The sequence below is a fragment of the Trematomus bernacchii genome, unplaced genomic scaffold (assembly GCF_902827165.1).
Source record: "Trematomus bernacchii unplaced genomic scaffold, fTreBer1.1, whole genome shotgun sequence".
Classification (NCBI taxonomy): Eukaryota; Metazoa; Chordata; class Actinopteri; order Perciformes; family Nototheniidae; genus Trematomus; species Trematomus bernacchii.
The window spans coordinates 111,731-183,819 of NW_022988131.1; the positions used below are offsets into that span (position 1 = coordinate 111,731).

General features: G+C 40.7%; 3 protein-coding genes across 6 annotated transcripts; 2 read left to right on the forward strand and 1 right to left on the reverse strand.

The window, feature by feature from the left end:
* The first annotated feature begins 13,808 nt into the window (after window positions 1-13,808).
* On the forward strand, window positions 13,809-23,609 carry fam169b (family with sequence similarity 169 member B). Of its 4 annotated transcripts, none has more exons than XM_034122144.1 (9): window positions 13,809-13,939; window positions 14,760-14,906; window positions 16,438-16,540; window positions 16,614-16,699; window positions 17,178-17,340; window positions 18,442-18,624; window positions 21,678-21,803; window positions 21,884-21,948; window positions 23,060-23,609. In XM_034122144.1, the coding sequence occupies exons 2-9, from the start codon at window positions 14,781-14,783 to the stop codon at window positions 23,369-23,371; spliced, it is 1,164 nt and encodes a 387-aa protein (XP_033978035.1). In that variant the 5' UTR covers window positions 13,809-13,939; window positions 14,760-14,780; the 3' UTR covers window positions 23,372-23,609. The 4 variants fall into 4 exon arrangements, with proteins under 4 accessions (XP_033978035.1, XP_033978038.1, XP_033978036.1 ...); XM_034122147.1 differs by having other exon boundaries at window positions 23,065-23,280; XM_034122145.1 differs by lacking the exon at window positions 23,060-23,609 and adding an exon at window positions 22,114-23,036.
* Window positions 23,610-24,988: 1,379 nt separating this feature from the next.
* LOC117475794 (arpin-like) lies at window positions 24,989-34,225 on the forward strand. Its single transcript, XM_034122140.1, has 6 exons — window positions 24,989-25,189; window positions 27,218-27,293; window positions 27,435-27,567; window positions 31,623-31,829; window positions 32,213-32,376; window positions 33,134-34,225. Exons 1-6 carry the CDS (start codon window positions 25,098-25,100, stop codon window positions 33,140-33,142), a joined length of 681 nt encoding a protein of 226 aa, XP_033978031.1. The 5' UTR covers window positions 24,989-25,097; the 3' UTR covers window positions 33,143-34,225.
* LOC117475795 (aminopeptidase N-like) lies at window positions 34,014-54,126 on the reverse strand. The gene is made up of 20 exons (XM_034122141.1): window positions 53,461-54,126; window positions 51,075-51,217; window positions 50,827-50,963; window positions 50,328-50,448; window positions 48,751-48,905; window positions 48,540-48,653; window positions 48,257-48,400; window positions 47,324-47,389; window positions 47,084-47,149; window positions 46,841-46,989; window positions 45,782-45,861; window positions 45,324-45,457; window positions 44,139-44,194; window positions 43,861-44,008; window positions 43,550-43,638; window positions 42,746-42,856; window positions 39,518-39,685; window positions 38,821-38,961; window positions 37,386-37,449; window positions 34,014-35,242 (listed from the first exon to the last, which is right to left on the reverse strand). The coding sequence occupies exons 1-20, from the start codon at window positions 54,063-54,065 to the stop codon at window positions 35,099-35,101; spliced, it is 2,835 nt and encodes a 944-aa protein (XP_033978032.1). The 5' UTR covers window positions 54,066-54,126; the 3' UTR covers window positions 34,014-35,098.
* Window positions 54,127-72,089: the final 17,963 nt, after the last annotated feature.

The window sequence follows — 72,089 nt, forward strand, 5'->3', positions numbered from 1 at the left end:
AGGAGCCAGGCATGGAGGGAGGTGGCAGAGACAGTGGTATGTTTTCGCCTGTTTTGGGGAGTTTATATCCAGTTTACTTCGGGCTTTTTGGCTTCGTATGTCGCGGGCGGGAGATTCATGTGATTGGTTGATCGCAAAAAAATCCCCAAGCCTCAGATACGCCCACCTCCAAGATTTTTTTAACGCTGCTGTGGAGACGGTCCGTCATTGATCATCGTGGAGAGCAGGCAGAAGTTTTGTTTTGTATTATAGCAGCTATCAGATGGAATCAATACATGGGCTGCACAGGTTGTCATGTCCGAGTCCGACTATCACAAGTAGAATCATAATGAAAAGGTAAAATGTGCTGTAGAAAACGGCTTATGCCACAATAGGATAGCAACAAGTAGTCAAGATAGTCAGTTTAGCTTTGGTTGCTGTTGCATAACTGCGGTCAACTCAGCCGTCTCTCTCGCGTTCGCTTGGTCAAATCAGCAGCTATTCATTTTTGAGTGCGCAATTAATAGCGCCTTTACGGTAATCGCTGTACAAGAGTAAAATAATGCATGTTTTTTTCTGCTTTATTTGCAATACAAGCCATTTGTACCATAAGTTCTTAATAAAACTGACACTGTTTGACTCAGTCCTAGTTTGACTGCTACAATACAATGAAGTAGCCTACTTTTATTGTGTACTTGTTGAGTAATACTCTGTCAAACTCCCTTCCAGAGTACAATCATGCATGTTTTTAGCTATCTTTGATGAGAGATAAAATGATATTTTGCCATAAGTTCTTAATACAATTGGGAGTGTTGGACTCAGTACTACTTGGACTACTCCCACAAGTACAATAAAGTATTTTTACTGTGTACTTCTTGAGTAATCCTTTGTCAAACTCCCCTCCTGAGTACAATCATTCATATTCTGCTATATTTGATGAGGGATAAAATGATTTTTTGCAACAAGTTCTACATGAAATTGATACTGTTGGAGTCAGTACTACTTGGACTACTCCCACAAGTACAATCAAGTGTTTGAGTAATCCCCTGTCAAACTCCCCTCCTGAGTAGAATAATGCATGTTTTCTGCTATATTTAATAAGCGTTAAAAGCGTTCACAATACTGGGAGGCTGTGGCTCAGTGGCTAGTGTGCTGGACTTCGAATCAGGGGATGACACTTCACCCCAAATTGCTCCTGTTGGGATTGTCCACAGTACTGAATGTATGTAAGTCGCTTTGGATAAAAGTGTCTAACAAATGACATGTAATGTAATGTAATGTAATGTACAGATAATGTTAGACAGAGTATTTTAAGAGGAGAAGGGAGACAGATGACATCAACACTATCCACTAGATCAGTACTCCAGCAGCAGCATTGTTACCCCTTGGAAAGTCTTTAGAGACTATCCTGGATAGCTGTTCACAACCTTCCTTCAGCACAGTGACACACCCCTGTCACTCTTGTTGGCCTCTTATGATGCTGCTAAAGTCCTTCTACTGCACCTTTTTGACTCCAATACAGGCATTTGTATATGTTTGGAGAAATTACACAATAAATGGCCCAGATGTGTACACATCGAAATCTTGTTGTGCAGGAAGAAATACACACTGGCTAAGCCTGCAGGTGATATTGGCTTTGTTTTGCAATATTTATTCAAAGGTCACTTCTTATTTAAATAAATACCTGAAATATAGATATTATCTCTTATCAAAGATAGCAGAATACATGAAAGAATGTACTCAGGACAGGAGTTTGACCTAGTATTACTCAAAAAGTACACAGTAAAAGTACTTGATTGTACTTGTGGTAGTAGTCCAAGTAGTACTGAGTCCAACAGTATCAATTTAACTAAGAACTTTTGGCAAAATACCATTTTATCTCTCATCAAAGATAGCTAAAAACATGCATTATTGTACTCGGGAAGGGAGTTTGACAGAGTATTACTCAAAAAGTACACAATAAAAGTAGGCCTACTTCATTGTATTTGTGGTAGTAGTCTAACAAGTTTATTAAGAACTTATGGCTAAAAATTATTTTCTCTCATCAAATATAGCAGAAGTGGCATGAGTTTGTTCTCAGGGACTTTGAGAGTGTATTACCCAAAAAGTACACAGTAAAAGTAGCATACTACATTTTATTGTAGCAGTCAAACTAGGACTGAGTCAAACAGTGTCAGTTTTATTAAGAACTTATGGTACAAATGACTTGTATTGCAAATAAAGCAGAAAAAAACATGCATTATTTTACTCTTGTACAGCGATTACCGTAAAGGCGCTATTAATTGCGCACTCAAAAATGAATAGCTGATTTACCAAGCGAACGCGAGAGACGGCTGAGTTGACCGCAGTTATGCAACAGCAACCGAAGCTAAACTGACTATCTTGACTACTTGTTGCTATCCTATTGTGGCATAAGCCGTTTTCTACAGGCACATTTGACCTTTTCATTATGATTCTACTTGTGATAGTCGGACATGACAACCTGTGCAGCCCATGTATTGATTCCATCTGATAGCTGCTATAATACAAAACAAAACTTCTGCCTGCTCTCCACAATGATCAATAACAGTGAACGGATGGTCAAAGTAAGGTACAAATAAACAGAATCACACGAAGCCTGGTTAGTGTTGCCTGACTTTATAAAGTGTGTTTGTTTATAAGTGTGTGGTTGCGTTCTAGTCACTTTGCTCAGCGCTACTGCTTGTTACAACTTTCATTTTCCGTAAACTGTTATGGCTCAGGTTAATCTCGCCCCCTTCCGACGTGAGCGTGGTTCTTGGTTCTTGCCGGTCAGCCAAGTGGGGTCAGCTAAGAACTGGTGTTCGGTGTTTAGAGCCGGCTCCGCTGTGGCTGAAACAGGAAGAACCAGAGCTAAATCAGGCTGAGTGTGAAACAAAGAGCTATTGAGTCAGTGTTGTGGTGCTGTTGCTTTGGTCTGGATCTGTGAGCTAACCACGCCCCGTTCATTTGCATATAAGAAATGGAAATGTTTCATTATGAAATACAAGTCCCCTGAAATAAATAAATGTGTCATTATGAAATACAAGTCTCTTGAAATAAATAAATGTGTCATTATGAAATAAAAGTCTCTTGAAATAAATAAATGTGTCATTATGAAATAAAAGTCTCTTGAAATAAATAAATGTGTCATTATGAAATAAAAGTCCCATGAAATAAATAAATGTGTATTTAAATGTGCATGTATACATATTTATTGCCTCATTTATTTATTTCAGAATGTATTTCATAGGCATATTTATATATATATGTATTTATTTAATTATTTATGTTTTTATTTATTTATTTAATTTTGGCTTAAATGGCATTCCATATAAGCACAGTGGCGGCTCCAGGGTATGGCTGGCAAAACCACACACACACACACACACAGTGGCATAACAATGGACTCCAGTGAACACTATTACGGGCACTATAGAGCACGCACAAAAGCGCGAGCACACACACACACACACTACAAAGATGTACAATATTATTTTACCAACAATGTGGAATGTATTGGCTACATATTACACAGATTATGCACGGCTCTTCTTCTACTTCTTCAGAAGTACTCTCGGCTCACTAGAATGAATGGAGAGAGAAAATAAATCTAGATTCGGATTTTAGTGCATTTTACAACTTTAAGGACCTAATTATTCTAATAAGGGCTATACAATAGTTCATATTGGGTAGTTTATTTCGTTTTTTTAAAAATATCCACCGATTTACAGACGTCTCTTTCCCCATGTTAAAGGGCCCATGTCATGGCCATTTCCACTGATCATAATTACATTGTTGAGGTATACTAAAATAGATTTATACTGTGCAATTTTCCAAACTCACATTGGTTTCGCATACAGCATCTCTGTCAAGCATGTGTATTCAGCAGTATTCACTTTCTCCACTAAACGACTCGTTGGAGCTCTTGCCCCCCCCTCCCTGTGAGCCTAGTGTGCTCCGATTGGTCAGCTCGGCCACTCGTTCTGATTAGTCAACCACCAGAGAGGCTGCGCCCATGTCAGTGCTTTTCCCGGCTGCTCTCAGCGTAACATCAGTCTTATCATGGCGTCGGTACAGCGGTATATTTTATATACATATATATTTTTAACTGTTGTTATAGAAGAGTGTGACGGCCCCAGGGCCTTTGTCTTACGATGGGGTGGAGCTGAAGAAGCTAATCAGCACGATCACGGACACCTCCGGACACTACGGCCCCAGTCTCTCTCCAAAGCGGCTGCAGGAAGACTAACTCTGCGATCCTCTCAACCACCTATCTTTGCATTTACCACAATAAATGTGCCGTGGTTTTGTAAACTCGTGTATGTCTCCTTGTCTTTCCGTTGTGGCCTACGAGCCGCTCATAACAAAGAGTAAGTTATTTTTACCCGTTATAAACTACTACTGTTTGATGAGAAATCAAATCATGGTTTGCTATATATGAATTCAGGGAAGAAAGGATAGGCCTACTAAGTATTTCCATTAAACTTTATTTTTAGAAATGTACAAAATGAACATAAATATACATATATACACGGTATATCATCCATTCCTCCTCCTCTTGCCTGCGCACAGCCGGTGCGGTGCGGTGCCTTTTAGCACGACGCCTCAGTAGTAGTAGAATCCCTTCCCCGTCATGGATTGTCCGCCAGGATCTGGCTGGACGAAATTAAATGCAAATCACAAAATATTAGAGAAACTTAGTTGTTTTAGATTCGTTAGTAGTAGTTGTGTAATGAACAGCTTGCCTGCTAATATGCTAACCTAGCTTTGTTTACCTTGGTAGCTAACACGATATGAACGTTAGCTTGGAGGAAAGGCAACTATAATGCAGTGTAATAAAACTACTATGAACAAAAGCTAGTGGTTCATATTAGGCTAGCAATAACGTGTTTATAATTGCAATCGTATACGGGTATTCTGCTACCATACAATGTAACTTGCATGAATACATTGTTTTGCGCTAGCATACAGCTAGCCTCGTTAGCTACATGCAGTATATGTACGGTCACAATGTACGGTAAACCGGAGTATACTGTATGAGTATTCCGTGTGTGTGACTGCAGACATTCTCCTGCCATGACAAACATGTAAGGCCATCTGCTGACATTGTAGTTGATATATTTAAACGCTAGCAACGTAGCATCACAAAAATGTTTTTCTGACCAAAACTAGCTCAAGCTCCGTGTGTTAGATCGCTACGCCAGCTATAATGTAATTACGTTTCGCGACTGACCGGCAAATCACCCGCAGTATACTGTCAATAGGTATTTTGTGTGTGAATGCAGACATTCTCCTGCTATGAGATACATGTATGCAAGGCCATCTGCTGATATTAGAGTTGATATATGGAAACTCTAGCAACTTAGTTAGCACAGTTAGCACTGTGTCAATGGCTTAGCAGTCCAACACAGTTTACACATTTAAACAGTCTTGTTTGATAAATACACAAATAACAATGCAAACTTACAGGTTGTATACCCAGATCTTCCGTGCTCCAAACGGTCCAAACAAGCTGTGCATATCCGGCCTCAAACTGGGCAATGTTTTTGGAAGCTTTCGTCTGTGAAATGCCGGTTCATCGAACCTCTGGAGGAGGAACACGCCGCTGCTGGTGTGGCCATAGCTCTTCGGGATTGGTCCATTTCGTTCCGGGTACCGCATGACATCAGGCGGTACCCGGAACTAAATGGAAGACTCAAATGGGCAGTGACGTATCTCCAACGAGGCGTTTTGGGGAGGTATTTTCTGTGTTAGAGTTTTACTCGCTACAGGGTGTACTTTGAGGGTTTTGACTCTGCACACCGTTTACATGCATAAAAACCTTCATAACACACAAGGGGACGGGTAATAACCGGAAAAGCATGACATGGGAGCTTTAATCAATGGGAAAAAGTATTTCTGGGCCGGGTGACGTCACGGAAGTTGCAGTACCGCCATTTGGACACTACGAATTTTGGGCACAGAGTCCGGAGCACTTCCTGGGGGCTTGGTGGAGGTGGGTCAGAGAGACTTTTCAGGAAGTTACAGGTGGGACAGAACTTTGATGGCGAGATGAAGCCTTATGAATCTTTGAATCTTTCCAGCCAATTGGTTCGCAAAAAGGTTAATCTCATGAGGCTTCATCATGGGCTTCATTTGAACACAAACCCGCTCTTGGTCAAAGTGTGTAAAACAGGCAGATTTGACATCTCCACAGTGTGCTCTATCTCATACCAAGTTCCCAATGAGTAAAGCCTTAGAATAACTAAACAACGAACATAAAATCATATTTTCATGTTGTAGTGATCACTGATTAATACACTGGGTTACATAATCCAATCATGGAACTACAGGTTGGGGGTATTGTTTCCGCACGGACATATATGTTGTTGGTATATACTGTGTCCTCCTTCCTTTCGCTTTCTCTTGTCTTCCCTGGCTGCGACCCGACAACATGTGCGTTTCTGCTGCTCATTAAAGCTAACTTCGTACCTTCATTGCACCTCCTCCGACTCCCTTCTCTCGGCACTACATTGGTGACCCCGACATAAGTCTCGCGAAGTATCCGAGACTGAACCGAACACGGCAAAAAACGCAGTTTTTCTCGAAATGCCGGAGATTTTTGGAGACGTCCGTGGCTACCACGTGCACATGGACGGAGGCTCGGTGCGCCCCCCACGGAATGGCTGAGGACGTCGCTCGCCATTCCCGCATCGTCTCAGCACTGGAAGACAGCAAGCCTTCCGACTACAAGGAGACGATACACGACCTGCTAGGTATGGAAGAACCCGACTTCTACCTCATGAAACTGTTTCTTCGGGACATACAGCTGCATGTCCAGGCTGCGCTAGCTAACACGGCTAGTGTTGAGCCCCGCGCTTTAGCCGAAGAAGCTAGCCGGTTCTTCCTGGCCGCCCGGCGATTTACCCCTGAGGTGCTGGCCACTACACGCAGCGACACCTTCCCTGGTAGAGGCACGCCGCCTAGCAGAGGCTCCGGGGCCGACAACGACGACAGCAACTAACGGCCGTCGATGACAGCTAGCCACGTCAGCTAACGGCCAGCAGCTACCGACGGCTAGCAACGACAGCTAGCAACGGCTAACGACGAGAGCTAACGACTAGAACTAACGACTGGCTGCTAACAGCTATCGACATCCAACTGTTAGCCCTTTTTTTTGTGGTGCCGGAGAGGAGGTTCGACCAAGTCTGGTCGGCCTCGTGTGGATCCTCTCACAATTTCGCCCACCTGTTTTTGATCGTGGACAGGACGACCCTTTTGAGCTTTTTCTGGTGCCTGAGAGGAGGTTCGACCATGTCTGGTCGGCCTCATGTGGACCCTCTCGCTTTTTCACCACCTCGACGGTTGCTTCGGCCGTCGCCCATGCCTTCTTCGGCCCGTGGGTGGCGCGCTTCGGGACCCTGTCTGGCCTCTTCCCTCGCCTCGGCGGTTTCGGACGTCGCCCATGCCTTCATCGGACCGTGGGTGGCGCACTTCTGGACCCTGCCTGGCCCAGGGTGCGTACGGGTGCTGGAAATCCTTGAAAATGCTTGAAATTGTACGAGGTGTTTTCAAGGTTTGAAAAGTGCTTGAATTTTGGGAATGGTGCTTGAATTTGGGATAAAGTGCTTGAAATTGTAAATGCTTTACTTCGCTTTTTATATTAAAAGAAAATAAAGAAGTCGGAGCGCGCTTAATTGCTTTGCTTTTACATAAAACAGCTCCGCTCCGGCCTTCCCGCGCAATGCGCGTGACCGGCAAGTGTTTTTGTTACGTGCGTGACCTGGGCATTCTGATGAGAGTGATAGATGACAGTATGCCAGGAGGTTGCCGTTTCAACGAGCGTTGGCTAGCAGCAGACAAATACAAGCCATGGCTAAGACGAGGGTCAAGCGAAGCCCAAGAGTAGCCTCCTGCAAAGTGTGCAACAATAACGATGCGAGAGTCTGCACTGACGAGCCACACACCACACGAAAGGTACGCCATAGTAGAGCATTTTAGATTAGGCTATCGTTGCATGTAAAATACATGGCACTTTTCTCTGTGCACGGCAAAACAAGCTCGCCAAAATGGCTTCACTAGTCTGGCAGTATTTTAAGTGTCCGAAAAGGACAATAAAATAGCGGTATGCAACGTGTGTGTGAAGCAGAAATCCTGCAGCTCCACCCGCTGTGACGGACCGGTGAGCGGAGCAGAACACACATTAAGAGTTAGACCTAACACACTTAGCTATTTGATCTACCTCTGGAACAAGCTAAACTAGTTATAAATATATTTATTCTTCACTGTCGGGTCACTCAGTACTGGATCAGTGAGCTGCAGGAGATACTGACGGGCTGTCAGGAGAGAGAGAGAGGGGGAGAGAGAGGGGGAGAGAGGGGGAGAGAGAGAGGGAGAGAGAGCGGTATCGGCCGATACTGATTCCGGCGATCGGCTCCAAAATTGGCGATCGGAGCATCCCTAATAATTGTATATGATATGTTTTATAATGATTGATCATGAAAGTGTTATCAAAGCTGGTAAAGGTGCAGCTAGTTTGAATGACTTTGTATACTACAGAGTAGCTTGTGAATTTACTCCAGGTGGAACTAAAGTCTGATTTAACACTTGGTTATATTTCACATCATTCATCCACATCTGTAAAGTAACTAAAGGTATTAAATACATGTAGTGGAGTCAAAGTACACCATTTACCTCTGACTTGTGTTTACTGCCAACCTAAAAGTACCTCAAAAATACTAATCAATAATATATTGAAAAGTTATTTGGCTGATTGTTTTATATTGGCTCAGCCAGGTTATATGGGATGCCCAGTCTACGTACAGATGGGTCACTCATTTTGAAATATTAAACTTAGTTTTCTTTTCTAACATTTTTAATTTTCATGTAGAATGCTATTATGAAACACACATTTGGTTGTTTATAGCATAAAGAACATCTGATTTAATGTGAGGTAGGGAAATAATCATTTGAGTATAAGTATGTGTATATAAACATGTAATTTACAACAGCTGTAAGATGCTTGAAAAGCTAGAAAATGCACCTTGAAAATGCTTGAAAAGTGCTTGAATTTGACTTTGGAAAAGGTGTAAGAACCCTGCTGGCCTCTCCTCTAACCGCGGCTCACGGTTAGCCTCGACGGCGGCTTCGGACGGCGCCCCCTGTCCACGGCTCCTTCCTCCCGAGGACTTCGTACCCGCCGCCGCTGTGCCTTCGCCTGCGGCCGGGCAGCGCTCCTCCCTGCTGGGGGCCACCGGGATATTCACGCCCGTCCCCACGTCGCAGTACAGCGGCCCTGTTTTCTACGGCTGGCGGAGGTTTTCTTCATTCGCCACGACGCCTACCGCGGCCCCCTTACGACGGCCCGTTCCGGCCCGCCCCCCACCCCCAGTGGTGATGCCCTCGCCCTCGTTAGGGCCCCTACCCTCTCCTGCGGCCCCCTTCCGACGGCCCGTTCCATCAATAGTATGAAGCTGCAGCCTCGGAGGCTGCACTCTCAGGACCACACTCTCAGGACCACACTCTCAGGACCCTAGTTGTTTTGCAACATCGCCACCTAGCGGATTGGATGACCGCAAGAGTACAACCAGCGAGTATTGAGTCTCATACACTGCGAGTCTCTTTAGACATTGTAATGCTTGTTATTAACCATCTAAAAATGCATGAAAATATGTTTTTCTTACTGAAATTACATTATTATTATTATTAACAACAAGTTGTTGTTAATATGTTTTTGATTTTTAATAACAAATGTATTTTGTATGTCAGATGTAAAAAGATAGTCTTTTATATTTGTCTTATCAAATTTGACATACAACATAAATATATATATATATATATTGTAGTAATAATGATATAATCTATTTATAATTGTAAATGTATATTGTATGTAGACATACATTTAGATGTATATTTTGTTAAAACAAAACAAAACTGTTAATTTAGTTTTTGGGAGAAGGGGTGGGGTTAAATAAGTGTAAACTCCTTTGAATCAATTTGATACTGCTTATGTTTCTACAGTATCATAATTCTCTTGTTTCATTTCATTATTATATATATATTTTTTATTGTATTACACGTTCGAAATAAATCAAATCAAATGTGTCTTTGAAGAGGTGCTAGATTACTCAAAAACAACTGTTAGTGTGTTTATGCACCAGGCTGCAAAAGATAAACATGCAATTTGACGAGAGGAATTTCAGTGCAGAATACATTTTTATTTATTGGGCACTGTGGATTCTTCACTGGGGTGAGGCGGGGTCTGCTGTAGGGATGCATATCGTTGACTTTTTTACGATACCGATACCGATACCGATACCACTGAACGATACCGATACTCAACCGATACATATCGTGATACTTTCATGTTGCATAAGGGAAACCTTTTATCATCCCGCAATTACTCCCATGAAGTGCTTTATTATATAGTTAACATGTCAAATGAATATTAAATTCAATTGTGGGACTTGGACCTTTTAGTACTGAACAAACAATGAAAAACACGTTATCTATGAAGAAAACTGATTCTGCAATATCATTTATAACAACCATCAGGCGGGAATAGCACATCGTGTCAATGGAAAAATAAAATAGCACCAGTGTAATTAATATTCAACCTGAGATTCGACTGACCAGAGAACACATAAAGGATCATGAGATCTCGGCATTGCACATAAAACAAATAGCATCCTTAAAATCAACATTTGCCTGATGAAAGAAAACAAATCCCATCAGAGTTCAGTTTTGTGCATTCATCTTCAAGAAGATGAGCATATCTGCTCTCTCTGGATCCAAACGTGCCCTTTCACAGCGTAGGATATCACCTGCTAAACTGAACACTCTCTCGCTTGGCACGCTGCTTCCTTGAACACAAAGGTACTTGGTTGCCATACGAGACAGCATTGGTTGGAGATTGGATGTGTTGCCACCTTTCCCAGAAATAAACTTCTTGCAGTGGTTACAGACCCCACCATTCAGACTGGCAGTGGTTACAGACCCCACCATTCAGACTGGCAGTCATATATGCAGCCACACTTTAGATTTTCAAAAGTGACTTGGTTGTGGAGTTTCACTGCGAAATTGACATCGTAATTCCGACGGTTTGGGCACAAGTTTAAGGATATTATGCCTCACTTTTATAAAAAAAAAAATAAAAAAAAAAATAAAAAAGTATCGAAAACCGGATCTGATTTCGGTACGGTATACCGTAGCCACCAGTAACCGGTATTTCGGTAATACCGGGAACCGGTATGCATCCCTAGTCTGCTGTTCCCTCAACCACCAGACAACAGCTCCAGCTGCAGTACCCCGGGAAGCCCCCTTCTTGGATTGAAATATGCATCTTGAAAAAGAGAGAGCCTAATTGGTCAAACTGAACATTTTGAAATACTTTCACAGACAGACATAAATTAGGCCTAATTGTTAGATTCTGACACGACAGATTCTAACCTACAGAATAGGCCGACATAATAACTGACTAAAACACCTCATGCAATATTACAAAACATGTCAAAATGATGAGACTGTCTGATAAACAGTAAACAGGCAGTCAGCACAGTTACGATTATTTACAATGAATTCAAATAGTAATACAATGACTATTAAAGAAGCATTTACACTGAAGACAGAACTTATATTAGGCTACTGCTGATTTAATGTAGCGGACAGACAGATCATATTGACATGCTTTTGTCATCCTTTGAAGTTTAATTAATTAGCTGACTATAATTAATGATCAGGGTTGGGAAGTTTACTTTTTTTAAATGTAGGTTACAGATGACTAATTACCCTGTTAAAAATGTAATACGTAATGTAACTGACTATGTAACTATTTGTATTGATAATCTAATGTTAATTATGGTTCTTTTATGTTTTTTGTGAGTCACTTTGGATAAAAGCCTCTGCTAAATAACATAACCATAACATACGGTTTCATTAAACAAATAAACAAAAAGGCTAACAGTTGGTTTTGCAGCGAGTCATCATAGGCTAACAGATGACATTTAGCTGTTAACTTTAAACAAACAACATGATTCACATTACTCACACTCTTACTGTAATTAGTGATTAAATCAACAATTAATGTAGGACACCTAGTTGGGCTTGCCAAAATCACGCTACAGTTTCATTAAACAAATAATCAAATATGCTAATGAAGCTAATGCTATTAGCATTAGCTTTTGCCGAAAGCTATAGCTAACAGATAATTGTTTTTAGTGCCTTTAATACTGTTAGAAGCTATCATAAGCTAACAGATGTTTGTTTGTATTGCCTTAAGACTATCATAGTTAATGTTAGCTAATCACACTTCATTTCAAGACACCGGAATTGTTATTAATGTTAAACAAATAAAACTTTAAAAGCACTTCACACTACTCACACTCTCTGCGTTGTCGTTCATATTCATGTCTCCTGCTCACTAGGTGGCGATGTTGCAAAACAACTAGGGTCCTGAGAGTGTGGTCCTGAGAGTGTGGTCCTGAGAGTGCAGCCTCCGAGGCTGCAGCTTCATACTACTCCGTTCCATGCCCCGGCCCCCGCCTGCGGCCCCGCCCTCCTCGGCCCCTGTGGTGCTTCCTCCCGGACGCGAGGATTGTGCCATGTTTGAATTCTGGGGGGGCTTGTGTAGTGATCACTGATTAATACACTGGGTTACATAATCCAATCATGGAACTACAGGTTGGGGGTATTGTTTCCGCACGGACATATATGTTGTTGGTATATACTGTGTTCTCCTTTCTTTCGCTTTCTTTTGTCTTCCTGGGCTGCGACCCGACAACATGTGCGTTTCTGCTGCTCATTAAAGCTAACTTCGTACCTTCATTGCACCGCCTCCGACTCCCTTCTCTCGGCCCTACAATGTTAACAATATTGTTTTTATTTCAGTTTAATGATTGTGATTGAAAAGCCTAAGGAGGCTGGTAAACATTGCAAAGAGGGATTTGTATTCCTTAATAATATTCGTAAACTTAACCATGTTGTAGCCTGAGAAAGGCTAAACCATATCAAAGACTACATTATTAAAGGTGGGGTAGGTAAGTTTGAGAAACCGGCTCGAGATACACTTTTTGTTATATTCCATGGAATGCTCTTAACATCCCGATAGCAATGAATATCTTAAGTGCTTTGACAAAAAATCCATAAAAAAATGTCATCTATGGAAGCCGTAGTACTGTAAAAAGCACGACCAATCATTTTAGCCGACCCGGCTAAAATAACTGGATGGCCTACCTGCCTGTCAGCCTTCCATGTGTGCACAAACTTATCTCGTGCCCTCATTGGTCATGTGCGCGTTCGTGTGTGTTGGAGGAGGGGCTCTGTAAGGAAGTGGCAGATCTTTTCCGGTTGTGCATTTTCAAATTCTAGCGCACTCCAGCTGGTTTCTCCATAATTACCTACCCCACCTTTAACTACATTATCTCATTTAGCTGTAGCTTTTATAAACAAACAAAAAAGAGTTATTGACAGGTCGTTGAACCAGGAACTCTGTGGTCGTGAGTCAACTGCTTTCCAGCTGAGCCACAGCACACACAATAAATCAACTTGAAAACACTGAAACCTATTTATTAAATGTATTCATTTATTCATGTTTTTATTCCTACATTTATTTATGCTTGTATTTATTTATACTTATGACATGTTCCGACCTCTATATAGGTGATGGTCTCTGAGCTCTCTTAATTCCATCGCGTCACCGGGCCCGGGTACAGGAGGGGTAATATGGTTCTTATTATACATCCATGGGTAATATGAGCGTTGTGGTTCAACCGATCTGAATCGCTTCCTGAAGCAGTCACGTGGTATCGACAGGCAGCGAGGCTTCGTTTGTCATCGATGACGTCACTGGCCCAAAACGATACAAGCCTCGATACAAGCTTCACAAAAAGCTTCGGGATTACTCGACACACGCACCGAAGCCTCGGTGCAATACGTAACATCACTAGACAGAACGCTTCTCCCCGGTCAGCGTCAACAACTATGGGTAACGCTATGTTGTCATGACATGTTGTTATTGTTAGCATTTAGTGAGTTAGCAGTTCAAAGTACACATGTTAACACTACTCATATCTGTCACAGTAATGCTGCTGTATCAGTGCTGCCCTGCTGTGAAGTCTCTTAAGAACCTCACAACACTATCCTTTTATTACTTTAGTAAAGTCCTGCAAGGTTTAGTTTAGTTTATTGGTTTAGTTATCAAAGAGATAAGATGCTTTGTACCAGATTATAGCAGTTTGCTCATTTCCATCTGCAGTCTGGGACAAGGCAACACAAAATACAGCACGTACAATTCAAATCTCAGATATAAGTAAAGAAAAGTACAACATTATCTTAGAAAATATGGTGGAAAGTGGCATAACATGACAATACTCAGGTAAAATACAAGTAACTTAAAATACTACTTAAGTACTTGAGTAAATGTACTTCATTGAAGTAATGAAGTATAAATAATCCTTACTTGAGACACTAAGCATCCACCAAACATGCACATGTGTATGGAACTGTGTGACCTGAACCTTAATGTTTAACCACAAGCAGCTCCACCTGCACAGATAGGCTAAAGTTACTTAGAATGAACTAAAAGTATGTCAAAGATCATGGAGTCCTCCTCCTGTTAATACTCTGTTTGTACAACAAGCCAAAGAGATAAAGGAGTCTTGTGAAAGGACACTTGTAAGGGTAAAATGCACTAAATGTATTTAGTTGGGATCACTTTTAAGTGTTTTGCCATGGCACCCCAAAGGAATATGTTTGGTGTGTTTCGTTTTTTAACCGTTGTAAATGTGTAAACTTCCCTTAAACAGCTGTATTCCCTCTGAGAGGCCATGTATCCTGTGGACCTTCCAGCTGTGGAGGACACTGACCTGACATCTGTATCTGAACTCTACCTCTCCTCTCTGGAGTCAGGACCTCACAATGAGGAGTGGTTTGAGTTATCACACACTTCAAAGGTATCATAATAAGGCCTGCACAATAATCACACTTTTATCAAAATCAGAATAGGGACTAGTGCAATATCCAAATTGTAGTAAGCGCAATATAATAATATCATAACTATATAGGCAGAATTGTCCCCCTTATTAACATATTTTACATTTATTACTTCTTTATTTAGTTTCTGTTAACAATTGGTAGCATGGTGACAAATATCTGCACACAAGTTTGGTTCTACTGGAGGTTTATCATAGGTTCATCATTTGCTATTGTAATGTTTCTATTGCCACTGTGTTTGATAATCACACACGTAAAAGTTGTTTTATGGAAGAATTTGAAAGTGTTAGTTGTTAACCTGAGGCCTGTACTACGAAGCTGGTTCAACCTAACCTGGATATGTTGGAGTTAGCCGGTTGGCCTAATCCAAAACATACGCGCTCTCGCTAAACTGTACTACGACGCTGGTTATCAAGTGGATCGCTCAAGCCAGCCGTGTCCTATCTAGTTAGGTGCGCGTTCACATGAAAGGGGTGGTATTTGGAGCATTCGACCAATCTCAAACATGGACAAGCGTACTGACAGCGCAGCGTCATACTTCCTGAATGAAAGTGAACTTTAATATTAGTCAAATATGAAGAAGTTAAACTTTAAACATCCATGACTTAAACACTTTATCCAGGATAAAAGCCACATAGCTGCACCTGCAAGGTGAATACAGCTGGTAAAAGAAAAAGCGTTTGAATGCGTACATTAAACAGGTTTATGATATCACTGCCCCGTCTAAGACACGAGTGGATCTGACTTTAATTACATTTGACTCGAGTGTTTCGTCAACTTAATGTGTTGCTTAAAATAATACTTCTGCATACAGTATGTGACACTGTGAGTGTTGCACGCCAGATACGGCTCAAGAAGCTGACTCAGATAAGGAAATATATGATACATTATGATGTGATATGATATGAATGATAATGGGACACATCGACGTCTGCACTCACAGTGCCGCGGACTGTACTTAATGTTAGGCGGTGCTTTCACTGAGTTGATCTCTTAGCCTGCAACCTAACCTGCTCCCGAGGAGGTTAGCCGCTCAGCATAAGTTACCATGGAGATCTAGCCCGCTAAAAAGAGAACCAGCGTCGTAGGACCGGAAAGCCCGAGTTTTCCCTGAAGTTAGCCGGCTAAGCGAAAATCCGGCTTCGTAGTACAGGCCTCTGGTGTCTTCAGGTTAAAGGGGCCCTATCCTGCTCATGTTCAGCTTCATATCAGTATTTAGTGTCTCTACTGGGACATGTCTCCATGCTTTAATGTTCAAAAAGCTCTTTATTTTTCTCATACTGCCTGTGCTGCAGCACCTCTTTTCACCCTCTGTCTGAAAACAGAGCCCAGTCTGCTCTGATTGGTTAGCTGGCTCTGTTGTGATTGGTCAACCTCTTAGAAATGTCCCGCCCCTTAGCATATCACGTAAAATGTTTTGGAGCGCTAGCCAATAGAAGCTCGAGTGTTAGGAGAATAGGGCCTTTTGAAGTTGTCTCTCTGTCCCCTCAGGTAGCGATCACAGCAAACAATGTGAGGCGGTTGCAGCTGTTTGATGACGATCAGTCCGACTGTATGCTGCTGGCGCTGCACCCTCCTAATGATCCAACACAAGGTGTGGAAGACCCCCCCTCGCCCCCACAGACACCCTGAAGACAGACCCTAACTCTGTGTGCTCTGTCTTTCAGTGCTGGCTCTGTACCTGCAGGACCAGTGGTGGAGTGTGGACGACGCGTTGAGGACATGCTGCAAGGACAGAAACGGCTTGATCTCGGTAACTGCTTTTACATACCTGTTTGTATGTCAGCATCACTACAACACAAACACGCCAGGCTTCCTCTACCGGTCTGAACAATGTGGGAGCAAACATATTGATCTGTTTATGCGATCTATTCATCTGCAGCATTGTTAACAGAATTCACTTTATTGATCTATCTATCTATAATTTTACAGATTCTAATAAAAATATATCGTCTTGTAATTTAAAGGGGCCCTATGTTGCTTTCAGGTTTCATATGTGTAGTCTGTGTCTCTACTGTGACATGTTCTCATACTGCCTGTGCTGCAGCACCTGTTTTCACCCTCTGTCTGAAACCAGAGAGGGGAGTGTGTGGGAGAGGAACAGGAGATTTGAGCCTTTGCACACAAACCTATAGAACACACTACAGGAAAGGGAAAGCCCCAGAAGCATAATAGCCTCTTTTAGGTTGTGTGTTCCATGCTGTTTGCTCTGATCCGTATTTGTCCTGCAGGTGCAGTCACTGATGGAGCGAGTGATCGTGTTCCTGCTCAGTCAGGTGCTGGAGAGGTCCCCTCAGGAGAAGACGTTGTTCTCCCTGCACCCCCGCACAGAGAGCTGCAAGCTGCTGTGGAGAGACAGCCAGGCGGTGGGCTTCTACACCATCAAACACAAAGGTTAACACAATCGCACCAGATAAACTGGGCCAAATAATACTTTTTAAAAATAAGAAAAATCAACGTTTTGGAAGTTACAACAATTCACATCAACAATAGCCTTACTAGCAACAAGAGGTCACAACCACGAGTACGGATTACACACTGGGGAAGATGATGCAAGAACAACATGCAAACCAGATGTCTTCTTGTTTATCCACAGCATAACATGTTTTAACTGAGTTCAGGTTGGTGTTTCTTAGTTTGAGTGATGGAAGAAATATTCAGATCTTTTACTTTAGTCAAAGTAAAAATACATGAATGTCAAATTACTTCACTACAAGTCAAAGTCCTGCATTCAAAGTCTCACTTACGTAAAAGTACAAAAGTTATATCAGCAAAATGTACTTAAAGGTGGGGTAGGTAAGTTTGAGAAACCGGCTCGAGATACACTTCTTGTTTTATTCCATGGAATGCTCTGAACATCCCGATAGCAATGAATATCTTAAGTGCTTTGACAAAAAATCCATACAAAAATATCATCTATGGAAGCCGTAGTACTGTAAAAAGCACGACCAATCATTTTAGCCGGCCCGGCTAAAATAACTGGATGGCCTACCTGCCTGTCAGCCTTCCATCTGTGCACAAATTGATCTTGTGCCCTCATTGGTCATGTGCACGTTCGTGTGTGTTGGAGGAGGGGCTCTGTAAGGAAGTGGCAGATTTTCTCCGGTTGTGTATTTTCAAATTCTAGCGATCTCGAGCCGGTTTCTCAAACTTACTTACCCTACCTTTAAAGTATCAAAAGTACTCATTATTCAGAAAAATGTCCTCCATATGTGTTATATTATATAAATTGCATTCGTTAATATTGTACCATCTACAGTAGTAGCATTTAATAACAAACACAATTTTGATAAACAAAATACTTTTTTTGTTGAAGTTGTTGTAATATATTGGATGATTTGACTTCTTTGTACCGAAATGATTCCCTCTTTAGTTCCTGGTTATGTTAGAGGGTTTCCTACAGGGCTGGCAGGCCTCCTGTACAGGTAGAGCTGTGTTCTGCAGAGCCTGACTCTTCCTCTGTGGTGGTTCTCTGACCCCCCCCCCTGTGTTCAGGCAGCCTGTGTGACGGCTGGAGCAGCCGCTGCTACCTGCTGCCTGCTCTGGACACGCTGCTGGTGAGGAGGGGCTGGAGGAGGAGGGGCCTGGGGCTCCTCATGCTGGAGGACTTCTGCTCCTCCTTCTCCACAGAGGAGATCCTGGGAGTCAGCGCTCCGCTATCCCCCAGCATGGTGGCAGGTCAGCTGACCCTCTCTATATCAGAGCCAAATGATCCAATTCAATTCTACTTCTATTCCCTCCATTCTGTTATTTCTTATCTAGGTGAGATGTCGTCATATTTGGCAGAAGAATACATCATTATTTATAGAATAGAATATAATAAATAGAAAAATAATAGAATCAAACAGATGAACTACATTCATTTAAAAAACATTTATAATAAACTAAAACTAAAAATGTACATTAGATAATGAATACATTTCGACTGTAGAAATCTATCTAGCTATATCCTCCTGGGACCCAGCCCATTGAAAATGTCCACTGTAGGGGACATTTTGTTAACATGCATCTCCTTTTACTCTTTTGAGCTACTCTATCAATCCCTGATGTACTGTACAGAGGACATTCTGGTCTTTCCAGTGATATGTCAGTGGTTAAAATTGCATGCTGGGAAGTTCCTCTTTCTTTTCATCCAAAATGGCTGGCATACCAAAAACAAAATGTTATAGAAGCAGGAGGAGAAGTCAAATATTGTTGAATAATTGTAATTTTTACCATGAAAATCATATATGTTCTTGTTTATTAACATGTGAGGAACTATATAATTAGTTCTGAAAGCAATTAAATGATTCAAGTTTTGAAATAACAGCTCTTTTATAAATGTCCATTCTAGTGGACGTCAGGACCATCTTCATGGACTTAATGACTCAATATTGTTGCAGGAGACGGAACTGAAGCAGACATTTTCTGTACCAGATAGTTAAGGGAGATTCAGATGTTGAGCTCTCAGATGATGAGAGAGATGAGGCTTTCACACCTGGGGTAGAAGAGGGTCAAGAAGAAGGGGGGGAAAGATGCAGGAGGCTCCATGAGCGCACAGATACAGACAGAGAGACAGATAGGGACGAGCTGGAAAGACATGGCCCTCTGTGGGCCAAGAGTAGCATGTATGTCTTATTGTTGTTTTCATTTTAAGTGGAGCCATGAAAAATGAGAATTGCCTCAGGAATGCAAGCTTTGTTTCTATGAGCATGGTCAAATGGAGACCACATCCATAAAACTAGTCAAGATGACCCTACAGCCCGTGCCGACTGGAGTCAATGAGGTACTTTTCCCACTACATTGACTACAAAGTCTTTGAAGATCTGGAAAGATTCACCAAAAACTAGTTTTTTAGTAACCAAATAAACAGCAATGTTCAGATCAATTACCTATTTATGTTTTAAATAAAGGTGAATGTATTCTTGTATTAATATCACTCTATAACCATAATACATTACATAGTCTATCTGTTCATTGTGGCTGTCTTTTCAAACTAAAATGGTCCCGACGTCCTCTACAGTGGACATACTGTAACATTTAAAAAAGTCTAAATTGCAAGATGTTTTTTAACCCTACATTTTTTTTTTTTATTTAGCCTTTATTTATACAGGTGTAAATCTCATTGAGACACAAGGTCTCATTTGCAAGAGAGACCTGTCAGTGGTAACACTACCACACAAAGTTACAGACAGACAGGACACTAAACACAGAGGCAACAATAAAATACAACATCGTAAAAAAAGTAGTCATTGAAATCCATAGAAAGTATTCAGATATAGCAGGTGCAAACACCCACAGATGATTTCTCCAGCTTTTTTAAAATGAGTTTAAAATCCGTGATGGGTATCAAACTGGTCAGCTTAAGTTCCTGCTGAAGTGTGTTCCAGGTCGAGGGGGCAGAGTATGATATGGCTTTTTTCCCAAGCACCGTGCGAACTGAGGGGACGGACAGAGTGATGTCATTTTGAGATCGTAGGCTATAGCTGTACTGTTTGTGTGATATGTAAGTGGATATGTAGAGGGGCAGCAGTCCAAGCATAGCGGTATAGATGAGTTTGTACCAGTGCAGTGATCTGCGCATTGATAATGATGTCCAGTTGACTAAAGAGTACTGCGTGCAATGGTGTGTGAGGGGGTTACAGTTGGTTATGAACCTCAGAGCCCCATGGTAGACAGCGTGCAGTGGGGTGTGAGGGGTTTACAGTTGGTTATGAACCTCAGAGCCCCATGGTAGACAGCGTCCAGCAGATGAAGGGAGTGAGCTGAGGCGTTCATGTACACAACATCCCCGTAGTCCAAGAGCGGCAAAAATGTGGCAGCTACAAGCCGTTTCCTCGCACTTGTGGAGAAGCAGGCCTTATTTCTAAAAAAGAATCCTAGTTTTAATTTCAATTTCCTTAAGAGATTGTCAATATGTGGTTTGAAGCAGAGATTGTCATCTATAGTAATGCCTAAGTATCTGTAGGTGCTAACAGCTTCAATGGGGTTATGCTGTGCAGACATGATGCAGGGAAGAACAGTTGGTAACCTTTTCTTATTGGAAAACAACATGACTTTTGTCTTATCTGAATTTAACACCAACCTAAGGTGGAACAGATGTGACTGAAAAGTGTCAAAATAGGTAAATAGGTAGGATATACAAAATAAAGAAGATTGGAAAACATTTTTTTTCCTCGGTTCCCACCAATACATATATACAGATGTAGCACTCCAGATAGGACTCCACCCAGCGGATTCCAACCGAAAACCCAGCGGATCCCAGTGGCTGGGGGCGTTGCGTATAGTAGAAATATAAATACACAATCAGCAATATAAAAAATATGTTCAAATACACTGTTATAGCAACAGCTAAGTTGACTAAAACAAGTTATATGAACACAAGATACTATGTACCTAATAAGAATAATATGAATAATAATACAAATAAAAAATCTGAGCTTTTACAAGTGCTTTACAAAGGTTTTGTTTTTTAAAGATGCTCTACAATTTTTTTTAAAGCCAAAAAAAAAAAAATGGAACTCACACAGCAACATTCAACATTCATTCATTCATACCTTAATCACACATTCAAAGCCCAAAGCCACAATATATACAAATTGTCCAAGGTTATTTAAATATGGTAATAACACAAGGTAAAAATACTTAGAAGCTCTCATAGGGTTAGGGTTACACTGTTATTGTTTATTTCAATCTCTCATGGCAATAAACCCAGAAGTCTCAACATATACATCATGTCCTCTCTCCTCCAGTGTGCAGGAGTTTTCTGCAGCAGCATGAAGAACATCTGGAGAGTCTGTACGAGGTGGAGGCTCCGGGGGGGTGGACCCAACGACGAAACATCTGGCTCAGCATCCAGCTGGGACGCTACACTTCCTGTACACACAGATATTTATCAGCATTGTTTAGTGTTTAGTGTACATCCTTGATCTGATTCTATGAACTTGTGTTCTCTTAGGTATCAAGGAGGAGAGTGGTCCCACACCAGGAGACACTCAGAGGAATAATGACTCCTCTCTGAAGGTGGGTGCACGCATTTTTCTAAAGAATTGAACTAAATCACATTCCTGAACACTCCTGGAGATTCAATAAGCAGTTCTTTATTTGGAGTTATTATTATGGAGTATTAATATTAAAAAATGTACAAAATTATCATCATTTTGATCTATACAGTAATCCATCTCTTAGGTTTCTTTCCAGTATAATTATACACAACCAGAGCATAACCAAAACAAAAGGAAGAAACAAGAAACAATCAAATTCAACAGGTACTATATTCAAGCAGAGGATAGCCGTCTCTGGGAAAATAGAATGCTTCCACTTTTTCAAAGCTTCCTCAAATGTATTCTCCTGAAGCCTCTCGGAGGAAGTGATTCTTTCCATCACTAAGATGTTGTGTATAATATGGAACCATCTTCTGAGTCCAGTTTATGTCATTACTTTTTTAGTATTTACACTCAGTGTTCCAAATACTGTAGGTATTTTGTTTTGGGGTGTGTTGGTATCACATGTAGAAGCATTAAAAGAAGTTCATCCCAATCAAAGTAGATGTTTGTCTCCAATACCTTTCTAATTCTGATTGAATCTCATGCAAAAACAACTCCCTCTGGAGGGAACTTTGGGGACTACACTCCCCACTACAGGGAAGGGGAAACAAACTAGGGTTAAAAGAATGCTTTGTTTTGAACCGGTGCATGCAGTTTTTCTTGTTTGGCAACACATCCCAAAAATGAAGCTTGAGTTGAATCAACATGTCCAACAATGGAAAACCATCATGAGCTTTAACAGAGTAGAACATATTGGTGTTTGTTTCTGTTCACTTTGCATCAATCTCTTTTGGTTGGAAGTGGGTTAGGGTTAGATGGGTTAGGGTTAGGACACCAAGAAGGGTTACTTCTTGGTGTCGCTGAGGTTCAGCTCCACCTCCTTCCCGCTGGCATTGAACTTCCTCTGGTGGACGCGGCTGGGCCTGATGTACAGCACATAGAAACGGGCCTGCCAAGAACAGACACAGTGAGGCTTGTTTTCATCTGAGTGTGAGGTTCAGTCTGTCCAAAAGACTAACGCTGACAACGATTAGGTAGTCTTCGGGAGGTTAGATCTCAGACTCTCCTCTTTTTTGTATCTAATGCAGAGCAGTGATTGCAGGCCGGACCTGACCCCAGAGAGCTGCTCTGATGTGGACGCTCCACTGGTGACAGGTTCCTCTGCACAACAACTGGAGCTCTGTGCTCAGCGGCGAGCAGGACGCTACCCCAGCAGCAGTGTCTCTGGAACAGGATGTTGTCCTGCAGCCCACGCTGAAGATCTGGACTCTGGACCTCCCTGCAGACCCCCACAGTCCCTCAACACAAAACAAGCCCTGAAACCTAAACCCTCTGTATCTGCAGAGCCTGGAGAGGTAGAGGAAGAACGAAGGAATGCCAAACGAGTTCGAAGGACATGAGAATACAGACACAGTGGAAAACTGTTTACAGTATACAGAGGAGGCTGCTCTGTCCTCCTGTACCTAGGTGACCTTTAAAACTTTAACTTTCTAGGCTGAGATATGGATTCATTGAAAGGACTGTTATGGCAATTGTGGTATTAAAGCTTAATACAGTGTAATCCTAATGAAATGTGAACTGCTGCATCCTGGAAATGGCATTTAAATGTATGTGTGATAAACAGATGTGTTTGGACAAGGGGGTTTTATGACACTACAGGAAGAGAGAATGAGTGGAAGGAATTTACGATAGGGGTTATCTGTATATTCCATTGTTCATTGTAGAGTGTGAGTTTTCGCATACAGTACTCTACCATGGGGCAAACACCTGGCCTCACATGATGTTGTGTTGTCATGTGAGTTATCTTTGATGTTTTCTATAAGGCCCCATTTACACGGAGACGGAAACGAAAATGAACCGAATTCGATATCAAAAAAGTCTTCCGTTCACACGCAATCGGCTCAATAAACGTGTCCGTCCACACGAGACCGCTGGAGACGCTGTAGTACATATGCCGGGCCTGTAAGTGGCGCTGTACTTCCGCTACAAAATACACCAAAGCAGTGAAGAAGACCTCCCAAGCATGGTTGCCTGGTTGCCCTTCTGTTTTATTCGCCGGTCAACATGTCCGCTAAAGTTTAAATCTTCCGGACAAAATTAGAAAAGTGCCGGTCAAAGGTCTTCTTTGTTATTTATTGAGCTTTAAAACAAATTGATAACGACTCTATATAATAATGTGAGAATAAAAAACGGAGTCTCTCTTTTCCTCCCCCTCTCCTGACAGCCCGTCAGTATCCGTCTCATGCAGCTGGCTGATCCAGTAATGAGTGACCCGACAGTAAAAATAAACATATTTATAACTAGTTTAGGTAGTTTGAGAGGTAATTAAAATAACTAAGGGTGATGATCTGACTTGAAGTGTGTGTTTTGCTCCGCTCATCGCTCCATCACAGCGGGCGGAGCTGCAGGTGATCATGCAGAGCTCAATTTCTTGCTACTTTGTACTTCTACTCCACTACAATTCAGAGGTAAACCGTGTACTACATGTATTTAATACCTTTAGTTACTTTACAGATCTGGATGAATGATGTGAAATCTAATCAAGTGTTCAATCAGACTTTAGTTCCACCTGGAGTAAATTCACAAGCTACCCTGCAGTATACAAAGTCATTCAAACTAACTGCACCTTTACCAGCTTTGAGAACACTTTAATGATCAATCATTATAAAACATCATTTATATTATTCTGAAATGGACCAATCTGCACTTTTACTGTCGCGGTGCTACACCGACTATATTTTGATGAATACTTTTCTACTTTTACTTGAGTAACATTTTGAATGCAGGACTTTTACGGTAACAAGAGTATTCCTACACTCTGATACTTCTACTTTTAAGTACAAGATCTGAGTAGGCTACTTCTCCCACCTCTGCATACCAGCAACCTCTATTGTGTTTTACCTGTACAAAATGAAATATTTTAATCATTATTTGTATCAATGATAGACCCTGTCTATCGCTGAATGAAGCATATGTTCGCCTCAGGGCTGTCTCCCGTCGGCACGTGCTGGGACGAAAACTGAGCGCACCTCTCTCACGCGGCTACATGCAGGAACAGGAAATGAGGAGGAAACAGGAACAATCTGACAGAACTGACGGGAAAAGTTACAGAACAGTTTGTGAAAGATGAGCCGGATTTATCACAACACGTCCTTACAGAACAAACCGGTGCACAATGAGACGGTGGAGCGCGCGTGGGCTCCGTCCTCCTATCACAGGTAGGCTGAGACAGAACCACAGACAGAACCACTACACTCTCTGAGACAGAACCACACTCACTGAGACTGACAGAACCACTCTCTGAGACGGAACCACACTACTCTCTTAGACAGAACCACACTCACTGAGACATGTTACTTGTTAGACGCTTTTATCCAAAGCGACTTACATATTCAATACTGTGGACAATCCCCACAGGAGCAATTTGGGGTGAAGTGTCTTGCCCAGGGACACAACGACATGCTGACTGCAGTGGGGTTTGAACCTGTGCCCCCCTGATCCGAACACCAACGCACTAGTCCACTGTGCCACACTCACTGAGACAGAACCACTCACTGAGACATAACCACTCTCTGAGACAGAACCACACTGAGACAGAACCGAACTGAGACAGAACCACTCACTGAGACAGAACCACTCACTGAGACCTAGCCCCACCTGTCCCACACACCTCTAACGCATAATTCTGGAAGGGTTTGGATATTCCGCATTAAAGTGAATCTCCAGAGAGCCATAGTAATCTCAGACAGAAAAGGTGTTTAGTTCCTGCTAGCTAACGCCTTCTTTACATATGTTATATACAGTCAGAGGAAGAAGTACTCTGATCTTGTACTTGAGTAAAAGCAGAAGTATCAGAGTGTAGGAATGCAAGTAAAAGGCCTGCAATCAAAATGTTACAAAAGTGTTAGTGTCAAATCTACTTAAAGTAGCAAAAGTAGTGATTGTGCAGATTGGTCCATTTCAGAATAATATATATGATATGTTTTATAATGATTGATCATTAAAGTGTTCTCAAAGCTGGTAAAGGTGCAGCTAGTTTGAATGACTTTGTATACTGCAGGGTAGCTTGTGAATTTACTCCAGGTGGAACTAAAGTCTGATTTAACACTTGATTATATTTCACATCATCAGGTGGAACTAAAGTCTGATTTAACACTTGATTATATTTCACATCATTCATCCACATCTGTAAAGTAACTAAAGGTTACATGTAGTACACAGTTTACCTCTGAATTGTAGTGGAGTAGAAGTACAAAGTAGCAAGAAATTGAAATACTCAAGTAAAGTAGAATTATCTCAAGATTGTTCTTAAGTACATGTACTTGAGTAAAAGTACTTAGTTACTTTACACCACTGTATACACTCTATGCCTTTAGACTAGTTTGACACCACTTTATAGCTTTAAAGTTAAAAACACCTGTACAAATAAAGAATTGAGCTTGCTGTGGTTTCATTTGCCATATATATATATTTGTAAACATCCATTGTACAGGGTTATCTTAAAGGGAGTTCATCATTTTAAAGCTCTTGAACATAATTCTCCTAAAATAAACCCAATGCACGGTTGCTTTTGTAACAGGTCTTATCCGATTAATCTCCTTTAATGTACAATAAACACACAATGAAATGCTCATGAGGAAAGCCTTTTATGTTAAAGGTCCCATGTCATGCTTTTCCGGTAATTACCTCGAGCCCCACAGGGCGGAGCAGCGAGCCCCCAACGTCCCGCCAACACGGCACCCAGACCCCACGCAGCATTCTCATCTGTTTGTCATTACTGGTGTCATTTTCTGGTTGCTAACAAACGCCATTGTAACACATAATCACTGATATTCCGCTGTAACGGTGGTGGACTCATCAGAACAGAGTGGGCGCATAGGGAGGGGGAGGGGCAGGAGCTCCAACAAGGCGTGTAGGACAGAGAGTGAATACACCGACTATACAGAGATGCTGTGTGAGAAACCAATGTGAGTTTGGAACATTGAACAATGTAAATCTATTCTAGTAGACCTCAACAATGGAATTATGATCAGTAGAAATGGCCATATCATGGGACCTTTAAACTTCTAAATTCTGTTGATTTGATCTGTAATGTCCTTTACAACTTTTGTTGTTTTAATGTGGTCTTACAGTTTACACCTATTTATCAAATGATTTATTAAAGGGTATGTACATGGCTGATATTTGATGTTTACATGAAATGTACTTTTACACAAGTGTCAATATCATTTTATTTTTCCATTTAGTGGCCCGGGGGTTCTTCTAGAAGGAAAGCTGCTGGATGTTTCCAGACATGCGATCACTGATTGCAACAATCAAAAGGTAAAATGTCTAACCTTCCTTCTTTTATTGTGGGAGAAAGACCTCCCGAAGACTACCTAATCGTTGTCAGCGTTAGTCTTTTGGACAGACTGAACCTCACTCTCAGATGAAAACGAGCCTCACTGTGTCTGTTCTTGGCAGGCCCGTTTCTATGTGCTGTACATCAGGCCCAGCCGCGTCCACCAGAGGAAGTTCGATGCCAGCGGGAAGGAGGTGGAGCCGAACTTCAGCGACACCAAGAAGGTCAACACTGGCTTCCTCATGTCCTCCTACAGTGAGTGGATCACACATTTGAGTTTATGATGCGTGTTTATTAAACTCGTCTGTCTGCCAACTATGCTATGAGGGATGTTGAGTGAGCGATCACAACTAAGCAAAGCTAGATTAGTCAGTTAGCTATTTAAGCTAGGCCTAAAGAGTTGACTTTGTTACAAAGATCATCTTTAACCTGGCTAGATCGCCATGGCAACTTATGCTGCACTGTAGTGCTAACCTGTTCTGGAAAAGGTTATGTTCAGATTTTTGGATATAACTGGCTTAAAAATGCCAATCAGAATCAGAAACGGGTTTATTACCAGGTACAGATGGAGCATCTTATTTCAGACAGTTTGAAACGCGAGGGTCGTGATTGGGTCGTGATTGGTCCGTGATCGGCCCGTGATCGGTTCGTGATGAAGAGCCGGCCCCCAGTCTGACTTGATACCGCCCCCGTGATAAATACATTTAATTATTGTGAAGCCAGCTGCAATGGATCATTGATCCACCAGGGGGTGCAGTGGGGTTCCACACTGGAGCTCATGTGAAATCAACTTCGATACAGTAAGCTGGATGTACAGTATGTCTGGTACTAATGTATAGCGGATCTTTGTTAAGATCCATATGTCACGGATAGGATCATAGTCTGTGCTAAATAAGACATGTAATCATTTACAAAACATCACCATGTTGTTATTTAACAAAATAATGTTGTTTAGTCGAAAAAAACGAACGAGAGGAAATGCAGCCGGCTCTCCCGATTTTTAATCCTAATTTAATCATCATCTTCACCACGATCATTTATGTTTATGTTCGCCGAATTGACATGAAATCACTGACAAATATGAATATTCTGTATTCAACTTCAGTAAAACGATCAGGACCCTGGGTGTTATTTTTCCCCACAATGAGAAATAGTCAGAAAAGCAGAAAAAGAACACTCAAACCGAGAGATGAGTTATTATTACAACGTGACTTCACTATTATTTAACAACTGTTTTTATTGGGTTCTTTTATTTGGGGTTAAGTATAGGTGAATTGCACTAATGTGGGAAAGATCGTGATGTCTCCTCCGATCTGCTTTATGATCTTCGTTCTCCCGCTGTGTAGATTGGGGGACCGCCGTCCTCTGTCTTCAATGTTCGACATCGCGTGAAACAGAGGATTTCGACATTCTGTATTCCTTGCTTACTTCCTTAAACCTTTTCTCCTCCTTATCTCTTTCATGACTTTTTATTTAATGCTTTATAACAGCTGTAATAGTTCGTTTAGAAATCCTAGAAACACTTTTACGGCAGCTCTCATTTACGGTAACTCCTTCTGACGTCATAGCTACCCACGTATAATATATAAACAAAGTCTTGGCTTTCAGAATATGAAACTTTTATTTCCAAAATCACACGATAAATACATTTGTGAAGCTTGTAAAGGGAAGATGACGGGCACCTCTCACTCGCAATTTGCTCCTCCGCAGCGCCGCCCACCTCCCTCCGGCTGAAATTATGAATGTACAGTAACGGTACGTCTACACAGCAGCGTTAAAAAAATCTTGGAGGTGGGCGTATCTGAAGCTTGGGGATTTTTTGCGAACAACCAATCACATGAATCTCCCGCCCGCGACATACGAAGCAAAAAAGGCCGAAGTAAACTGGATATAAACTCCCCAAAACAGGCAAAAACATACCACTGTCTCTGCCACCTCCCTCCATGCCTGGCTCCTCCGGTTTATATCCCGGTAGGTCTGGTCATAAAGCACCGGGTGATTGATTCGCTACCGCTAATTTCTCCTCCATTTTTTGGAATATGAGGAAATGACCTGCGGTATGTCTCTCCCAGCATACACGCCGTTTGATTGGCTAGAGCTTGAACTGTCAGATTTGCGTACACGGGATTTGATTGGCTGACGCTTCCACCTCAGCCTCAAAAGTTGAACATTGTTCAACTTTGAATCCTGAAAATCCTGAAAATCTCTGCTCGCCTGCCCACAATGCATTTCGGCGAAAAGTGAGGGAAAGTGACGTCACCCCATTCAAAGTGAATGGGCAGAAGCGTTTCAAGATTTTTTTAACGCTGCTGTGTAGACGCACCGTAAGGCATAGTAATACAGTTTGTTTTCATCTGATTTCAAATAAACAAAGTCTTGGCTTTCAGAATATTAAACTTGTTTCGGCAAATTTAGATGATAAATACAACTATGAAGCTTGTAACGGCATAATTACTTAAGGGAGAACGGAGTAATTTAACGTTACAGCAGGCATAACAACAGCCGGTGTTTATTTTATTATTATATATAGTTGTTATTCATTTGTTTTAAAGCTCAATAAGGAAGATTTAAACTTTCACACACGTTGACCGGCGAAAAACTCTGCCCGGTTCCCTCGGCCCCCACCACGTTGAATAAACAGAAGGCTGCTTTTGTGGAGGAAGTTACAGCGCTACGTACAGGCTCGGCATATGTACTGCAGCTTTTTCCAGCGGTATCCATAAATCTCTTAATTTTGACCTCAAAGTGCACCAGATTGATGCATTTAACTTCAATATAAAGAAAAACATCTTCTGTTGTAATAACATTATAAATAGTAACATAGCTGAACATGCTATTGCACATTTAGCTTTCAGTGTTACTGACCTGAGATGTTTTTATTACATGAATTAAGGTGACTGAGGCTTTTTAACATAGACTTTTCAGTGTCCCACATACCGTTCACCATCCCCCACCCTCCTACTGTATGTTGATTTTTGACTTTGTTTGCCTACATGTAAATGGGTGGCATTTAGTACCTACCCCCCTCTGAGTGAATACCTGTTGTACCTGTCCGGGGCTAAGCCCATAGGACGATGCTCTGATGTCATCACCCTCGCACATTTGTCATATGTTTACAAAAAACGATGTTAACACTTTCTCGTTCTTAATATATGCTATATTTAGGGTCGATATGTGTTGAATTTGAATTTACTTTAAAATAGCAGACCGGATATAGTTTTTTCGGCTTAGTGAACGTGTGTCTCTTCCTCCGCGGCTCCTCCGTGCAGAGAGTTTGCAGCGGTGTGTGTCAGCAACGTGCAGTCAGGGGAGGCACGGATTGGCTGTCGGGAGAGTCGGGACTTATCCCTGGCCAGCTGTGAGTTCTGGAGTATCACAGAACGGCCGGACGCCAACGGCCCGGTTCGCTTACGGCCGACAACACCCCCCCCCCCCCCGTTGACAATTCACGAGTGTCTAACTCTCTCCCCTCCCCCCCCCGTCGCACCTTCTAACAGAGCCCACCCACATATCAAAAGAAATGAAAGAGTTTTAAAAATGTTTACGTTTTGGTACGTTTTTAGGGAAATGTTGCAATATTGCAACGTTGGCCTTAGGTGGGAGCAGAATTTCTGTATTTCTACTCACATTGTCTGAATAAATATATTGAACAACTAAGGGTTAATTTGCAGGATTGATTGCTTACTTAGCCCTATATCAGTATATAGCATGAATAATAATCACACATCACTCATATTTGTTATGCATAATCATTTATCATTTATTAAATGAAGAGACCACTGCAGCATTATCAGTTTCTCTAGTTTTACTATTTATAGGTATGTGTTTGAGTAAAATGATTTTATTTTGTATTTTATTCTCTAAACTACTGACAACACTTCTCCGAGTTGGAATTCAACAGACGCTGGAATGGAATGGCTGCCATACATGTAGAGATTGAGATTTAAGAAGAATGTGGAGTGGTCTCTTGATTCTTTTCCGGAGCTGTATGTACTGAATATACACAGGGAAAATCTTCTGTATGCATCACTTTGCTTATTTTTGCCACGCTAACCTATGTCAGTAATGCCGAAAATAGGAACCACAGAGCACAACATGAACCACATGCTTCATGTTGGGGAGATTACGCGTTTCTGACTTTCTCTCTGCAAATGTGTTGTCTAATTGGGGAAGATGCTTTTATTATTTGCTTGTGTTGTTCCATCTGGCTGTAGACTGTTCTAAAGTTGCAGTGCGCTGAGCTTTCAGAGCCAGTGTGAGTTGTTGTGTCTTCTAACTTCATCAGCTTTATAAACATGTTGTGTCCTCAGAGGTGGAAGCTAAAGGCGAGTCGGACCGTCTCTCTGAGGATCAGCTGTCAGCGACGGTGAACAAATCTGAGCTGCTGAAGATTACCGACAAACACCGCCCCGACGGGACCTGGGCCTTCTGGTACCCCGAGGCAGAGATGGAGCAAACCGAACTGGAGACGGGACAGGAAGTACGGCTGAAGACCAGAGGAAACAGTCCTTTCATATGTGAGGCCAAACCATGCTGATGTACTGCTTTAAATGTACCATAGAAAGGAGAAAACAGTGAATGTGCATCCGGTAAACTCATTAAATGAAAGGATACTCTAAGATTTGAAGTAAAGATGAATTGAGATAAACTGTTAAAGAACAAATGATAACTAAATAATTACTCCCAATGTTTTTTCTCCAAACTTTGACAGTTATTTGGTCATGATTATTTCATGTTAAAGTAAAATACGTAAGATCTGTGAACACCTGCGGAAGATCTGTATGCTGACGTACCTTTGTTTCCTTGAATTATGTTCATTTTGTTGTTTTACGTTTTTGTGTTGTCTTTTTCTTTTGGCTCAATCAATCAATGAACTTTCCACCTTCATTGTGTCTTCCAGTCTCCTTAGCCGAGGTGGACGGTGGCACGGTGACCAAGTGTAACTTCGCTGGAGATGAGAAGGCCGGAGCATCGTGGACGGAGAAGATCTTGGCCAACAAAACGGAGGGAGCCAGCTCCCAGATGCCCGGGGGAGAGGGAGAGGGAGCGGAGGAGGACGAGTGGGTGAGGAAGACACCTTCCAAATCTCACCCAAGATGAAATACTGGGGCTAATAAAACCTACCTTATTTATAGTTATCGCGGTGCAGGAATGAGACCTGCATCCTGGAAATAAGTTAGCATTTTAGCACTTTCTCTCCTCTGTCTCAAAGTCAACGGCTTTTTGAAGGCAGTTTTGACATTTTGTTCTACAACATAATGATGTCAGTAAATACCCCACTGGTATGTGGGAAGCTTCTCCGTGTCATACAAACAGTAGCAAGTTAGCTTAGCCTTTAGCTCAGTTTACATGCTGTATTCTGTGTATTGCCTTTCAACAAAATGTGAAAGTATCATAAAGGTTTGTTTGCCGCTGAGATTATTTCCTGCAATATTTATTAATTGGAATAATCCCATTTCCTTTTGTCTAAGGAGCCATGGCAATGCTTACTTCCAGATTGTCTTACAGGAATACATGATCAATCTACCACTCTATAGCCCTAATGTAGCCAGGGTTCTATTCTCTCTTGAATCATTCACAGGACAGAAAGTCTGTGTTTCATTTGACCAAACACTCCAAGTGAGAACAAACTCCACCAGCTGCTGTCATTGTAGCTGTTTGATTCTGTAAGACAGTATGCTAACTGAATCACTTTGTACCAAAAGGGATAAAGACTTTTCTTAAGTGTGAACCTCATGTATACAAAACCTCAGTGAGACAGGAAGTGGCAGCAGAATTCCACGGTGGCAGGTATCTGACTGACTCTCTGCTTCTCTCTCAGGAGGAGTGAGGAGAGTCTCTGGCCCTGCTGCATGCTGAACTTCTTCAGCTTGGATCACCCCCGTCCCTCTGCCTTCGGAGTGGACGACTTTTCTCCTAACCTCTCACACATGTGGCCTTGGGCTGGAAGTCACGTGACACTGGGACTCTCTCAGCTGTTAGCTCTCGTGAACACTCTGTACTTTAGATCCCCATTGTTATGACTGGAACTTTTCAATCTTTCTTGGCTCATTCTTCTATTTTTGCCAGTTTAGGTCCAAGTTGAATCCAGAGTGCATCCAGAAGCCTGGATTAAGGTCTGTGGTTAACACAATCGTACGAAATGTTTCATGTTTTGTTCTACAACATAAAATAAGTCAGCAAAAACTCCACTCGTGAATGTCTGAAGCTGCCATGTGTGTAAAAAAGGCAGTTGCTAACAAGTGGCTAAATGAGACTGCTAAACGTCGTCTCGCCGACACAAGTCCGCAGCCATGTGACCGGGATCTAGTTCCTTTATATCATTACGTTAACTTTGTACTGCTGCCGATCGCATTTACTTAAAACGCTGTGTTGTGTTAATATGTTATCCTGTTGAACAAAACGTGATAAGTAACATTTACGTGTGTTTGACACAAAATGTATTTTTTCTGCAATATTCTGAAATCCAATTGCTTTTTGTTGTGATAGCCCTTGCGATGCTAATTTCCAGTCCGACCTACACAAATACGTCATCACTGCACCGCTCTGACATACCCAAATATCTAACTTCATCACTATGTTGGTACCTCAGTATGGTCATTTTAAGTCTTGTCTACAGTTTGGAACATTTGACTCTAAAGTAAAATATCCATAGTTCTATCTTCAGAGACTGTCATTCTGTCTGTCTGTGTTTCACATACTGTGTAATGTATTGAAAGGGGACCACTATTAATTGTTTCAGGGGTGCATGGCATTCTGGGTAAAGCTCTCTCTTTGTTGCTCGCTACTATATTAACTGATATAACGCCAAATATTCATCGTTTGAATTCATGCACAAATACTCTACATGTGTTCAGTCGAGAGACATTGTAATCAGCTGTTTTTATTTTTTAAATAAACAGGCTAAAAACAATCCAGTGGAGTGATATATATCGAAGGAGCATTCAAACCTCAAGTTATTGAAACAATATTTTATTGCTGGTTATTATCATGGTCATCTTCTTACAATAGTTATTAAAGTGAGTCAATATAGCTATTGTAAAATATACATGTACAGGATTAAATGACTTAATGTTTTATTATCAAAAAACACAATTTCAACAACATACAACAATAATGCTGTCTTTGATTACAACATATATAAAACACATACATGTGTTCCTGTAAACAAATGGAGGAAGTTCTATCCTTTAGCTGTGTACATTATTCACAAGCTGGTTCATTTAACTGCTCCAATGAACTAGTGTTTGTTTTCCTAATACGTTGGAACAATGCTTTTTTGGAGAATAACATACTTATTGGAAGTTTCAATCCATTTTCAAATTTAACAAAGATTTTAAAACATCTGTGATAAAGAGCAACAACAAAAATGATTTTCAAAAGTAAATGTGATCATTTTGAATCTAACATTAAACTTTTCAAACAATTATACTTCAATATAGCATCTTTAGTATCATGTGCAATAATGACCAACAGTAGGGTAATTATCTTCTTACTTTGACTGTTAGCATTGAATATACTATATAAATAATGTATATATACATACTGTAAACACTGCTGTGTCTTCACTTGGTGTCACATTTGTTTCAGAGTCGGTTCTATGCTATGATTCAGTCTTATGATGTCACTGTTCAGTCTGGGGAATCGAATGATGATTCTTTTCCTGATTAAGTCTTGATCAGTTCTTGTTTCTGAAGTGCATTTATTGGCAGAGGAAAGTGAGCTAACTCATGTAAAAATGCTAGCACCACTGGTCGTTAAGAGTTATTGTTTTTTTTACATTCAACTAAGCTGTTTCTCTTTCAAACCACTCTAGTATAACATCTTTGTTCTCGCTGACCCACTGGATGTTGACTGCGGTTTGCTCAATGGCCTGGTACGCCGCACTGGAAGCTCGACCCAGATCATAATCCTTCGCAAAACGCTCCAGCTATATATACACACACACACACACACACACACACACACACACACACACACACACACACACACACACACACACACACGGGTGATACAGTAATGTTAGGTCACTGCAAAGAAGCGCATTTCATTCACAAAAACGGACGCCTAACTTAATAACTTTTTTGTAGGTATGAGACCCACATTTGAACAAAATAGAAGCTAAGTCATATTTACAAGATAGGGGGTGTTTCTCGATGTCGAGGAAAGTTGCTCCAGAGCCACTATTTCAAGGATACTACGTCATCGAGTGCCGCCGAAGGACTGTTCCAATGTCCAGGATACTTGGAATTCTACCGAGGCCGGCGTACTATGTTGTGGGAAATTTCGAGGCTGCACATGTGTATCCTCCGCGGTCTTAAAATCCCCACAATGCTTTGCGCATGGACCAATTTCCAAATCTTTGGCGGAAATCACGCTCCATTTAAGGCGGGGCCTCGCATATGACGCACACCTGCACACCTGTTAGCCTGTTCCACAATTCTTCGTTTTCCGAGGCTAGGAAGGATTCTTGCCTCGCTTCTGAAGGACCTGACTCGGAGGGACTTGTCCTACCAAGGAAGCGTCCTCGACATTGAGAAACACCCACAGTCTCCAATTAGCAATGGTAGCACATAGTAAAATGTTTGGCGTTATTTTATATTTTATTGTCATGAACAAATAATTGCTTGAGAGACTAAAGGGCTTACCTTATTAAGAAACCATACCTAGGCATGGGAGGGAGCATGTCTAACTCTTTATTTTGTTACGCTACGATTGCGAATAAAAGCCCTCCAAACTTCTAAAATGTTTACTACATGGATCACCCAACTGTAGGTTGATGACTGTATGCTTGGAACACGACCCAGTGAAAGGCGTAAAACCATTCAACAAGAGCTAATGTTAGCTTAAAAGCTAGCAGCTAGCTACAGCTGGAAAAACCGGTCAGTGTTCATTCAAAATGTAGCTTCTTTCTATTTCTGTCATATATCGTAGACTCTTTGTTTCAAACAATACAAGAAAAGAGTGGTATGTACTTCGGTATATGTGCCATGGGAGAAAAGATCACTTTTTAACGCTTTCAAAGGCTAAACGTAATTCAGATTTATTGCAATCAGGCCATTTTAGGCAAAACATGTCTGACCACCATGGTTTTATCTTGCTTGATGATAATTCAATGAAAAGTACAACCAAATTGCTTTGTTAACCAGGTACACATAGAAGGCCAAATCTGACATTTCATCTTTCTATGTTCCAAACTCAATAATGAGCAACTCTGTTGCACACTTTTCTTCATCACCATAAACACACCGTTTTTATAGGTCTATAATCACCTAAAAATAGGGATTGTTGTGTTAGCTTAGAATGAGCCTTTAGTATCAAAATAAGGATCGAGTCCGTTTTACGGAGTTCAACTTGTTGCATGGCCATGTTCCTACATTAGCCCTGGCTCTAGAGAAGGCCTCTTTTTGTTTCACGTTACCTTTGTCAGCTCTAGATTTTCTACACACTTGGAAAGGTAGCTGTTAGTAAAGGATGGGTTTTCAGTTGGTTGCATTCTGAAACATCACCACTAGACGTCACTAAATCCTTTACACTGGACCTAATTCAAAGCAGAATAAGTTGAATATAGTTTGATTTAAAAAAAATGGGATTGACAAAAAGTGAAGAACAGTGTGTCTGGTAATGAAGGATGAACATGAAACCAGTGCAACAGTGTGGCTCACTGATGTATTTAACAACAATGGAGCTCTATGGAACAGAAGAAGAAGAGATATCAGGCTGTATAAATACTTATTAGTGGTGGTTTTCAACTTTTCATGAAATATTTTGGTAATAAGAAAAATATAAAAAATAACCAGCCTTCACCTTAAATGAAAAATGATAAAAAAATCATCTTAATGAGAATAAATGACATTGTAAGAGATCTGAGGTTTTGGCTCACTGATAAACTAACTTGCCGTCATCCATTAACTGACGATGACAACGATACATCTGATGTTGTAGGGTGTATCCACTCATTTGTTGGATATTAATCAGTTAGCGGTGCGTGACTGGAGAGAGGAGTTCCCACTTGATGGCATTGCATGACAGTATTATCAATTTCATATAACAATTAGACATCCATAAATTACCTCTTCCAGTTCGAACTGGGTGGAGAACCTGCCGGTCACTTCCTCAATCAGCCTGGCTGGATCCCTGGAAGCAGAGACAGGGTGGACAAAATATCAGCAATTATCTTCCATGTAGTGCAATGCAGTTTAACAACACCACAAACCCCATGCAGACTCTAAAATGGCCAAAAGTCAACACATATCTCAAACAGTTTCTGCAAGAATCATGGCCTCAAAGAAGGTGGACTTTACTGCAGGACTGTTGTATGAGACTGCATTGGCTTTAGCTGCCTAATACACTTTTTTATTGTAAAACAGTATGAAGAAGTCCAAGACCATTCTGGTCATTTGATTTAGCTCATCTGAGGTGTCCCTGTTTGCTCATGAAATGAAACCTTGTCTGTCTGTTATGTCTATATAAACTTTGATACCAATTTATTTCGCTTCCTGGTAACGGCACACACAGTGGGGACTTTATGAAGGAGAGATAATGATAAGCACTGATTAAATAACAAGACCTTTGTACTTAATGACATCTGAAGAAGATTTATATAAGCCACTGTTTATTATATTCTGTTCTTTTATGGCACTGCTTGTTTATTCAAGTGACTCGACCGCTTGTCACTTCAGTGTCCAGAGACCTCTGTGATGAGGAGCCCACCAGCAGAACGTCCATAAAGACAACACCGACGACAACAACCTCGTCTTTAACTGGCAGCTCATGGCCTGAGAGCAGGTCATGAGACAGAGCTGAGAGGATAAGCCCATGAGCAAGCCAACACTGTGTTTAGGGTTAGACTGATAGATGAGTTGTGGGGCTGATACTGCTCTTTAAACTACCACTGAGTCAGAGCTATGAGGTGGTGGAGGTTCTTCCTTGAAACTACCATCATAAAACTGATATTTTTGCATATCGATGCTCTATAAACACAGGTTTGTCAGCATACTTGCAATTACCATTGCATGGTATCCATCATGTAGCTCTGTAATCAATGTTGCTAAGATGTAATGCCACAGCACAACCCGAGCCAAGTCTAGCAAAGTTAGGCTAAAAGTTTCCTAGACCCATCTCTGGATAGACACAGGTCATGTCTGTTTTCCTAACCACTTGTCCTAACCTAAATGGGAAACGTCACGGGGTGAAGGAAAGATGTGAAGGAGAATTCAAATGTGTGTGTCCAATTTCTGTCCCCATGAAAAAGTTGGATTGAGCTTTAAAGAAACCATAAGAAGAATTTCTGAGCTACCAGTTCTCACAATCTCAACGCTGTGTTTGTTTCTCCACCCTGTCATATGTTTTCGGGTTTAACCACAAATACTTGTAATTTTCTTGTAAATCTGTCTGAATAAGAAACGGCTAAATTTAAACATAGCCATCAAGTATATATTGGTCAAACCCAATGCCACAATCTGTAAACTGTTCATGACTCAGAAAAATAAAGCAATATAACCTTACCAATATCTGACATAGTTCCAGTGAGCTCTGATAAAGTTCCAGGCCAGCGCCTGCCCGGCCACATTCCTCGAGACGTCGCTTATAGAGGAAGCAACCTCCATCATACGTATCAGCTCAGGGTCCAAAGTGTAATCCAGGTATCTGCAAGATAAGGAAGCCACAGACAAACTCTTCACTTCATAATAACAACTGTGTGTTTGGGATTCACCTTATCAAAGTCTACCATATTGAAAGAAGGTATTATGTGCACGGTAAAAAAGCATAGGTGTCCTTTATGCTGGGGACAAACTTGGTCGGTGTATTTCTGGGGACCCAAGAAGTGCTATGTGCTTGTTTGCCTGAAGTAATAAGTGTCACTGCTTTATTAAAACATCTTCCCCAGACCCCCCTACAAGGGTTTGGTTTACAAAGATGACACCTTATCACAACATGTTTGCAGGTATGTGTGTCGCCGTGGAGAACAGGGGTGTGCAAGTCTCCTAAAGAAAGACCTAGATTATTGGCTTCCTAAATATTTTCCCCAACACATATAATGGTTCCTATGACAACAGTGTGTAGCCTGACACTGTGAACCCTGTGTCTACAAATAGTAGGGAAACTAGTGTGTTAAAAAAAAAAGGGTTGCACGCAATACAGTTTTATTTTTATCTGAAAGAAGTGTCCCCACCACTTTTCAAAACAAAGGTAAAAAGGTCACCTGCTGAGCAGCCAGATCTTCTTGGTGCAGGACAGAGCCCGCCGGAGCCGGTCCTTCTCCGAGACGTCTGAGGAGCGAAGATACAGGTCCCAGGCAAACTCCCACTCCTCCTTCCCCCCATGAGCCACAGCGTGGCAGTAGATTACAGACCGCAGGTTATGGTTGATGCTGACACACACACACACACACACACACACACACACACACACACACACACACACACACACACACACACACACACACACACACACACACACACACACACACACACACACACACACACACACACACACTTTATACATGCCGTCTAAATGTATTAACACACTTTCATGCATGTACATGTATGGAGTGGTGGAAGTAGTACTCAGGGGAAACCGGCTCGAGATACACTTTTTCTTATATTCCATGGAATGCTCTTAACATCCCGATAGCAATGAATATCTTAAAGGTGGGGTAGGTAAGTTTGAGAAACCGGCTCGAGATCGCTAGAATTTGAAAATACACAACCGGAGAAAATCTGCCACTTCCTTACAGAGCCCCTCCTCCAACACACACGAACGCGCACATGACCAATGAGGGCACGAGATAAGTTTGTGCACACATGGAAGGCTGACAGGCAGGTAGGCCATCCAGTTATTTTAGCCGGGCCGGCTAAAATGATTGGTCGTGCTTTTCACAGTACTACGGCTTCCACAGATGACATTTGCATGAAATCCGCTGTTTGCACCATGTAATCAGAGGTATCGTTCGAAAGCTCCGGCCGTTTCTCAATCGCGAGGATATTGGCTTCCAAGCCAATATTTCAAGGATGCTACGTCATCGAGTGCCGCTGAAGAACTGTTCCAATCTCCAGCATACTTGGAATTCCACCGAGGCCGCGTCCTTGGTTTGGGGGAAATTTCGAGGCTGCACATGGGTAGACTTCGCGTCCTTAAAATCCCCACAATGCTTTGCGCATGGACCAATTTCCCCAAATCTGTGGCGGAAGATGTAAGCGGGGCCTCTCATATGACGCACACCTGCACACTTGCTAACCTGTTCCACTCTTCGTTTTCCGAATAGCAGGAAGTATTCTTGCCTTGCTTCTGAAGCAAGATACTCGGCTCGGCTGTGCTACCAAGCCAGCATCCTCGCGATTGAGAAACGGCCTCCGTCTACTGCACAATCTCATCGGATCCAAATATGGTCATTTCCTTTGTATCAGCAACCAATCGTGGAAGTACAAAGGGGTCTTAAACCAAAAAACGAAATCTCATTGGCTGGTGTCAATTTCTGACAACGTGATTCGTTCAGATGCGTCACGTGGTGTGCTAAAACACTTCCTGGCTTAGCTTTCCGCTGGAAATTTAAATCTCAAAATGGCAAAAGAACAGCGAAAAAAACGTTCACAGGGAAGACGACAACAATTGTCACTTGCACAAAGCAATGTTAGACAAAAAACAAATGACCCCGAACATGAAATACCTTCACGGAGTGCGTCGATGCGCAAGCTATCATCCAAAGAACAGGAGGGTTTAGGTAGCGCCACACAGCAATCTTTAAAGGTCGTTTTCAAATGAGTTTTTTCTCCTATTCTGAGTGAGAAATGTCCACTTCAGTAGCACGTACATACACCAAACCTTCCAGTTATATTCCTATCAATATTCTGAAGGCTTTTACAGAAGGGTTTGTTCATATATCATTCATAGCCTGAATTATATAACATTTTATACCTAAAAACATGGCGAAGATTGATATTTTAGGGCTGAAAAAGAGATATCCAAAATCCCTTCTGTAAAAACTTTAGATTCTAATATGACTACAAAATGAAACAAGAATTTTGAACCTGGCTTTATCCAATGTTCAGAATTGTGTTCCTGAAATGTATTAAAATAAGCGCATATTTAATGAGATTATGGCTCATTTGCATATTTAAACATGCTATTTCAGAAAACTTGTAATACAAAAAACAATTGTCTTAATGTAAGTAATTAACTGGAGAAATTTCTAGCTGATATCTTTAAGTTAAAATAATTACCCTATTCACCTGTAGTGTCTCGCCTTAAAGGGAAATACTCAAGTAAAGTAAAACTATTTCAAAAAAGTACTTAAGTACAATACTAGAGTAAATATACTTAGTTACTTTCCACCACTGAAAAACTGAAAAGTTGACTTTAATTAAATGTATTATGTCAACAAATTTCACATTACAGTTGTAGGTTCGTTGAAAGAAATAATATTACGTTGAACCTAATGTAAAGTCAACGTTTCAGTTTTTTCAGTGTGTGTATGTAATGAGCACACAAAGAATACACATTTATTGAAAAGGCAATGTCTCTACTTAAAAGTTGCAGCTGGTTTCCAAAACACAAAGAAAGCTAGTGTGAAGGTACAGGAGTTTTGTTTTGGCAAACCCTTTTTCAATCTGTTGGAAAAGGATTGCCATGGTCGCCAAAGTATATGATTTAAGCTTAGAGTGCATGTCCAGCCCAGAGCAACTTTAAAGATAAAAACCACAATGCAGACGGGTAACAGCAGGCACCAACAATAAACACGAAAAAGGGATCATAACGACACCTACCTTTCTTAAATCATTGCTGGAGTGTAAAGCAACAGAACAGGATGACAGCTGTTACAGTGAGACCCTTAGAACCAACAGTCCTCCAGTGTAGCATCATTTCAGAAGGTATGAAGTATAAAAGTCTAGTTGCCAGCAGTGTGAACCTGTGATGTTGAGTACCCCAAAGTTTCATGATATATCATGTATAGTATGGGTCCCCATTTGGGCAATTTACAGAATTAGCATAAATTGCATTCATTAGCGTTAATTAGCCTATGCAGACAATAGCTAAAAAATGGGTCCCCTAAAACTTTACAATCAACCCAAAATTCATAAAAATCAGCCCACCAGTAAAATAGTAATAGAGTACAAATATGGCACGTTTCTGGTAAAAACTGCCATTTTTGATCCTGAAAAATTCAGAAATGGATTCAACATTCAAAATAGCCCAAATTGGCCAAGCCAGTTTTTAACTATAGTCACCATATGCTAATTATTGCAACTGATGCTAATTGTGCAAATTGCCCAACATGCAAGTTAGCATCCGGCAGCACTATGTGTCGGGGACCTGTTTTAAACATTTATTTCATAGAACGTTGGGTCACTCAATCATTCCGGGTTCACTATAGGACTATGGCAGATAGACAATAAATGTGATGTTAAAGATACTTATGCCATATTGTCCGTACTTGTTGGTGCTGTTGATTTTCATCAAGTCGGCATACATATGTTGAGCCATCTCAATGCATTCTGGGAGTTCGTTGGAACATGCCACATCTATGGCCTTTATCTGGATTTGCCTTGGAATAAAGCACAATTTCTATATTAGAAGTGTAGATGTAATACATGATGATAAATGTAATGTAATAAGTGTTTCGAAGAAGATAGAGATGCGATTTTTTAAATAAAATATGTATTAATAGAGCTTTGATGAAAAATGCATTTGAATTCATTCAGCTTGATATGTCATTTATTAAGGAATATTATTACGTTTAATTACAAGCACATTTCGGAGATTAGCTGAATATTTATAAATTATCAGTAGGTGTTAAATGATGATGATCTTTTAATATCTTCACGGCTTTACACTTTTCATACCAGTACTGCATATATATATTTGTTTTTTGACGAGTATTTTGTCATATTATACTGTACGTAGTTGTTAGGTATATGTATATACATTATTTGTTGGTTGTTTTTCTGACAATGTATTTTCTTTGACTGTGTTTATGCACGCACCATACCTACTTAAGGCAATAATGCTGTTTCTGATACTGATTTCTGATTCTGATGAATAAGTCCTAATCAAAAAATACAATATATATAAAACACTGTATCTTGGTAGGTTGGTCTTTGCTAATGTGCTGAAGTTTCACACATACAAAGATATTTAAAATGATGATACCAAAGAACCATCCAATCAAGTCATTTGAGTCTTTATCCGAAACATGTGATAGTGTTATATGACGCCATAAAAACTCATCTTTCCTTACTGTGAGGAGTGATCAGTTGGGACTGTGGAATTGTCTGTGTAGCTGCTGAAAGAATTGTAAAGGCCTTTAACCTGATTACGGAGGTACATCTACAGGAAGAGACACATTTACAGCAGAGTTACAGGAACACACACAACACTTTTATGACTCATCTCTTTATATCCTGATGAGGGAAGGACATTGACACAAATCACATCTAGTCTGTTAAATCCAGCTTCTTCATGTAATACTAGTCAATTCATTTGGTGATGTTAGAAAGAATTGTTAATTTGGATTATTACAAGTTAAAATAATGTTTTAATAGTACATGCCTGCATTGGTCCATACACCTCAGATCGATCGAACATGCGGACAAAGTACCCGAGGTTGCTGATGGTTGCTGCCCAGGGTATTAGCTTCGTCTCATTCCGAATGAAGCGCGTTAAATTTAGCGCCAGAGTCACGTTGACAAGTTTGGCCCTGAGGAAAACAGAGATAACATTTGTAGGAAGAGGCAGACATTAGCTTGCCCTTATTTAAAAAAAACAAAACAGGTTTGATCAGAACACACTTGGATTTGTAGCAGTGTGGTTTATCTGAAAGTTATTACCTTGCCAAATTAAATGCATCGTCAACAAGCTGCCCTCTGTTCATCAGTGGGATCCGCTGGAAGAAGAGCAACATTAGGGGCAGTTACATTTTTAGTTTATAAAGACCCCAAGTATGTAGACATCTGAAATCAATGATATTACTATAAATGCGAAAACTCTGCATTAGATCAGGAAACAATAACTTTTTACTATTTTAAAAGTTTGATATAAAGCCTTAATTTCTTTAAATGTAAGCTATGCTCCTGTATTAGGAGTTCTGTCTAAAGATGCTTACCAATAGAGTGGTACAGTGATGGTGCATCGCTTTACAAAAAGCAATGATTTCCCCAGTGGCACACAAGTTTTGGAAACGTACACGTTTTGTTTTGCAGGTTAATGTCCAACTATTTACACCAGTTTGTGACATTTGAAGCTTAAATGCAATCGCCAGAAGTAAAAAGCAAATGTGGGGCTCCAAATGACCTACATCACATCCCATGACTTCACGTCACCACCGCTAAGCTAAAGTCAGTCAGTTCATCCAGACATTCATGTTCCCCAGAGGATGATTCATATTGATTGTATTGATGCCTCACGGCCCGTCCACACAGCAGTGTTAAAAAAATCTTCCAACGCTTCTGCCCATTCACTTTGAATGGGGTGACGTCACTTTGCCTCACTTTTCGCCGAACTGCATTGTGGGAAGCAGAGCGGAGATTTCCAGGCATCTCAGGATTCAAAGTTGAGCAATGTTCAACTTTTGAAGCTGAGGTGGAAGCGTCAGCCAATCAAATCCCGTGTATGCAAATCTGACAGTACAAGCGCTAGCCAATCAAACCGCGTGTATGCTGGGAGAGACATACCGCAGGTCATTTCGTCATATTCCAAAACATGGAGGAGAAATTAGCGGTAGGGAATCACCCGGTGCTTTATGACCAGTCCCTATTTACCTACCGGGATATAAACCGGAGGAGCCAGGCATGGAGGGAGGTGGCAGAGACAGTGGTAGGTTTTCGCCTGTTTGGGGAGTTTATATCCAGTTTACTTCTGGCTTTTTTGCTTTGTATGTCGGGGGCGGGAGATTCATGTGATTGGTTGTTGGTCGCGTTGCTCGCAAAAAATCCCCAAGCTTCAGATATGTTGTTATTCATGTTATTCATGAATGTCCCAGAGTGCTGGACCTCATGGTTTGGCTCAGTACTCACACGTGGGTCTTTCTGCAACTGAGTGATGAGGCGATCCCAGTTCTCTGGGTTGTAATTGACTCTGTAGTATCCAGTACAGTTGACGTTTGCCAGAATCCACTCTCCTTTAGTAGCAACAAATTCGTCTTTCATTGCTGTTCAAAAAGCAATAACATAAAAGATCAATGGAACAGTATGAATACACATTAAAAACTATATGAAAAGTTATCTTGTGTATAAGGTCATCTTTCTCAGTCTCATCAAACTTTTACTGGATTTTACCCAATCAAGGTCCATCACATAGATGCCTTAAGATGTCTAAAGGTCCAAATAATTATTTATATTTAAATGTTATTTTATATTTTCTGGGCCTGATGAAATACAAAAGATCTAATGTAATGGTTGTTTGTCCAAAATGCAAACAAAGCTGTTAAAAATTGGGTTTCAGGAGAAAGGCTCTGTGTTTTACATCCTGTTACCTGACTCGCCGGGTTTCAACCAGATTAGACGAAACAGAGTTGTATATCTCATGGCTCTGATCGGGACGTGCCACGAAAGACTAAATGGACAGAAAACAAAAGACAAAAACAATTAGGATGCTCATAGTCGAGGAAAGGGTTCTTCAGTGTCTAGCAATGAAGAATTGAAAGGCAACTTAGAAAGAAGCTTTTTAAGATGACCTGTAAAGGGTGCATGAAATCAAATCTCCTGTACAATAACCAGTTCTCTGCACTTCCAACATGCATGAGTCCAGAGCTGTTCTGAGTATGGCCAATGCAATGTAAGAATGTGTCAGGTTTAATTATTGCTCACCTCAGCAGGCAGTGTTATTGAACACATTGTTAGAACGCTCTACATGGCCAAATATATAATACAGTCTGTTGCAGTGATTTCATGCAGGCATGGCAGACAAAAGTGATTGCTAAAAAAATAACTGTATTTTGCCAACCAAAACAGCCACACACCCGAGTTTGAATATTTGGTGACAATTCTTCTGAGAGGGAGTAAGACATTTTTGAGTGAAGTCACAAATTCATGAACTTTGGCATTTGAAAGATAGTAAATGTAAAATATTTTCTCAATTTTTGTCCAAATGGGCACTGACCACATTACTACATTTATTCACATTTTCCACCAAGAGTTTGCAAGATTCAAGTAAACAAGCAAACGAATGATAACACCATCTAAACTAGCGGGATTCCTTTGCACTGGTGTTGACAGAAATCCAATATATCTAATCCATATTAGGAATATGTTATATGACATTATTTTGACCTAAAAAGAGTTATTTATTTCATTGATTTAAAAAAAAGTTTGTGCATGTCAATGGTCTGCAAAGGCTAAAATCCCTATGTTCCCTACAGAGGGAGTTTCTCTCCCACACACTCTAAAGAATTAATGCTTAAGATGTTCATTTATTTGATTGAAAATATTAACTGATCAATATTCATTTATTTTGATAAGAATTTTGAAATGAACTGTAATGTTATGAGTATTATAAGAGCTTTGACCTAAACGGGTACACATTTGGCGCATACCTAGATACTGCTGAGTTATTGAACAGGAAGTGCTTCTGGAAGGCTTCTCCACTGGTAGTGTTGATGGTGATAACAGGGTAGCCGATTTGTTTAGTCCAGCTGTTCATCACCTCGGCAATATTCCTTTCGCCTGTACTCTCGTCATCTGCCTGCAACATTTATTATATGAATAAAATAGACTCATCAATGATTATTTACCAAACATTTGCATGTGGAAATACCTGATTTAATCCAACACTTTACCTTTTGTATGTATTCCCAGAGGATATTCTGGTCTGTGTTTTTATACTGCCAGTCTGAGAGGTACCTCTAAAACAGAAAAACAGAGAGATCCAGATAGAAGTTACAGTTACAGTTACGTTTAAAAAGTATTATTTTCAAATAGGGTGTCAAAAAGTACTTTTAGTCGCACAGTCCGCAGAGGCAATTATAAAGACAGCTGTATTTCAGCCCAACTGAATGAGATTAAATGTAATTGCTTACTCTGATTGCTTTGTCGAAAACGGGCTGATCCACGAGGTCTGCCAGCATTACCAGCACAGCTGCCCCCTACAGAGTGAACACCAAATACATGTTACATGAACATACTGAGGAGACTGCTCACTTGAGAAAAACAAATATACATCTTCCCTGTTTTTTCCCTGGGGATTCTGTATTTTTAGCAGTTGCCTGATTGGCTCTTGGATCACTGTAGCCAGCCTGAAGGCATTTAAAATGCCTCATGCCCACAAAGCATTTTATATAATTTCCTATGATTCTGGTGAAACACTGCACGTATGATGTAATGTACGTCTGAACAGATGCAAAGTCCTGGGGTTCAGCGCAAATTCAACAAACTCATGACAAAAGCATCTGTATAGTAATGAATCATAATGAAACTTGATTCAACTAAACGGACATGTTTGATCTAATTAAATTATATGAGATCTTTTTTTGAGGTATTGTTTTCTCAAGTGAATGCATTACACTTCCTAATAGGACGTACCCACATTGACGTCACAGAGGTTCGGTCCTCGGAATGTTTTCGGTGATGTATATAATAAAAGTTGTGAGATAATTGCCTAAAAAGTGTATTCATACATTTTCTTTACTTTTATTTTATTTTAAAATTGCCAACATTCATTTTCAGAAATACTGTGATCATGTCAGCCTCTTCTGAATGTCCACATTATTCAGCCTGAATCTCATGCATTGCTCATTCAAAGATAATTTAAGCTCCTGCCCACTGATTTGATATAAAAACGTAATTTGATGTTTACCACTCCAAATACAGTATCTTAAAAAGCACTTAACTACATCTGAGAAATCTTAAGTATTATGCCCCCCCATGAGCTTGATTTTGGACCTTGGTATTTATAAAATCCTTCGCCATGCTTCCTCATGCAGGATGTATTCATTGAAATGTGCTGTCTCTACCTTATAGTAGGTTATAATATCAAACATCTCCAGGATCTGAGAAGTGGTCTGCACATCTCCCTGAGAAGTGCTGAGGGGACGAGAGGAGGCCAGAGCGTCCGCCTCAAACGCATAGTGGAGGTTGTTCAGGATATTTACATCTTTCTGGGGAAACAAGAAGAGACATGCTGCATTACAACATGAAGAGATGGAGATGTGTTTGTCTTGCCTTATTGCATCAAGCTTTCTTTTTCAATTACCATGACCCTCATGATAAAGAGGTGAAGGTTTGGTCTGAACTTACTAATTTAAAGTCAGGCTCAACAGCGTCCACTGCATATAATGTCATGTAGTTGGCAAAGCCCTCGTTCAGCCAAATATCATTCCACCATTTCATCGTCACCAGATTCCCAAACCACTGTCGACAAAAAAAAGCAATGTTAATGTCATTTTGGCATTTCTCCTTTTGACATTTAATTATTGACAAAAGTGGGTGAAGAGTAGTTTCCTCTAACCTGGTGTGCCAGTTCATGTGCAATGAGTTCAGCGATGTGTTCCTTGTCAAGCAGAGAGGACACCCCCTCCTCATAGAGCAGCGCCCCCTCCCGGTACGTGATCAGCCCCAAGTTTTCCATTCCGGCGGAAATTAAGTCTGGCAGTGCAATCTGATCTGTAGGAGTCACAGAAATATGGACAAGTAATGAGATGATACATACATTTGCCAGTAGTGTGTTACACTATCTGAAAGTATCCAGTGAGTTTTCCTCAGAAAAAGAGAGCCTCTCTGGAGGTGATAAAAACATTGAGGAAGTTTGAATTGAACTTTTTAGGAGAATGTGCAATCAGTGTTGGTGGTAAATGTAGTGGTTTGAAGCAATACATTCCTCATTGTGTGCTATAACGATTATATTGACTTGTTCTGCTTGTGGTTCCTTACTGGCTGTGCCCACATGAGCCAGAATATATTGCGTAAACTTTTTTTTTATTATCAGAATTGTTTACACTAGATACCAACATTCTTTCCAAAACAAAAAAGTATCTACAACAAACATAAGTAATTTACAAAAAATTAAGAAATAAATCAGCATGATCTGTTAAAAGACTGAGCCCCTATCTATAAAAGGCACTCTCTGTCCCCTGAAATACATTGAGCCAGTAGTTACTTGATCATTTTGTTTTCCGTCTTTCTGGTTGGGTCTAATGGTTTTCTTTGCATTTTTTTCTTGAAAATAAAAGTTTGGATGTTGTTGGATGATGATGATCGCCTAACGAGTGACGGAGGGTGGAACTGAGGCTGAGGATCTTTGACAGCTTTCCCATGATCTTCCAACCGATTCTTAGCCCTATTCCTTCATCCTTCTACCTGTTGACCTCTTCCTCCTTTCATCCCTTACTCCTCTCATCCCTTCATCCTATACCACATTTCTTCCCCCTTTCACACATTGACCCCTTCATCCCCCACACCCCTCATCCTAACCCACATCCCTCCATTCCTTCAAACATTGAACTCTTCATCCCTTCATCCCTTCCTCCCCTCAACCCTTCATCCTTACCCACATCCCTTCATCCCTTCACCCCTTCATCCCCCACACCCTTACCCTAATCCACATCCCTTCACACATTGCACTATTACTTCCTTCATCCCTACATCCCTCACACCAATCGACCCCTTCATCCCACCCTCCCCTCACCCCTTCCTACATCTATCCAATACTATATATGCATACTTTTCCAAATGTGTCATTCTAGGTACTGTCTTGGGGCCCATAATCGGCTCAAACTGAAATTCCCAGAGACAGAACCACCACCAAGAGTCTCCCACTGCCCTGACTTCAGTATGTCCCCCCAAACCAGCCTCACAAACAACATTTGTCCCCTTCAAGCCCCCTCCCCTCCCCTACATCCATCCATTCATTCTAACCCTAACCCTCCTTCATTAAATCTTTAAATGACAAAATGTTGGGGTACGGTCCTTGCTAGTGAACCCTATAGCAAACAAGTCAAAATGAGTAGCCTGTACTGTATACTAATATCAAATGATAAAGAAGTAGGATATAGTCTACATGTTCTTCCTGTGTAGACAAAGACTTACCTAGCTTTCTCTGTGGGTAGTTAATTTCAAAACGGCCCTCAAAGTAGTCGAGAATCCTTCCCGTGATATCCGCTGCATATTTAGCGTGTCCTGCTGCAGTGGCCTCAGGACGAGCGTATGTCTGTATGGGAAAACATAAAGCACGCAAGATACATATTTTGGTTTTGTACTTTTACATATTTATAATTTGAAATAATCCCAAAAGTGTGGGAGTGACGTGCAAAAAACTGAGTTATTAAACCTGAAAATTATTCAGTTATTGGATACGGTTTGGTTTCATGGTTCCGAATATTATTTTGATATGACATTGAAAACATGCCATAACATTTTGACTCTATTCAGTACCTATGGTTAGACTGTAGTCAGTACCTATGGTTATTTGAATGAACATAATTCCCATCATATATCCAAAACCTGATCTGAAAGTGATAGAAGCAAACATCAACTCCATACCGAGAGTAAAGACATATAATTCATCCTACGTCTACAGTACACATACATTGATTTCCACACGGTGATTTGAGGAGCGGGTTGGTGTAAACTCTGAAACCGTGAAGGCAAACAGGTAGGTTGACATCAACGGTGTTGGCTGAAAAGCTGTGGCTTTCCAATCGTCGTCTATAATATTGGCGCCGTCTGAGAGAGTAGAAACAAAGAAGACCAGTATTAGGACGATATATTGGATCATTTTGAAGAGAAATGATGTACTATATTATGTTTTTGCATTGTGACTGCTTGTGTTTTTACCTGTATTTATGCCATTCGCTAGAGCCGTCGTGATTCTCCTGTGGATTATTGTCACCTCGAACTCTGCCTTAAAATCTGGCTCATCGAAACAAGGGAACACTCTCCTGGCAGATGTTGGTTCCATTTGGGTGGCAATAAGGGCTCTATAATTACAGAGAAAGAAAGTGTATTGTCAGGGAAACACTGCGGGAACACTGGATACAGATAATGAGGATACAATTTGGATATCATAAAAACCCATAATAGATTCCGTTGAATTAGTACGTTTAAAAGCATTGACTCCATCAGATTTGCATATTTTAAATACTGGTGGATACAGCGTCATTGTGTGTCCTCTACGTTTGTAAAAGGTAGATTGTAAGTTTGGCACAAATCATCATGACAAAAGTATAAGTTAGAGAATAACTACTAACACATATCAGCCAATGCCAAATTCAATATCTCTAGTGGTGAGTGGAGATTGTCAAGTGATAGTGCATTGTAGCAGCACATTGAGGTGGTCTTAAAACTTTGAAGGGTGAAATATGACACTGGCAACTGAGCAACATCCGAGTGCCCAGTACCTATTATTTGGTTTCTAATTTTAAGTATAATAGCAAGATGAAGACAAAAGTGAGTTGGGGTATCCTATTTCCTTAGAGAGAACAATATAAATAAAGGGACGTGTGTGTGTGTGTGTGTGTGTGTGTGTGTGTGTGTGTGTGTGTGTGTGTGTGTCACCATACACTATTAGCACATTATTCATGATAAATGAATCAGTTACAGAAAGTAGACAGAAAACAGCTTTATCAAAAATACATCAGTTCATTCCGTCTGTTTGAAACCACATCTACTGTATATCTGGAATGTACCTAAGAACACATACTCTAGTATTGTACTTAAGTACAAGTTTGGGGTACTTTTACTTCACCTGAGTATTTTTATTTTATTCTACTTGTTACTTCTACTCCTCTACATTTTAGAAGCCATAATGAACTTCTCACTCCATTACATGTATTTAACAGCCTTAGTTATTTTTTATTTTATAGATTCAGATTAATAGCTGACACAAAATATTGTTATTTTCCCTTTAGCAAAAGACCTCAGTACATCCTCAACATCTAGATGTACTCAGATTTACTGACTCCAATCTGAAAAATCTAACTTTGAATTGTTCACAAAAAGATAGGAACATTAATGAGGAGCGTCACTTTGATTTGAATGATTAGATAGATTGTGAGCAGTGTTTCATTCTGTTTTTTTTTAAATTGTATTATAAATATTATCATGAAAGTCAAGGTCTTACTATACTGTGAAAGAGGATTAGAGTCTCATGTGAAACATTTTTGACGATCTGACCAAAAGTTTAAAAAAAAAAAGTTCTGAGAATTCAGACTTTTTCTCAGAACTTTTGGTCAGATCTCAATAACGTTCCACATGCGGCCCTAATCCTCTTCTGTACTATACTTTACTGTACTTACGTATTGTTTTACATATTATATTGCATATATACGTAACATATTGCAGCCGACAACTATATACATTTGTTCTTACTTTGGATTTACTTTCTTATTTTATCTTTTTATAAGATTAGTGTATATTATTTTATCTTTCCGACAGAACAGTAAACAATGGAGTGATGATATTAGTATGGTCTCACTACATTCAGTTGAGAATGTTTTAACCGGCCAACGTTAAAGAAAACCTCCAAAATAAAAGCAAAATAATTCTTTAACCTCTTTAATGTCTCAATGTTTCTACATGTGTTGAATATAGCAGATGGCTCGAGGAGCTACTGTAAGTAATGTCAGAACAAATTATGTTTCAGTATCGAGTAATTAGAAAATAAAAAATTATTCATTCATCAATAAGCAATGAGTTCATGATTACAGGGTAACTAAGTAAAAGAAAATGACAGACAGAAGGTCACAGACTAACAAATTCGGTCTAATAACTAAATCGGAAGGAAGGGGAATTTACAACACAGAACTTTAGTGGGTGTCAGATAAAAAGGCTTAATGCTGAACATACGTTCTTTCAGTTTCTGTGAAACCGTAGCAATATAACTGAGGATTAGGGCTCCATTTAGTTCAAATCTGAATTTCTCAAAATTCTAAGAAAAAAAAGTTTTCTCTCAGAATTCAGATTTTCCTTCTCGGAATTTTTACATCTCAGAACAAAAAATTAATAACTCTTGGTCAGATCTCCATTTTTTTTTTTTTTACATGTGGCCCTAATCCATTTCCATATATGTGTGAATCTTGAAGTCACAAAGTAAAACATAAAGGGAATTTTAACATTTGGTGAATAACGGTTTCCTTGCTAAAACTTGGCAGGATGTTTTCTTAAGCCATTATCACTAATTCTTCACACATACACTCAAAAGCTTTAAACTCTTTGTACCCACCTGTCTGTATCTCTATCGTCTTCATGAGCTGGGATACCTTCTTTATATGTGCTAACATACATCCCATCGAGATAACCTAATTCTCCTCTGAAAGCCAGAAACAAACTGTAGTTCCCCCCCGTCTTCAAAGCATAATCCAACTCGATCTCCAGGAAGTCAGTTTGGTCTTGGTGGTTTTCCATTCTGGTAACACGGATCCCTTCATCTGTGTCTGTGCTCGCCACCACTGGACCATACACATCCAGGAACTGGCTGTGGAGGTAAATGGAGCTTGTGCCCTGGACACAATGAAAGTAAACGGTGGTGTTTCCAGAGAAGTGCCACGTCTGGTTGGCGCTGGTGACATTGACCTCCTCAATGATCTGGCTGTAGAAGCGAGGCCAGAGGAAGACCTTGTATCTCTCCGGGACGAGGTTCTTCGGAAGCCGCATGACGGGCGGTAGACCCGTGGTGGTGGAAGGGAAAGTCGGCCGGGGCGTGGGATTCATTGTAGCGATCTGGGTTTTGTACAAAATGACCATGGTGACAATGCCTGCTATGGCGGAGACCGTCAGGACGACGAAGGCGGCGGCGAAAGCCTTGGTGACCGAGGAGCTCTTAGACATGGTGGTCTGTCCTGAAGGTGCTTGTCAGGAAGAGATGAGTCCGATGAGTCCCTCAGCTTGAGTGCCTCTGGTCTGCAGTGATCTGTTCACAACCAAGTAACCTCCTTTGCCAAAGGAGCAAAGAGTAAGCGTCCGTGTGAAGAGGGCGATGTTCACTGGCCGTGTTGTAAATAATCGGTCAGATTGTCCTCTCAAACATCTGGAGGTGGTTTCTGAGGTCTTGCCACTAATAAAGGGGTTAGGTAAACTTCAGGAAACACTTTCCCTAAACTGCACTCATCACACATTCCCTCACTACGATCACAATAATCACACGCCTGAATGGAGAAAATGAGCTGCTGGTGAGTAATAGTCCTTCAGAAGAAGCTTGGAATGGAAGGTGTCCAGAGGTTCAGGGTGCAGTGATGGCTCCTGGTAAAAACCGCAATGCACGGGGGTCAGATGATGGCTTCAATAAAGATACATGTCAACAGAGATCCTGACCTAGAAACGAGAAGTATGTGAAGGGAGGATAGGAGGAGGGGTTGGATAAGAGAGGAGAGAAAAGAGGAGGAGGATCTAAAGTGTTTTAGGAAATTAGCTAGAAATGCCCAACCTCAGGAGATCACGACCACCGCCTCCACAACACCCACATAATTACTCACCTCAGGAGAGGAAACATCAGAGGCAAAATGGAAACAGTGCAGGAGAAAATGGGCCCTGAGCAGGGTGCGCCGACGGATGTTTGTACTGAGAACAGATGTTCCTGTTGCAGGATCTAGGAAATCAAACCAACCTGACCATATTGAAACAGTAAGATGTCTCAAACAATGAGATACCATGGCAGAGACTGGAGCCAGGTGGAGGGGCATTACCTTTGTTTAACGGCCGTAATGATGTGCATTACATTACATGACATGTTACTTGTTAGACGCTTTTATCCAAAGTGACTTACATACTCAATAATGTGGGCAATCCCCACAGGAGCAATTTGGGGTGAAGTGTCTCAGGGACACAACGACATGCTGACTGCAGTGGGGTTTGAACCCGTGACCCCCTGATCCGAAAACCAACGCACAACCCACTGCACCACACGCCTCCGCATTAAATGTGACCCAAGAAAAAATTCCCCAGGAAATTCAATTTATCACTTCTTCTTCTGCGAAATGTCCCCAGATAATGCATGTGTCAGAATGCCAGGTTCTTCTACTCCCACATTATGCATTTGCTTGGCTCAGGAGGAATTTTTTTCTCAGAAACCAGGGGGTCATCTCTGGGATCAGAGCCTTCATCTGTCAAACCGTTAATGGTGCTTGTGAAATAAAGAATTGCGTGTGAATGACGAGATTGAATACAGTTCTTTATGAGGAATCTTGTGAAATGTTCTACATTCAAAACGTTCATCATCTCAACCAAATCTCACATGTATGTGCATCGAAATATTGTGACGAGCCTCAAGCACACACTTGCCACACGTACAACACATGAGCACAATAACTGAAGTGAAAGGATTACAACTGTTACACAAGTGCATGTGTACACACACTGCTGTAACAAATCACCATCTTTGACAATAAGGACCTCTACTGTTTAGAATGTAAACTGCAAAAGCACAGATTTCAGGTGGGGTTCAGGTTAAAAAAGGAATGACATTTAAAACAGCACATACATTATTCCCTAGTTCTCTCTCACAATTTTGTCTTTTAGTTCATTTAAAAAGGCAATTTTCACAACTCTAAGCAGCCATTACACATCATCTAGTCTCATGTATGGTACATGGACCATGCACACTTCAGGTAGAGCTGTAGTTCATGTTGAAAAAGTAATCCAGGCCATTACAACACAGTGCATAGGGAGCAGAATCCAAATCCAAAATTGTAAATCCATCGGTATTATTCAGCTCCGATTTTTCAAGTGATTTTATCATTTTTCGGCATGCGTCTAGACTTCTAGAAATGTCAGCAAGAAGAAGTCCTGGCTGAGAGGAAGAAAGGGTCCAAAGTGTGGCCTCAATTCACGAAGAAAGATGACAACACTTCCACTTGTAATATCTGTACAAAGCTCATTTTCAAGTAATAGTAGTAGTTCAAACACCAGAAACATCTGTCCATACAACATGGGCTACAATCCCAGGAAGGTATTGATTTAACATAGGTAAATATAGCTTTGTTAAAACAGTGGAAAAGTTCAATTCATTAAGGAATTATCAAGAACCGGAATTAATTATGTCATTTGTACCAATAAAATGATATTAATTCTTGCCCGAGTGCAATTAGCATGAAGCACTTTTGGAGATAATGGGCAATCTAAATAAAAGTTTTAGACTTGTTTTCGATTGTAACTTCCTGTTAAAGAATTTAAAAAAGAAAAACTGCTGAATTATTTCGACGATCATTTTGTGTACTATGTGCAACCATGTACAGTGGCCAACAGGTGCTAACGCGCTACAACAACCCACAACACTTCCATCAGGAGAAACTCAATGCAGCTTCAGAACCGATGCAGATAAAAAAACACAAATGTGCCAAAACACATGAAGAGACATATTCTCCAACCTGACAACACATGTCACTTTTGCTGAAAAAAACAGCATGGACCAGCATGGAATTCATGCTGGTCCATGCTGGTCCATGCTGGTCTTTGATGGTGAAGCTGGTCGTTATGCTGGTCTGCCGGCGCAAAACCAGCATGGACCAGCATGGACCATCATGGACCAGCATGGACCATCTTGGACCAGCATGGACCAGCATGGACTTCATGCTGGTCCATGCTGGTCCATGCTGGTCTTTGCTGGTGAAGCTGGTCATTATGCTGGTCTGCCGGCGCAAAAACCGGCATACCAGCATGGACCAGCATGGACTTCATGCTGGTCCATGCTGTAACATGGTGTGAAAGAAGTAATTATGACATGACTTCAAAATGTAGCTTTTTACTATTTTCGACCATATATAGCAATTTTTCATGTTTATCTTTACAAATACAAATGCATTTTGTTTTTGTGAATCATTGATCTATTCCATAAAGAAAAAATACCCCACAAGCAATGGCATTACGTAAACAAACATTTAAAGAGTTAAAATTCTGATAAATGTAGAATTGCAATGATATAGGGTTGAAATAAGGAGTAATAGCATATAGAAAGCTTATATTCTTGCAATGCTATAATGCATTTTTGAAAACTATAGACCTTCAAAAAGTCACTATGAGACATGGTCCATCTACATTGGCACAACCAACCCCCTGGCTCATTAACTAAGTATAGTTTATAACCTAAATTATTGAGTTATACATTCATATGTTATCAATTAATCTGTTAATTGCTTTTACGATGATGAATAGCTTAACTGTTATTTTTACACAACAGTAAGAAAATACCAATTCAAATTTCCAGAGGCATAGACATTACATACACAATGATATAAAACAGAAGGAAAAAAACAGCAAATCCTCATATTTACAAAGCTGGACTTATTTATAAATATTGTTATTGCTTCATCAATTGTATTGATGTAATATCTCAAAGTGAGAGTATTCACAGAGAGGCACAACTTAAAGATCAGACAGAATGGCCATTTCTCAATGTCGAGTACACCTGCTGCAGAGCCACTATTTCAAGTATACTACGTCATCGAGTGGCGCCGAATGCTGGGCATTTAACATGCATTTAAAGAGTCATTCGGCGCCACTCAATGATGTAGTATACTTGAAATAGTGGCTCTGCAGCAGGTTTACTCGACATTGAGAAACGGCCAAAAACTGACTGAGCAGCTCCATCGGCTCCTGTGTTGTGCACTGTTTGGGAAACCTAACAGTGAAGCTGATCATAGTTTTAGCTGGTGCTTTCAGGAAAATTTACAGCTAAATACAAGCTACAGTATGACAACCATTGAGCAATACTACTCCCTCTCATGTGCGTTTGGAAAAGCAACAAATGTGCGTCTGTTCACCCATTTTTTAAGTCATGAATTTCTGCTCTACCCTGTCACCTGTTTCTCTATTAGAGTACCAGGATGTAGACAGAAGCTGCAACCAAAAGTACCCATTAAACTGTGTGGTGTTTTCGGGTGTTTTGCATTGTAGGTCTTGCCTTTGAGTCTACACAGCAACGAAGTCCAACAGCTTTGCTGTTCACACAGGTTCCATTTTCCCTCCAAGACACCTTTGGATGCCAATGTTTTTGCCTGATCAACAAAGGGTCTGAGAAAAATAGACACGACAGACTCATGGGAACCAAACCAAAGACCTGTAAGCATTACATTCTGGAATATTTGTGCTTTGTGACGTGCAACAACATGTGACAAACAACAAAAACGTGTGAGTTTTAACAACATGTTTATTTATTGACTTTTCATTCCTGTATGGCAATATTCATTTTGCACAGAGCTGTTTGTCAGAGCACTTAATCCTTCTGGGTTATATATAGAGGATATTACCTTGTTTTTTGAACACGGTATTTATTGTGAAATACATGCCTTGTACATGCCATAGGGGGGAAATATTCAGACAAAACACAACATTTACAAGATTACATTTGTAATTTTAAATGAGAAAAAACAAAGAATATTTTTAGATAAAAGTAATTTATTTGCCAAAAAAGAAACTTGGATATTCTAAACTGATTAGTATAATTTAATTGTTAAACCTTATCTGTGTTGCTGGAGTTCAAAACATTGCAAGCATTATATATATATATATATATATACGACGTCTACTGCACACAGACAAAATATGTAAGAGAGATGCAGTCTATGGTATTTACTATACAGAGCGGGAAGCGCGTGAACCGCGGGAAGCTGAGGTAGACCTCAGCTCACGCGCTTCCCGCTCTGTATAGTTACATTCGCTCTGTGATTGGCTGAGAGACAGGAGATGTTCGACTGATCCAGAGATCTATAATATAATTTCTATTATAGGGCTCTGGACTGACCCACACAGCATGTATTTACATCTCTGACAAATCTGGCCCACATCTCTTCCCGGGGGCGCTCCAGAATTCCGTGTCCCCTCCTGATCCTCTCCGGCAATGCTAAAGGCCCCAAGTCCACCTGGGTTGTCCAGGTCTTGGTGTAGGCGAGCAAGGAACGTTCCGGGGAGTGGGGTCGCGCCTGCCTCCAGAATTCTCCCCAGAGTAACAAGTGTGACTGGCACCTAAATGTGGAAAAAGACAACAATATAATAGGATGGATAATGCAAATAACTGGGAGCATCAAATGCATTTATTTGTAATCTACCTGCTTCTTTATGTAGAATTGATATTATAGGGCTCTGGACTGACATCAAACGATCAATTAAGCAAAAATGTTTGCCTACGTTAAATACTTGGACGACGGAGTTAAAGAAATCGTTCCAACGTCTTATATTAAGGACTCCAGAAACAGTGCCTTCAAATGGGGAATCCCAATCCATCTATCCAAACTATCACCATTAAGTGAAACCTCTCTTTTCAAGAAATGTTAGATTCTGATACAGAATCCCACGAAAATATTGGAAGTTAGCACATGGAAAAATAGCAGACAGCTTTAGAAAATAATGTATTGGCAATGCAGCAAATCTTATAATATAAGCTGTGTATATTTTGTGTCTGAATATTGTGTATTATACATTTTTATTTTTCTAACAACCATGTAAGCAGCATTGTATAGTACACAGGCCTATAGTATAGGCCTTTGTATTAGGCTGTATAGGATATAGGCTTTCCACTGTAACACAGGTTTCTGTTTAAACACATTTCAAGGGCTACTTTTGATTCAGAGTAATCAAATTCAATAGAAATTAAAGCTGCAAGCAGCGTTGAGCGGGTCTTCGACGCTCCGCAGGCTGTTGTCCGCACGTCGAGGTGTGTGTGTAGGTGTCTCGAGCTGTTGAGGGCCGGACCATTAACTGTCATCTGAAGTCTGGTGCAGTTTGGAAGCTTTTCCATTGACTTAAGACAACTTCGTGTTTTTTGGCGAGTGATGCGTTGCCATGGAAACGGCATACGGTGAGATCTCAGATTTCACGTAGAGCTGTTGAGGGCCGGACCATTAACTGTCATCTGAAGTCTGGTGCCGTTTTGAACCTTTTCCATAGATTTAAGACAACATCGTGTTTTATGGCGAGTGATGCGTTGCCATGGAAACGGCATACGGTGAGATCTCAGATTTCACGTAGAGCTGTTGAGGGCCGGACCATTAACTGTCATCTGAAGTCTGGTGCCGTTTGCAACCTTTTCCATTGAATTAAGACAACATCGTGTTTTACGGCGTGGGATGCGTTGCCATGGAAACGGCATATGATGACATCCCAGAATTGGCATAGTGCTGTTGAGGGCTGGACTAGTAGCCATGATCTGAAGTCTGGTGCAGTTTGGAAGCTTTTCCATTGAATTAAGACAACATCGTGTTTTACGGCGTGGGATGCGTTGCCATGGAAACGGCATACGGTGAGATCTCAGATTTCACGTAGAGCTGTTGAGTCATGGACCAGTGATATAAAAGTGAAGATTGGGGGACGATGGGACCGTGTCCATTGGATTTACGGCGACACCGTGTTATATGGCGAGGGATTCGTTGCCATGGCAACAGCTTTTGAGGAAAACTGACTTTTGTCATATTAATGTGTTGAGGGCCGGACCATTAACTGTCATCTGAAGTCTGGTGCAGTTTGGAGCATTTTCCATTGACTTAAGACAACATTGTGAAGTTTGGTGGCGTTCTGAGCATGTCAGTTTGAGTGATGACATCATCGTATTCCATGGCGTTTGATGGGCCTAGCATCGAGCGAACGCAAACTTTGGCGTCAAATAACGGTTGCGCTGTGCGAAAGAAAAAAACTTCCGTGATAACTTTTAATTGCCCATGTCTCGAGATGCTACCCGACGAATTTCGAGTCGTACGGATAAAGTCCCTGGGAGAAGATAGATTTTGCGTGGAGGACGAAAAACGCGATAAATCGCGTTTTTTTACGCCTTTTTCAACGCCAAATTCAAAATGGCCGACTTCCTGTACGTTATTTTATACCCCTCCAAGAGGCTTTTTTGTTTGTCTCCGCACCTTAGATATGCTTAGCGAGTTTCGTTCGGTTACGTGAAAGTTAAAGTAGGGGGAGTTAACGTTAAAAACGGAAGTGGGCGTGGCCTACGCAATTTTTTACGCAAAGTTCCGGAACCAATTACACATCGCAATTTTGCGCACTTCTGACGCGTGTGCAAAATTTGGTGAGTTTTCACATATGTGGCGGGGGTCAAAAGTGCGTAATAAGAGTTCAAATAATAATAATAATAAATAATCGGACCAATATCAATAATGTGCTAGTTTATACAGTGACGTGGGCGTAGCCCACGTCACTGTAGGCCGTTGGGCTACCTACTGTCATGATTTGGGCCACTTTTAATGGGCTTTTACCCGTCTTTTTCCCTGTTTTTAGTGGGTTTTGCATGGTTATCGCTCGCTTCGCGAGCGACTAAATTGATCGTAACGATATTAATTATGCGAGTTGCAATCACGTGGGCTTTGCCCACGTGACTGGGCTCGCGCGGACTATCTGCCGTCACTATTTCCGAACCTTTTCTGTGCTTTTGCCGGTCGTTTTCCCTGTTTTTATGTGTTTTTCGCAGGTTTATCGGTCGCTGCGCGACCGATTTCAATAGGGTCTTCGCCGACCTATGGTCTCAGACCCTAATAATCGGACCAATATCAATAATGTGCTAGTTTATACAGTGACGTGGGCGTAGCCCACGTCACTGTAGGCCGTTGGGCTACCTACTGTCATGATTTGGGCCACTTTTAATGGGCTTTTACCCGTCTTTTTCCCTGTTTTTAGTGGGTTTTGCATGGTTATCGCTCGCTTTGCGAGCGACTAAATTGATCGTAACGATATTAATTATGCGAGTTGCAATCACGTGGGCTTTGCCCACGTGACTGGGCTCGCGCGGACTATCTGCCGTCACTATTTCCGAACCTTTTCTGTGCTTTTGCCGGTCGTTTTCCCTGTTTTTATGTGTTTTTCGCAGGTTTATCGGTCGCTGCGCGACCGATTTCAATAGGGTCTTCGCCGACCTATGGTCTCAGACCCTAATAATAATCGGACCAATATCAATAATGTGCTCGTTTACAGTGACGTGGGCTACGCCCACGTCACTGTAGGCCGTTGGGCTACCTACTGTCATGATTTAGGCCACTTTTAATGGGCTTTTACCTGTCTTTTTCCCTGTTTTTAGTGTGTTTTGCATGGTTATCGCTCGCTTCGCGAGCGACTAAATTGATCGTAACGATATTAATTATGCGAGTTGCAATCACGTGGGCTTTGCCCACGTGACTGGGCTCGCGCGGACTATCTGCCGTCACTATTTCCGAACCTTTTCTGTGCTTTTGCCGGTCTACAGTGACTACAAATCTTCACTAGCTTATGCAGGAAACTTTAGGTTTGTGTGTTTGATGGCGGCCAGCGGATCCGGAGAATAACTGTGCATAATGTTAAATATCTAAATTTAAACCAAACCACGTGGCGTTGTTTTATACCAAGCAAGGGTAAGTATTTTCCTTTCTTTGATTCATTAAACCAACTGCATGTTTTTAATATTAATCTTTTAAAGTCGGTTCAGCCGATACAAGTCGTTAGGGACGATAAATATTGTGTAGGACAATATTAAAAGACACGGAGGGTGTGAAAGTCGTTAGGGACGACAAAACTAGTAAGGAAGGCTTGTAGGTGTTATACTGTTGTGTTTTCAACCAAGATATTGCAGAGTGGATTACGGTAATAGGAGTTACAGCAGCATTACGTTATATATGACGACGGTCTGTTCTTGGTAGCTGATAGGTCTCCATATTGGTCCCACACTAGCGTGTCTAAGCAACATCAGATAATCACCAGACCATAAGGTCAAATATTACGTGGATAGGTTTAAGGCTTATGACGTAAGGGCTCCTCATTTTAAGATAAGGATATCTCTAGGATAAAGCCCATATTCATCGAAATGTTATTTTGAATATAAAGTATAGTTTTGTGTTGTATTTTTAAACTTTGTCATACCACACCAGGGTTTCCATTTGTCCATTTAAAGATCACCAAGCCATTATTTGAACTTATCAGTGAGAACCACATGGGATATTTTCAACATCTTTTTGTTCTGGGGGTCAGAGTTCGAAATAATCAGTAGCCATCTTGTTTTGACTGTATTTCAAACAAGACACAAGGCAGTCGCCATTTCAAGAAATGCTAATTCGACAGACTCCTTTGTTCTTTGTAATCCATGTGGTCCTTTTTCTGACCTCCATCTTGTGAAGAACAAACCATTCTTCTTGACCCAGTTGGATTTAGGAAATAGTACATTTTGATAAATCAGGTTACCTATAGATATTGGAGTTGGTGTTTGGATCTGATCTTAAAAATTGTGTGTGCTGATGGCTGTTTTATGCTTTGTCGATTAATCCTAAAAATTGTGTGTGCTGATGGCTGTTTTATGCTTTGTCCATTAATCCTAAAAATTGTGATTGCAAGTGTATTCGCTGGTTTAAGTTTGACTGTTTAATCATAAAGTGAATTTCTTTCCCATATCAAAGATAGTTTTTAAGAAAATAAGCTTCTTGTTAAAAAGAAGTCTGTTTTCAGAAAAATTAAAAAAAAAAAAAAAAAAAAAAAGCTGAAAAACTACAACAGCGCACTCTGCTGGTTGTACAGAATTGTTGCACAAGAAATAGGGGTAAAAGGACAAACGTATAAATACAACACCAATTGATTATAATTATGCTAAGGTTTACTTTCAAGTATTATAGATGAACGCGTACTTCATCACACATAGATAGAATCACAGGTGGTTCCTGATATTAAGATAAGAAACCTTACATAAGTCCTAGACTGTAGAATACCTAAACACCACACAATTGAAGTAAAAACATAGTTTATGACATTAGCATAATTTCATGCACTTTGGAATACACTATACACAGTAAAGCTAGATTTTTACGAGATTTCTATTCATATTTGCATATTTCAAAGCCAAGCCACTGTACAAGTTTAAAAAAAAAAAAAAAATCTAAAAAATGTTTGCATATTTTTTATCTTACTTTATTAATCTTTAAAAAAAAAAAAAAAAAACTAAAAAAATTTTTTGCATATTTTTTATTTACTTTATTAATCTTTAAAAAAAAAAAAAAAAAAAAAAAAAAAAAATCCCAGGTATTGAAGTTAAGTTCAGATGACATAGGATATTTTCTATCAGGAGCGAAGGTACTATTCAGAAGATTAGTGATTCATCTTGGATACATTTAATAACTATATCCAACTACTTAAGCAATATGTCGCCAAAATACACTAAGTTAGGAGCACCCACAGAGCCAGGGTCAACTGCAGACATCAAGGCAAAGGTACATGTCAGATCAGATGCCACAACACATGCATCAGACAGACAAAAGAACTGGAAACAGATACAGGAATTGTTTGATCAATGGCAGACGAGAGGATTGATTCCAGCAGATGATCAACCTGGCCCAACAAAAGCCCATAGAAAAGCTGTAGTTGCTTATGAGAATGAGAGATACTTAGACCAGCAAGAAGCATGGATCCACACCAGACACCCCTTTTGGTATGGACCTGAAAAAAGCGCTATGAACAAAGCTGAAAAAAGAAAAACGACAGTTACAAGTCTGCTGCTCCATCTGAAATATGCCAGCCAGGGATTGACAAACAGCATACATGTGTTAGAAGCGGCAGATCGGCCAGTGAAGGAAGACACAGCAGGAATAACAGAAGAGGCTCCAGTTATCCAAACTCAAGAGCAGAATCCAAGTCTAACTGAAGTGTTTTTTTCCAACATATCAGAGAACAACCCTTTTCACCAAGCCCCTATAGGAGAAGTATTGGAGTTGGATGGACTCCCCACAGCTACACGTGTCAAAGACATGGAGTATGAAGTAAGGATGCTATCTGGTGAAGTTAACCAGCTGAAGGAGGAACTCAAAAGAAGAGAGGAAGACGGATCTCAAGACGCTACAACAGTAGCTATAGCTGGAAGACTCAAGAACTGCACAATCCACATGTTACCGGTGATAGCAGCTGGAGAAGGAGGATTTCAATACCAACCATGGACTCACAGGGACATGGAAACATTAGTGTCCAAGCTACCTCCACTCACCAAAGGAGGTCAGAAGTGGGTGAATGATCTGGAGAAGTACACTGTCCAAGACGACCTGTGCTTGGGAGACATGAGGGCACTGCTAGGACGGATAAGAAGGAAGACTAAAGGCAAGAGCAGTAGATTTCGAGGCCAAATGCGCCAACTCTCCAGATGACATTTCATTCAACAAAATCAGGTCGAGCTGCTATTCGTCACATCTACCCGACAGCATACAGTTTACATGCCCTCACCAGCCTGAAAAAAGGAACGGAGGAAGACATGCATGCCTTCTTGAAGAGATGTGAAGGAGTGTGGGAGGACAGCACTGGAGAACGACATGACGTTTCTCCGGCTGTCGTGATGTTGTGGAAGAATGCGGTCATTAAAGCCCTTCCCCAATCCGTGCAGGCATGCCTGGAAGACAAGGTGGGATTAGACATTAAACCCATTGAAGAATGGAGACAACATCTCATTCACCAAGACATGACATACCAGGCAACACAGAGGGAAAATGACGAAGTGATGAAAGCACTAAAACTAAGACTTTTGAAGATGCAGGTAGCTGAGAAAGACATTGAGGCTTGTAGGAAGAAGACAAGGAGAAGGGAGGAGAAGCTTTCAGAGATAGCCATAGAACCAGAGAAGGCAGGGCGAACACCTCTAACAGTTCAAACTCAGGAAGAACCAGAGAATCAAATGCAGAACCAACAAAGCGGAGGAGGAAGTTTCAGAGGAAGACGTTTCCAGAATGGTGGCTGCTACACATGTGGTCAGACGTCACATTGGTCCAATGCATGTCCCACACAACTCCAGCAACAGCAAGCACCTGTGTATCTTCCTACCCAAGTACAGCCACAAGCACCACAGTATCTTCAACAGCAAACACCTGCATATCTGCCTACCCAAGTACAGCCGCAAGCACAGGTATACCCTCCCATACAACGAAGGGGCAGAGGAGGACGTTTTCAATCAACAGCAAGAGGTTCCCAAAGTGAAGGATGCTTCAAATGTGGTCAGCTGACACATTGGTCCAGAGAGTGTCCGCAGAACATTGCACCAAACAACGCCTCTCCACACAGTTACCCCAGGGGAGGTTTCCATGACTATAACAGAGGCAGGGGGTCTCAGGGATGGCAAAGAGGAGTAGTATTTCCAAACATGAATGTGTTGAATGTTATTTAACAATAGTGAGTAGCATATTGCATTTAAATATAAATCATCCACAGATCAGTATAAGAAGATTAAAACATAGTAGAACATTTAGCAGACTATTTTTGTAATTATGAGAAGGAAAGAGATTACGAGTGATGTTGTTCCCCCACACAGAAAACTAGTGTGCCCACACAGCTAGAGAGGTCAAGAAAATGGGTTTACGCCCAAAATATGAAGATGAAAGCCTAGTCCTCGTCCAAGAAGGAGGGTCCTTACCAAGTCCTCCTGTTTAAATCGACTGCAGTTCAAGGGGCAGTACAGGCTACACCTGATGTGAAGCTGCTAAAAAAAAAAAAAAACAGAAACTCGATTCTGCTGTGGTGAAGTCTGGCTACAAAGGGAGGTGTTTCAATAAGATCGCTTGTCTCAAACCAGTGAAGAAGTCAACAAGAACCCAGCAGAACTAGAGAGTGACTGTTAGCGGGAGAACAGTGACAGAGTGACAGAAACTGGCACAACATTTACCAGCCACCATAGATAGACCCCGTCAGAAGACCGGGGCTGTGTTTAAAGGGGAACTTCATTTATTAAGTTGAGGTATATATGGAGTCAGATTACATTCTCTCATAAACACATTTTTATAATAGGTCTGAAGTTTCTGATTTAAGGCATGAGCTGCCAACTAAATAACATAACACTGAGCTTGGATGAAGAAGTTGTAGGGTTTTTTACAACAGTTTCAAGAATCAGTCTTCATTTATTTATGTTCAAGTGAATTTGTTGATTTATAAAGTAGTGCATAAAGCAATATCTATTTTTAAGTGAGGGACATCAGCCCTTCATGTTCTTCTGCGTGCAACCCTCTGTGAGAGTAGTTCGTATTTCCCACTAGTTTAAAGACATATTATTTTGTCATGATTTGTTTGTTTAACAGTGTCAGCCAATCTCTAATACTAGAGCTATTAAGACGTATTAGCAACACCAGTGTGGTTTTTTCGCAGCAACACTGATACATAGTACCATGACAAAAGCCATTATTGAACTAACAAGAAGTAAACTATATTTTTGTACTAATGACAGATTTTTAGTCAATGTGCATTTATACCATTGGAAGACGATACATCACACAACATCTTTGAACGCCTTGTGGGTACACAGAGGATTTATATGTGTTTGCTACGACGTTATGGGTTTTTCATGTCCTATTCATAATAGAGTAATCATTGCGATACCAATTGAGCATTTTATGCTCAAAGGAGGGAAGGTCATGATTAGTCAGATAATGGATTTCGGTAACGTTGTAGTTGATAAATAATAACATGTTGTCAACAATAGGTCGCATAACAACAAAAGGTATACCAAAGCTTGGGCCTCCTCCAAGGAGGGAGTGGTCCAGTTTTAGATATTAGACAAATAGAAGTGGATGAATATGTTAGCTCTGAGTAATATTTTCCAAGTTTTTGTCTACACAGGCTAGGAAAGACTGCACAGATACCAGACGAGACATCAGAAGAGACTCCTGTTCGGCCAGGTGATTGGGTGAGGGTGAAAGTTCCCAAAACACAGTGGGCTGATCCCCGGTGGTCGGAACCGTGACAAGTTGTAAAGAACTTCCCACGCGCTCCGGTTTAAAGGTAAAGAAAAAGGAGCAAATTGACACCACCTCACACATTGTCACCCTTCACTGGCAACTTCCAGAAAAGTTATTGGAAGCTAGGACTGATTTGGCAGAGCTGGAACAAAAACAATAAATAGAAATACGATTAAGATCAACAGCTCAAAAGACGAATTGTCTTTAGATTTTTATAGATTGTACACTAAAGTGAAAACCTATTTTGTTTTTTCACCTGAAAAAGAGTCCAACGTTTTGTTTCCATTTTCGTATACGTTATTTTTGTACTCATTTACATTTTATAACTGACACAACCATGGATAAAATGTCAAGAACAAAGCCAAAGCAATTATGGGGTCCCCTAGAGATAAGAGTCAGAATAGCATTGTTGATTGTGCTCATTACACTTGGCACCTTTCTGGTTGGATGGGGAGTACAATATCATGAAAGACATGGATCCATTAGTTCACTCGTAGAAAATGCCCACATCACTAACAAAACACCAGCTGTGTTTCAGAGACTTTCACTTATCCCCAGAGCCAAAAGATCAGTTGAGCAACAAGAGGAGGAGTTAGAAATACTCGTTCCCAAAGATGAGGAGGTTACAATCAAGATCATTCACCCCCCCTATATGCAGTTCTTGTATCAAATGATGAGATGGGTTTAAGTGATCGGAATATTTAAGTGATGGGAATTTACAATTTAGGGGAATCTCCAAATACACTGGATCCATGTTTTAGTCTGTACCAGAAACACCCCCGTTAAGACTATGGACAACCGACTGGTGACCCGAGCATAATTATTGAAAAGTTATTACAGTAGAAACAGGGTACTAACCCACGAGGACAACTGTATGTACAAACTCTATGAACAAAATTCCCCAACAGATTGTGGGGACTGTGCACAGATGTATCCAGTCACAAAAGTGACTATTGCTAAGTAATAGTGAGATTTAAAATATTGGAGAATATATGGGGACGTCCTTTTATAGTGTGTGAAACATGTGGTGCTTGAAACATGTAAGTATTTCAATTTATAGAAGAAAATGGTTTCCTGAAAGAGTTATTTGGAGTAGATGTGTTACAGTGGGAGAAAAGACAATGTTTAGAGATATAGTACATTTATTAGTAGACATTAATTGTGTTTAGATGGCATTTAACATTTAAAACAGATAGTATGATTAGAAGATAGAGTGGAGAAGGTTAGATTTACTTTACCTCAGTGTGTTAGAATTTCTATAGGTAATGCGTCCCGAGACCTGGACTCTCTCTCTCTCTCTGCCTGTCAGACTGCTACGACCCCTATCAGACAAAAGACCTCACTACAGGAGACTCCTCCTCCTCCTCCTCCATCGAACAGACAGAGAACCAGAGCTGAACCAACAACGACAAGACTTGCATCCAGAACCTTCTCCACCTGAGGCATCCAGAACCAGAACATCATGCTGACATAAAGAGGCATACTCTCATCAGTCCCTAACCCAGGACATGAAGTTCCAAGCTGAGCCACGAGATTTGGCACAAGAGCAGAGTGTGGGACATGAAAGCAGAATACGCCGTCCATACAACAGCGAAGAGACTAAAGAAGGAGATGAAATGCAAAGCAGTTGGGCCACTGAAAAGAGTACCAGCGAAAGGATTTAAGAGCTGATGGACTGAGGAGAAGACGGAACCAGAGGAGTTGGCATGGTCTAAACAGAATGTGAGGGGGTCGTGGCTTGAGACAACAAGAGGAGGAGAAAATGGAAAACGGGAGTGAGTGAGTTATACATAAACACACTTATTCACAAACAAACTTGAATTGACTTGATAAATACGTAAAGACAAAAGATTTATTAGCCATGAATTAATAAATGGTAAATTAAAATAGTAATAAAGAGGAAACTGTTAAAGTAAAATGAGGAAATAATCCTAAAACACACTGAGGGTACTGTGAGATAAAGGGCTAGACATGATGGAAATATTCACCACACTTTACACTTAAGCAGTGGTGTTGTGGGACTTAGGAGTACAGAGTAGAACATATTTTTCAATCTTTCCATCATGGAAACGAATTATTCCCTAAAAGATTTTATTCATGGGTGAATTTGGTAGAGATCTAATGTGTTACAATATTGATCTACAGCTAAAGGGATAGTTTTAGTGACCCACTCTATAAGAGCAGACAAATCTGTGTTAGTTGGACAATGTTAAAGGGAGAGCTAATACCAAGCCAAATATAGTATCCCAATCTAAAGTATTGTTTTCGCCATCGTAGCATAGTTATTACCATAGGATAACTGTTAAGGTGGAAATAACATTTGTTTGTCCAAGATGTAGAGTTTTAAAGGACACTGGGCAAAGAGCGATTGCAAATTTAATTTTGGAAAAAAGCAATATAATTGGGAGTATACATGCGGGGCCTTGGATCACTCATTGCAATGATGCATATTTTTGACAACCCATATCGTTTAGAGAGAAGGGGTCACTCAACCCACCCAGCAGTTGTTTTAAATCTTACTTGTAGCTTCACAGGGAGCGCACGGCACCAAATTATGAGTTTAAAAGACAAGCGCCACCACCCTCCTGATGGTCATCCATTTAATCAGGGATGACCTGAAATTTAGAGATGTTATTTAAAGTAGAAACATATCCGCCATAAGTGAAAATTCCTAAATTGAACTACAAACATGGATGAAATAACTACTGTTTTTAAATCCTTGCTAAAGGAGGGAGTAACTGTTGCATGCTCGGACACCAAGGTTCCACACACTGTTAAAGGGGTTAGCATAGTTCTTTAAGTAGACTAGAATTGAAGATAAATTAGTATAAGGAGTTATTGATATTCCACCGGTTTTCACACCATTTAAGGAACTTTATCACTGCATTAGAACAGACCAATGAAGTAGGAACCATAAGTGATGAAATTCTCCAATTGTTTGTAACTGACTAAAATCTTCTCCCAGAAATGACTGTCTGAAATGCCGTATCCCAGAGTAGATGTTTGATGGTATCATGGAACTAAAACCTTGTATGCAGTCTTGCTACAGGATTAGACTGGGACCTGTGCACTTGTACAGCCAGTGATGTTTTATATATGCAGTACCAATGACAGTGGGGCAGTTGATCAACATGGCGAAACACCCAAAAAACCAGTAGGGCTAAGAGACCAGTCAAAGGAGGGAGTTTAGGCTCCACAGTGTACAAGGATAGCATAGGGGGTGACCAGGGGAGTGCTAGATGTTGGAGTTGCATTCCATGTACCTACCCTAACGTACCGATTGATCACCACGGCCTTTTCTAGAGAACATATTACTTTCATACTTTAAAAAGTATGAAAGGGGGGGAGGGTACATTTCTCATAAGGGAACAGTTTTCAATTGCTAGCAGAACAAGACGACTCAACCCATATACAGATATTGATGAAAATGATGACAGGGTTGTAAATGATGTTAAATGATATGGATGATAAATGATGAGATTGTTCAAAGAATGTCCAAATCATGTGATATTTCAAATGATGAAATCATTAGAATGAAGAACCAGCTACAAAGTGGTATTTACTTTGCACTATTCAAAAAAGGTTTCCAACTTTTATGTTTTAATACTGTTATTAGTGATGCGATTTTTAAATAGTATGTTTTTATACTTTGTAAAACAAGGGCCTTAACACTGAATGTGGTATGGGAACGGTTTTCTATGAAAGGAGGGAGTAAGAAATGTTCTAATACCACAAGTTGCTGCTATTTTAAAAAGTGATATTGAATGTTAAAACTAAAAGTTATGCACAAGGGAAAACTTTTACACCAGAAGACCAACCAATGTATTGTTTGTATTTTTGATGACGGTTATTTGAACCATTCCATTTTGATAGTATGTTTTTGATACGAGTTATGTACTATGCCAAAGTTCAGATGAAGAACTCATTGATTTCAGTATTGTGTTCACACCTTAAAAGGTGTGAAAGGAGGGATTGTTAGAAATTAAAATCAATGTTTTATGGCATGATTTAGTCTAAACATACCGTCAGTTTAAAAGCAGTCAGATGAAGAACTCATTACTTTTAGTATTGTGTTCACACCTTAAAAGGTGTGAAAGGAGGGATTGTTAGAAATTAAAATCAATGTTAAACAGCATAATTCAGTCTAAAATATATCGCCAGTTTAAAGCTGTTTTATTGTGGAAAAAACCCGGAAGTTCTCAGGAAA

Bases quoted from the DNA above. Each gene is read 5' to 3' on its own strand.
- fam169b (XM_034122144.1), top strand. From the start codon at position 14,781: ATGTATCCTGTGGACCTTCCAGCTGTGGAGGACACTGACCTGACATCT. The intron at 16,700-17,177 runs GTAACTGCTTTT...TTTGTCCTGCAG, and splicing joins ACAGAAACGGCTTGATCTCG to GTGCAGTCACTGATGGAGCG. The intron at 18,625-21,677 runs GTCAGCTGACCC...TCTCTCCTCCAG, and splicing joins ATCCCCCAGCATGGTGGCAG to TGTGCAGGAGTTTTCTGCAG.
- LOC117475794 (XM_034122140.1), top strand. From the start codon at position 25,098: ATGAGCCGGATTTATCACAACACGTCCTTACAGAACAAACCGGTGCAC. The intron at 25,190-27,217 runs GTAGGCTGAGAC...TTTTCCATTTAG, and splicing joins GCTCCGTCCTCCTATCACAG to TGGCCCGGGGGTTCTTCTAG. The intron at 27,294-27,434 runs GTAAAATGTCTA...TGTTCTTGGCAG, and splicing joins CTGATTGCAACAATCAAAAG to GCCCGTTTCTATGTGCTGTA.
- LOC117475795 (XM_034122141.1), bottom strand. From the start codon at position 54,065: ATGTCTAAGAGCTCCTCGGTCACCAAGGCTTTCGCCGCCGCCTTCGTC. The intron at 44,195-45,323 runs GTGAGTACTGAG...CTCTTCTTCCAG, and splicing joins AGTTGCAGAAAGACCCACGT to CGGATCCCACTGATGAACAG. The intron at 38,962-39,517 runs GTGACCTTTTTA...CTTATCTTGCAG, and splicing joins AAGATCTGGCTGCTCAGCAG to ATACCTGGATTACACTTTGG.